This window comes from Magnolia sinica, chromosome 9 (genome assembly GCF_029962835.1).
Source record: "Magnolia sinica isolate HGM2019 chromosome 9, MsV1, whole genome shotgun sequence".
Classification (NCBI taxonomy): domain Eukaryota; kingdom Viridiplantae; phylum Streptophyta; class Magnoliopsida; order Magnoliales; family Magnoliaceae; genus Magnolia; species Magnolia sinica.
The window spans coordinates 73,178,532-73,250,620 of NC_080581.1; the positions used below are offsets into that span (position 1 = coordinate 73,178,532).

Here is a 72,089-nt window from a genome sequence, read left to right on the forward strand (position 1 = left end):
TTACATAGATGTACATGTTCACCTTGTCTCATGCTATCATACACGTATCATTCTATGTACCATCTTAAGGCCCACTGTCCCAGGCCCATTATATCCCACGGGCATGATTGATCATCCAAAATCAAATATGATCCGTTGATTTTACAAAATAATGTAGGTGGGGATTTTGAAATCAATTGTTTAATCAAAATGATTTACAAAATTGGGTTGGTTGGTCATGTTGATCAATACTTTTGATTTTTGATATAAAGCTAAACTTATAAAGTTCATAAATCCTTGTCGAGAATCCTAATCTCCATGAGAACGTGATCAACCACCCAAACATGATCCACCTAAAAGGTTCATATATTGGTGAATCAAAACAATCGATCAAATCCCGACTAGGACCCTAGGTCCTCCTCTCAACCAGTGTTTTCAGTAGTGCTCGTAGCGTAGCTAAAACACTACGTAGCGTATGCAAGTAGTGTAACTCCTTGGTAGTGTAAGCTACGGGGCATGTAGTGTACACTACATGTAGTGCAGCGTACAATGTAGCGCATGTAGCCTATGCTACATGTAATCTCGTTTTTAAAAAAAAGTTTTTCTTCTATGTTAGTTCAACACCTATTTTAAAATAGTGGTGACTCATCCTGATCACACGTGGCACTACATTAGATCCATATGGACCATTTAAATTGTGCTCCATATTGTAGATAGAGGCACTTAGACTCATCCCCATCGCACGTGGCACTACATTAGATCAATTTGGACCATTTAAATTGCGCTCCATGTCGTGAATTAAGCACTTAAATCAATCAGGATCATCCAAAATGTGGTCCATATTGTGAATTTATGATGTTTCGATCAATAAAAAGAGGTCACACGTAGAGATGTCTTAAGGCAAAGAAACAGAGAGATTTTGCATGGAAATATGCGGTTGATGATCCAGATTCGCAGTCAAACACTCATAGGAAATTTGCATTTTGTAATTTTTATCATATTTTTCTATTATTTTAATTAAAAAAAATTAGGCGTCGTGTAGCTTACGCTATACTCTATGTACCTTACACTACAGGCTATAGAGGGCCAAATGCCTGGCCATATGCTACGCGCTATTTAAAACACTGCTCTCAACACTAAGGATATGTATAACAAGCAAAGTGCAAGCTAATACCAGACAAATATATCTATCTTTACTTCCTAGATCCAGTCAATGTGTACAATGCACACACCTACACATGTGTGGAGACAATGTCGGATGGTAGAGACTCACCATATGCATAACAGTTACATCATGTATAGTGGTCCATGGATTAAGCTATCCCAACTTATCCGCTGACTATGACAATATTATAGGTCTATAAAGAGCTGAACAAGTTAGGCTTCACAATATATTTCATATCGAACTTATCCTACTTCATTCCTTGGGGATTCAAAGACTTGATCAAGTCTCCCAACAAATCCATACCAATCATATCAATTCCATGCATGCACTATAGCAATGAGCAGTAAACAAAGCAATACACACACACACACAATTCATTGGACTAAAAGGACATATATTCCAACAATTTCAAGCATTGGGATTATGCTTATTGAGTTTTTTTTTTTTCCTTTTCTTTTGAAGGATGACAATTTTATTAAGAAGTGGCAAAGCCGAATGAATATAAAGAAAAGTATAGAAAAAATACCCAACAGACAGGCTGCAAAAACCACTCGTACAAGCTACCACTAAGGGGAGCCAGCACCCAATTTGAGACCAAGAATTTGGCTACAAGGAGCACCCTTTATTATTATTATTATTATTACTGCTAGAATTGTGAAAGCATCTTGAGTTTTTCTTCTTCCAAATGGCCCAAACCCGCTAAGAGAAATAGCCTCCAGTTCTTCTTGCCCAAATTCCCTTGACCACCACCGTGCCACTGTCTGAAGAGGTCTTTAATTGAGGAAGGAAAAACCCAAGAGGAACCCAGAAACTACAGGATATGCTCCCAAACCTCTGAAGAAAAAGGACACCGCAAAAAGAGATGGCAAACAGATTCTGCATCTTGCTGACATAATGAGCAAGCGTTAACAATAATCAGGTCCTTCTTTCTCAAGTTGTCAATTGTAAGTACCCTATATCAGCCCACTAGCCAAGAGAAGGGGGCTACCTTAAATGGAGCACCATAAGACCAAAGGAAAAGGGTGTGAGCACAACTGTCACCACTAGAGTCTCTGGTCTGGCTTCGAAGGAGCATAGAAAAGAAAGGCTGAACTGAGAAAATTCCAGATTTGTCCTCAACCCAACGCACCGCATCTCCGCTGTCCATGAAAGACACTCTCTCCAACTGGGATAAAAGAGCAAGCAACTCCTGAAATTCCTAGTTATTAATATCTCCACGGCATAAAGGTGCCCACACCCTATGAAATTCCTTGTCATTGAGGGTTTTTCTATGCAATTTGGGTGTTTTTAGAAGTGGAGTGATTTGGGTTTTGTTTTATTCATGTACTCGCTTGAAGTCATTTTGTGATTTATTATTATTATTATTATTTTTTTTTTGAGGATTTATATGTTGTTGAATTTTGGGTTTCTTGAATTTTTTTATTTACGCTCTGGTTTTTTGATGATTTTGATTTCTAATTTAGGTGAATGGTTTGGATAATATCTGAAATCAATGTTCTGATTTTGATTTTGATTTTCTTACACACACACACACACAATTACACATATATTTTTGTTGTAGTTTCTTTTGTTGTTTCAGGCATTGGGTTGAAGTGGGGTTCTGGTTTTTGGAGGGTTTATATGTAATTTGAGTGTCTTTAGAAGTGAAATGATTTGTGTTTTGTTGTATACTCTTATTCATGTACCGTACTGAAGTAGGTTTGTGATTTTTCTGTGGCTTTTTTGTTGTGTAATTTTTGGTTTCTTGAAGTTTAGTGTTTTGGGTTTTGATGTTTTGAGGATTTTAATTTGTAATTTGGGAGAATGGTTTGGATGATGTCTGAAACCAATGTTCTGATTTATTTATTTTTTTAATTTTTGTTCTAGATTCTTTGCTGTTTCAGGCATTGAGTTGAAGTGGGTTCTGGTTTTTTTGGGGAGTTGATACGTAATTTGGGTGTTTTTAGGAGTGGAGTGATTCTGGTTTTGTTTTATTCATGCACTGGATTGAGGTGGGGTGGGTTTGTGATTTTTTTTTTAGGCTTATTCGATCGGTAATAAGGGATTTGTGTTTTTGGTTTTTTGAGGATTTTGATTTGTATTTTGGGTGGGTTTAGAAGTGAAATGATCTAGGTTTTGTTTTATTCACCTAGTGGATTGAAGTAGAATTTGTGATGTTTGAGGCTTTTTTGTGTTAACTGCAGGTGTTTTTTGAAGTTTGCTAAGTTGGGTTTTAGTTTTTGAGGATTTTGATTTCTAATTTGGGTGTTTTCAGGAGTGAAGTGATTTGGGTTTTGTTTTATTCAGGTATTTATTGAAGTGGGCTTGTGATTTTTTGTGTGTAATTTTGGGTTTTTCTTGTAGTTTAGTATTTGGGTTTTGGTTTTTGAGTCTTTTGGGTGTGAGTTTTATTCAGGCAATTGATTGAAGTGGGTTTGTGATTTTCTGAGGGTTGCTGTTGTGTAATTTGGGGAATTCTTGAAGTCTTTTGATTTGGTTATTTCTGAGGCTTAAAAAAAAAAAAAAACTATAAATGGGTCTTTAAGAAGTGAAATTTGGGTTTTAGTGAACAGTATCTGTTTGATATTATTTATTGTGATTTTAAGCTCTTAGTTTGAAGGGGGATTGTGATTTTTGAGGCTTTTGTTATGTAATTTAGGTGTTTTAGAAGTTTAATGATTTGGGTTTTGGCTATGCTGGCTGTTTTTATGTTATTTATTATTATTATTATTTTAATGATCTGCAGTATCAGTTGTTTTGGTTTTTTTTAGCTCTTGGTTTGAAGTGGATATGTGTCTTGAAAGTGCTTGCCTAGCTTGCGTAGGTACCTACCAGGATCACTTTCTCTAACATGGGAGAAATGACAAATGTGCATGAGATCCACCCCATCCATCAAGTGGGAGAAACACTCAGGTGGACCAGCCCATAAATTTTTACCTAAAAACTTCTTAGTTCATGTGGTATGTCTCACCTGAGTTTCGGAATATTGTGGTTATCTGGTAATTCTTTCATCCTGATGAGGCACATCAGATGAATGGATTTGATGGCATATAAACACCATGATGGCATATAAACACCACAGTGGGCCCTACACTAAACTAATAGTGGGTGCCCCATACCAACTTTTTTCCTAGGTTGTGGCCTCCCTGCGTTCTGGGTGGTCATGATTTTTGGGTTCCAAGGTGAACATGAGACAGCGTGCCTGAAGATTGGGGTGGATCTCATGAAAGTTCCACCCATGTGGCTGTTGCTGCCCCCCAGGGTACATTATCATGGTTCATGTATCTTAATTCGTAGAGGCTTAGTGATATTGGTTTTGGAAATATTATCTTCTGATATCAGCAGTTCTTATTTATTGTTTATTTATTTTTTGACTTCTTAGCTTGAGTATGTTGCAACTTCTTTTCCATGTTCTAAAATTTATGAATTATTTTGTATTTTGGAATTGAGGATAGATGTGCATATTTTCCCAAGTGATTTGGCAATTTTGTGAAGGTCTACCATACATTGATATATTAAATCAATGACTTGTTTTTTAAATTTTTTTCCAGAACTTGAGTGAAGTTGGTTTCTGTTCATCTTCAATACCTGTTCCAGAGGTTACTGAGCATTTGGTGATACGTTTTCTCATTTTTGGGGGAAGCTCTGATTCATTTGATTGATGTATGTTCAATACAACTAGGGGGTCCAGGGAATTTTTGGTGTCCACCCCCACCCCTTCTTGGTGTTGAAGGATGGAGTCGAATGAGAAGGATAAACTTGAGATGGAGAAGAGTGGGGACCACTTCAATTACCAAACATCTAATATTTCATCCGAGTGGCAATTTGGTTGTGCCAATCTCGCAAATCTGCCTATTGATTTGGTTCCTACCGACAAATCTGTTGCAAATCCATTGATTGGTTCTTCTGTTTCAATGGTAGAGTCCTTTTGCCCCAATCTTTGGGATCGTCGAGGGGGTGGGCTTTTACAAACTGGAGCCGGAATCCTCCCTCAGAGTTTATCTCAGTTCCCTACCGATTCTGCTTTCATTGAGCGGGCAGCACGGTTTTCATCTTTCAGCAATGGGAATGTTAGTGACGTGGCGATGTTCCCGTTTGGCATTTCCAAATCTTTGGGTCCTTATTCCATGGGTAGTGGGATCCAAGCGCCGGAGGTTCTGTCTGCTAATGGTTTGAAAGTTGCCTTGGGGTCGCAATCTCTTAAGAAGGAATTGCATGTGGCTGAAGTTTCCAATGCTGTTTCTCCAATTGTTGATCATGGGGCAACCGAAGGGAATCCGATGAGTGCTGCCGAAAGGGAAAAGGGGGGTAATTTGATGGCATTTGATGAAGGGAAACATCGAATTAGGGTGTCGTGCAATGAGTCTGAAGAAGCTGACTTTAGTGGCGGTGGTCAAGATGGACCGATGATTTCGGATAATGCTGTTGGGGAAAGTTCAGGTAGAGGAGTTAGTGCCCAGAAAAGGAAAAGGAGCAGTAAGGTAGACTCCTCTCTCCCTCTCTCTCTCTCTCTCTCTCTCTCTAATTTATTGTTGAATGGTTTAAAATACTATCCAATACCTGGCATATCATCCTAGAAGTTGCATTGTTTTGACACTGAGAATGTGCTGTCTTTCCTATATCAATGATAAAACACTAAATTAAAATGGCGAATACGTTATTCATAAGAGCTGGCTGATATTTGTTTGGAACCAATCTTTAAAACCAATTTGTAGATGGTTAGTGATGTTTCATCAAATTATATTGGTTTGATTTCTCTTTGCTTCTTTTTATCCATTGTCTAAGCTTTTTCTCTTGCAATTCAGCTGCATGCAAACATTGTTAATTGATTTTCATGATAGCACCTTGAATTAGACCAAGTCAAAGGAGTTGAACAGTCATCAGTCAAAACTGCAAAAGAGAGCATTGAAGCAACAGCGAAAGGAGAACAAAAACCAAATTCAACACTTACTAGGTCTACTGGAAAACTAGGTAAAGAGAGCTCTCAAAGTTCAGATGCCCCCAAGGAAGATTATATTCATGTTAGAGCACGGCGAGGACAGGCCACAAACAGCCACAGCCTTGCGGAAAGAGTAAGCATTTTGTGGAAAATTTCGGTTTTGAATGTACCTGAGGCTGTGTTTGGATGCGGAAATGAATTGCAGAAATGAGTTCTATTAAAATGAAATGATGCAACTCCATAACTCTCATATTAATTTTCATAGTTGGGAATACACTCCAGGGCTTTGCTAAGCTCATGTACACAGCACACATGTGCTAGCATGGTATGATAGTTTTTAAATCCAATCCAACTGTTTGGCACCACTATATTGATGCCCTAGTCCAAGAATCAGGTTGATCCACTGGTCAGGTGAGCCACAGTTCACAAAACATATATACCGGTTTGAAAAAATTGGCTGAAGTTTTGTAACCCACCCAGCTGTTTCCATTATTGGGCCCACATGCTGATTGGACCATATTGATTTTTGGGACCAATCTGATGGATGGATTGGATCTCTCACCTATGTGCCATGCATTCACGTGTGGTGTGTACAGAGCTCTACTGCATGCATGTGCATGCTTAGAATGGTGCTACACTCCAAATTGCAATTATGTTCCTTTCAAGTTGGCCTTGGGAGGAATATGACCACAATATTGAGCAGTACTTTCTCGTTCATGAATACTAATAAAAGTAACTAGAATTTGGCTATTTCCACTTAACTGAACTAGTTATTGCAAATCAATTCAATAGTGCATCCAAACACGGCCAAACTTTTGTTTTAAGCTTTTGGAAAGAATCTAAGTGGGTCGAACTGCATTGATGTGAATTGCAGGTGAGAAGGGAAAAGATCAGTGAAAGGATGAAATTTCTTCAAGACCTTGTACCTGGCTGCAGCAAGGTAGTTGAACTACCTTAGGGTGGTTAAGCCATTTGAAATCCAGTTTGGTAGTTTTAGTTGATGTTCTGAAAATTGGTGGTTGCAGGTAACTGGTAAGGCAGTCATGCTAGATGAGATTATCAACTATGTACAATCACTGCAGCAACAGGTTGAGGTGGGCCCCTAAGGATGAAACTTTGTCTGAGAAATGCTAATATTATTCGTTCATCATAGAAGTTCTATGAAGTGCCATCACCATTGTACAGGTGGAGAATGTTATGGGTGATCAGGACTGTTAATCTGGTGGCCCTCCACGGGCCATAAGTTTTACAGATTGAACAACTCTGACCATCCAATTGTTGAGATTTTTACTGTTTGCATGTGGAGTTGTCTAGTGGCAATTTCCTGCAAAATGACGGTGTCTGGACTCTGGAAACTTCAAATTTTCTAACATCATGGTTTCATTGGGAAAGCCCCGACAAACGATAAGCAAAATGTTATCAGATGATCACCATATTGGAAGATTTGCTGCCTGAACAGAGTCTTGCTTACTGCTTTTATATATATATATATATAGGGAAATGGTACTATGAGATTGACCTCATGGGAACTTCCCATGAGATCAAGCTATGTGGGTCCCAATGTGATGTGTGCCGAACATCTACCCCATCAGTCAGATGCACCATTCCATGGTGGGCCATGGGCTTAAAAATCAAGTCAATCAATGACTTGGGTGGGCCACACCACATACAACAGTTGAGAGGGTTTACCCTACTATTAAAACATTCATAATCATTTATTGGGCCCGCTGAGATGTGGTTCAAAAATCCAGACCATCCATTGTGTGTGTCCCACTTGGATGAGGGGAGAAACCAAGTTTCAGCCGCATCCAAAACACAGGTGGGCCCCACCAAGTATTTTATATGTTTTAGGCATGTCTTCACACGGTTTTAGATGCAATGGCCCACCCGAGTTCCGTATATGGCTGATTTTTTAGATATCCCATAACCTATAGGGTACCCATCAAATGCACGGTGTTGATGTTTGGCACATATCACGGTGGGGCCCACACAGCTCGACCTCATAGTGCCATTTCACACACACACACACACACACACACACACACACATATATAAATATAACTCTCAAGTCCAACCGGTTGGACCACAAGTTATAGTCCACCCAGTTGATAACTTCCAACCGGTTAAGAGCATGTGACATCAAACCCCTTGAATAGGTTGGCCCAACCGTGAGGATTGTCTAGTTAAAAAATCAGCCACATCCACTTATTGGGTAGACTATAACATGGAAAACAATTTGTAGCCATTGATAAATAGAAAATTACAAGTGCTTGCCATTTGAAAAGTGAATGTGGCTGAGTTTTACTAAAGGCGATCCTCATGATAGGGCCAACCTATTAGACGGGTTGGATGTCGCTCACACATCACAAGTTGGAAGTTATTTGATGGGTGGACTACAAGTTATAGTTCAACTGGTTGGACTTGAGAGCTACTATATATATATATGTATATATATATATATATATATATATAGAGAGAGAGAGAGAGAGAGAGAGAGAGAGAGAGAGAGAGAGAGAGAGATTGCTCACCTGCGCACCAGTTCTCACGAGGAACTCATGAGAACTTTTTGACAACTCATCTCCCGTAATATGAGCCCAAAATTTGAACCATCTATGTGATGCAGCACCCCATGAAACCCCTAGGGCCCAACTTTTACCCCGATCCAAAACTTTGGTGGGCCATGGCAAAAGAGAGGCAAATAAAGGGAGGAAATTGTTTCGTTTTTCCTTGGCCCACCAAAGTTTTGGATCGAGGTAAAAGTTGGGCCTTGGGGTTTCATGGGGTGCTGCATCACATGGATGGTTTAGATTTTGGGCTCATAATATTATGGGAGATGAGTTGTCAAAAAGTTCTCACGAGTTCTCGTGAGAATTGGTGGTGCGCAGGTCAGGGTGTTCCGTAACGGTCACGGTGGCCGTAACGGCCACCACTGTTACGTTTACGATATGGGGCATAACAGCTGTTATGGCCACTATGGTCTCTCTTTTTTATTTTTTATTTATTGAAAAAACCCTTGAAAAAACTTGTATCTGCCCCTTAATGTTGATTAAAAAGTATGAAAAACCTATATATGTCCTGTAATAGACCATTAAGGGACTAGTATGACCTTTATAGGGGATGTAACGTGCAGTTAACGGCAATTACGGGTCATTTTTTTCCATAACAGCTGTTACGATCCCGTAACATGTAACGGTTGCCACCGTTACCTTTACGTAACAGCCTTTACGGCCCCGTAACGGCCTTTACGGCACATCATGGCGCGGGTGAGCATTCCTCTCTCTCTCTCTCTCTCTCTCTTAGAGGAATGCTCACCTGCGCACTAGTTCTCACGAGAACTCGTGAGAACTTTTTGACAACTCATCTCCCGTAATATGAGCCCAAAATTTGAACCGTCCATGTGATGCAACATAACCCCTAGGGCTCAATTTTCACCCTGATCCAAAACTTTGGTGGGCCATGAAAAAAGGAAACAGTTTCCTCCCTTGATTTGTCACTCTCTTTTGCCATGGCTCACCAAAGTTTTGGATCAGGGTGAAAGTTGGGCCCTAGAGGTTTCATGGGGTGCTGCATCACATGGACGGTTTATATTTTAGGCTCATTTTACGTGAGATGAGTTTTGAAAAAGTTCTCGTGAGAACTGGTGCGCAAGTGAGAGAGAGAGAGAGAGAGAGAGAGAGAGAGAGAGAGAGGAATGCTCACCTTTGCACTTGTGTCATGGGCCCAAAATCCAAACGGTCCATGTGATGTGGCACCCCATGGACCAATTTTCACCTTGATCCAAAACTCTAGTGGGCCATAGCAAAGAGATGCAAATCAAGGGAGGAAACTATTTTCTTTTGCCATGGGCCATCAAAGTTTTGGATCAAGGTAAAAGTTGGGCCCTAGGGGTTTCATGGGGTGCTGCATTATGAGTTCTCAAAAAGTTCTCAGGAGAACTCGTGAGAACTGGTGCACAGCTGAGCATTGGGCGACACACACACACACACACATATGCTAATAGTAGATTTTGCATGTCTGTAATCTCCTCCTTGATGGGATTCATGATAGGAAAGGATTATTAGCTTTCTTTTCTTTGCTTTGTTTTTATTTTTTGGTTGTGTTTGTGGTTTCAGTTTTTGTCAATGAAGCTTGCAACTGTCAATCCGCAGTTGGATTTCAACATTGAAGGGCTCCTCTCAAAAGATGTAAGTAAAGTCCAAATTATTTAAATATAACTGCCTTATGAACTTACATCATTTCCTATTTTTGAAGAACTCGAATGAACTTGACTAGATCAGATTTCATCAAGAGTCTACAAAACCTTGATTTGGTAATGTTTTGATTCCGACTCAAACTCAAATTGACGAACCTTGGAAATTGAGAGACAACTTGATGAAACTTAACTCGCCAAAGTTCAACAGACTTCATAATTTTAGATATTGAATGTTACCTAGTCTTGGGGCTGTTTGGCTACATTCCTCTTGGTTTTTGCATTCTCCAAGAGAACCCATTTCCCAACAAAACCTGGGTTTTGATAGCCCAGCTTTTGCTATGGATGGTTCCTAGTTTGCTAGAATATGTCCATGTGGCCATTGATTTGATGGTTATGATCATATGATCAAAGTGAGTTTTGAGAGCGATGGACAATTAAAGATAAGAACATGATATAAGGTAGAAACCAGCTATAGTTTCTAGCATAATCAAAATAGGCTGTCCATTTCCTAAGCCATTGCTTGGATAATTAGAATTATCTGATAAAGTATTTTTTGAGAAGGGTGGTATGCAAGGGCATTTTCACACTAGGCTCGAGTGGGGTGGCCCGTGGGATGCAGGGGCACACTTGGGGTGGGTGGCCCATGCGATGTAGGCCCCACCCGTGTGAGGTAGTACCCATGTGAAGTAGGGCCCACGAGGGGGGTTCGGCCGAGGTCTTAACCTATGGGATGTGGGGCCTGGGCTATGAGATAAAGGGATTAATTTACCATGCTCTATAGTTCGAGCTTTTAGAGCAAGTGGTTAATTGTCTTGCATCAGGTGAACAATCAAAGGCGTTCCGACATGGTGGAAAATGATTATACCATTTCTTAGCTATTGATCGGATGGTTAGGACCATTTGATTAAAGTGACTTTCTTGGGAGGATGGGCAATCAAAGGTGGGCCCCACATGATGGACGGTCCATATCGCTCATCAGACCTTAGTAATATGGACTGTCAATGTCTGATCCATTGATCAGTTCATTTGGATTATCAATAGTAGAGTGATTTTTATTGGACAGGCAATCAAAGGCGGGCCTTACATCAGGGATGGTCCAAATCAACAATCGGACCTTTCCTAGTATGTCCAATTTGGAATTTCCATGTTCATTCCCATTATCTTGGTAAGGATCATATGATCAAAGTGAATTTTGCAAGGGATGGGGAAAAAAGAAAAGAAAAAGGATGGGCCCTGCATGATGGACAGTCCAGATCATTGGTTGGTTCTCCATTATAATCAATATAGACTGTCCATTTTCCTTTCTATTGATTGGACAGTTAGAATCCTTCAACCAAAGTGATTTTTGAGAGAGATGGGGCCATGAAAGGAGGACACATGATGGATGGTCTAGATTGATGGTAGAATATTTTCCAATATGATCAATTAGGACTGACCATTTTATGGCAGTTTATCAACTGTTTAAGGTTGGCCAATCAAAGTGATCATTGCGACTTGTGAGTGGTTAATTAGAGATAGTGCCCATGATTTAGACACCAACCAACCAATTACATCCCAAGAAAAACCACGTGGGACTAGCAATTGAGACACTGCATCCCAAGAAAAACCACACTATAAACCAAATAGAGTTTCAAGTTTCAACTAGACAAAACTTAGATGTTTCCAGGAAACACAAACAATTTAAGTGCCACAAGTTAACAGGAAACAAGACACAATTCATTTTTGAGAAACCGGACAGTCTTTTGGTATTCAAAACTTTAATAAAATAAAATAATCGCTCGAGTTACTTGACCTATTAGGCTTTCAAGTCGTGTTTTTGAATTTCAAAATCTTGGTAGTTCCAAACCAATGTTTGTTATAAGATGTTTGCTATGGAGTGACCGACATGCCTCCTTGGAGATGCAGGCTTGCTCTATGAACACCTGCCATGCTCCTAATACAATCAAAACTGTTGATCTGGTGGGCCAACGTGTTGAGAGAAAAAAGAACAATATCCACATTCAATCAACGAAATTCCTTGATTGGTTCATTGGGTTTATTTAGTGACTGTTTTTTGGGCTATGGCATGTCCATGTGGTGACAAGTTCGAACTTTGATGACTTTGATTGCTATGGATGTTTGCCATGCATATACAAGGAAGGCTTATGAGCCGTCATATCTTTCCACTTGTTTTAAGGTGAGCATGATAGCTTAGATTATTTCATAATAGGTTGAACATTTTAACAGCCAATTTGTTCCTTCTAGATTCTTCAAGCACGAAGCTGCGTGCCATCCACTATTGGATTTTCGCCTGATATGGGCATTTCTCATTCTCAACTACATGCATCTCAACGAAGCCTGATTCAAGCAGGAATCCCTGGCATTGGGAATCCTTCAGATATGCTTCAAAGAACTATCAATTCTCAATTGACTGCCATGAATGGATACAAAGAACTCACACCTCAGGTTTGTTTCGTACCAAACTCATTCATCCACAATACTTTTCCTTCTGTTTTACCAGTGTTTTGACTTTTAAATAGTGTTTAGTGTATACTGTAGTGACCACCCCTAGGCAGTGTGTGGCATAAGCTACGTCAAATGTAGTGTGAGCTTCATGATACTTCTACTTTTTAATTAAAATGATAGGAAAAATATGATAATTAGTAAAAATAAAAATAAAAAATAGCAAAAATAAAACAAAGGTGTCATGAAAAAAACATGTTCATAACAGTCCCACCATGTGTAACCATGTATGCCATCCAACCTGTGCATCAAGTGATCACAGTTGTGATGACTAATGATGGGTTGCTGCAAAAATTAAGGTATCCAATCACCAAGCCGGCCACGCTAGAGAAAACAATTGATTGTCACCCTCAACTGTAGCGTGGTGGCTTACATGATGCTTGGATTAAACCTGCTGGACTATACAAGTTGGAGAATAGGCCACAACATAGAACAATGCATAACCACCAGAAAAATAAAAAATAAAAAATCAGACCTCCAATCATCATGTGGGCCACACCATAGAATTGTCAAACAACCACTTTCTCCAAAAGCTCAAGCTATCAGAGTGTGCTGTATCAATGTATATCAAGGGACTTTATCATTTCAACAAGAATGTTTCGTGCAGGGTGGGAACTCCGCACGGGAACATACTGACAAGGGTGGAGGGACACTCACACCATAAATAGGCCGGGTTTGATTTCCCGGTCCCTGATCTGGACCTGATTTTTCTTTTACCCCCCGTGGGAGAATAACATATTAGTGGGGCATATTTGCTGCTCTCGAGATTCGAACATAGGACCTTCCGCTCTGATACCATGTCAAACAACCACTTTCTCTAAAAGCTTAAGCTATCATAGTGTGGTGTATCAATGTATATCAAGGGATATCACTCCAACACCCCCCTGCATGTGTGGGGTGGGAACTCTGCACAGGAATATACTGACAATGGTGGAGGGACACTCAACACTATAAATAGGACGGGCTTGATCTCCCGGTCCTTGGGCCGGACCTGATTTTCTTGACCCCCTGTGGGAGATCAAGCCCGACATATTTATGGTGTGAGTATCCCTCCACCCTTGTCGGGTATTGGAGTGCTAATAAAGTCTCTTGATATACATTGATACAGCTTAAGCTTTTAGAGTAAATGGTTGTTTGACAAGAATACAATGCATATCCACTCCAAAAAAAAAAAAAAAAAAAAAAAACACCACTGTAACATGGCGGACCACATGATGGATTGGATGAGTTTGATCCCATGCCATATGCACACTATAGTAGGCCCCACAGAAGAAACAATTGGAGAACAAGCTTATTCTACAACGTTGCATAGGAATTGGCCTCCCCAAAAGAAAAGAAATTGAAAAATGACCCAAATCAAACAAAATGAAATAAAATTCATTAACTAAGATTAAGAATAAGAAACATACCTTTTTTAAAGCTTTAAATCAATAAAAAATTCTTAATCTTGACGCTTCACGGCTGTACCGATGTGAAATGGAGGAATTTCAGCTTCTCCTTTCATTGGGCTCCAATGGCCCCTTGAATCATAACCAGCCAATGACCACAGAACACGAATGCAGTTCCTACTTGTACAGAACACGAATGCAGCCAACGACCCTTGTATAGAACACTCATGTATTAATCTTTATGTAAGAGAGATGCTCCAGTGCTCTCAGAGAACTACAATTTGTAGTGTTCCTCATTGCATCGTTTCACTTGGACAGCCCCTTTGATTTATCTACACTGTCCATTAAGTCTAGAACACATTTAATAGGCTATCATACAAAAATCTGCTGATCGAATGCTCCAATCCATCTTTTGATTTGATGATGTTTTCCTAGCGATGGATATGATGTTTACAATTGCCTAACAAAAGTGATTCTTTAGAATCATAAACAATCCAGGATATGCCATAACAAATAGATGGATGAAATTGTTGATTGCATTTACTTTTGTGTAAATTATCTTGAATGTCCACGTTGACAACCATTGATCAAATGGTTCATATTTGTTCCATCGTGTTCGATCGGTGTATGTTTGCGTTGTAGCCTACGAAATTTCATGGAACCTAATGAACAATCTAATTCTATGGATTGTACTTAGTGTCCTGAACTCCTAATGGACTGGGAGCATTATAACTTGGCGTGCTCTGAGAGCACTGGATTATCTCTCATCATGTGATATTATCTTTTCATTATTGATTCATCTTTATGGATGTATCAATGTGTTTCCAAGGTCCTGCATGACTGGATGCCTTGTATCCACATGCCTGTTCCATAGCTCACCACAATGTGCTTGCTTTTGCGTATCGACCAATGTTTTAAATAGCTACGCTATGTAGCATGTAGCTTACGCTACGTAGCGTAGCATAGCCTTAACTCTACATAGCTCATGAAAATAGCTTAAGTCGCATGTAGCCTACGCTAAATCATAATTTGCATACGCTACATGCTACGTAGGCTACGCTACACGCTACGTAGGCTACGCTACATGCTATGTAGCTCACATGATGTTTTCAATGATTTGTTATATTTTTCTATTTCCAATAAAAATTTGTTAACCTTTTTTACGCTTTTAGTAAAATAATATAAATAACAATATTAAATCAGTTTTATTGCTCTTTCTTTACCTTTATACTTAATCATTGCCCTTTCCTATTACTTTAGGTTGCATTTTGTTGCACCAAATATCATGAAATTTTGTTAAATTTCATTATTAATCAGTCTAATCTGGTATAGGATATCATAGCATTGGTGTAACCAAGCACCTTCGTTAAAAATCTAGAAGTTGCATGTGGCTTACGCTACATGCTATGCAGCTTTCGCTTCATCCTTCAATGGGGTGAATGCTATGCTACACGCTATTCGCTATTTAAAACACTGGTATTGACTCCTGCAACGGATTCTATGGAGAAAGCTTTGATATTCTGGCGGAGTGTGATAGTTGGTACACCGTCACTAAGAACTTCTGTGCAACAGTGCAGGTTATAGATAACTTGAATTAAAAGTCCAAATGGTGGTTCACAGTTTGGGTGGATGGTAAACCAAAAACTATACTGCTTTGGTTTCTTAAGCGGCTGAGTGGTGGACATTTGGTGGATGTTCGAAATGAAAAACAATAAAAACTGATCGGGTTGGGTGAGGTCGGGTTCTTAGGGTTCTCAGGTCAGGTCGGGTTAGGGGCAGAAAACTCCAAAACTGATTCGATTCAGGTCGAGCAAATTCGAGTTGGGTTATGTTTGGTTGGGATTGATCAGGTTGGGTCAGGGTCCTTGGGTCAGGTTAGGGTTGGAAACTCCAAACTGATTTGATTCGGGTTGAGCAAATTCAGGTTGGGACTGTTGGGTTATGTCGGGTCGGGAATAATCACATAAATTTGGGTTGGGTTGGGAATAATCACATAAATTTGGGTTGGGTTGGATCAGGTTGGTTTGTGAGGGTCCTTGGGTCAGGTTAGGGATGGAAAACTCCAACCCATTTGATTCGAGTTGAACTAATTCGGGTTGGGTTATGTTGCGTTGGGAGACATCACATGCATTTGGGCCAGTCGGGTTGGGTCGGGTTGGGAATATTCGCATGCATATGGGTCAGGTGGGTTGCTTTCGGTTTGAGTATAGGCCACAGGGAAATTCGGGTTGCGATCATGATCGGCACCTCAGGTTGGAATCCGGGTCAGGTTGCAGGTCGGGCTCGGTTTGACCCTCAAACTGACCCAACTTGGCCGATTTGCACCCCTGGGCCCCACTGCAGAGGTTAGGATCATTCAGTTGATTTGACATTAGGATGATGTTATACACTGCGGTCCGATATTTCCACATTTTTATTTGAGTTAATGTATGCTGCATGTATTTCTTCTGGGTGCCTGCATATGAACCATCAACACTGGCAAACTATCAAATAACTCCGCACTTGTCAAATTCTCATGGGCTGCTATTTTCGACAGATTACCAATGGATGGGATGAAGGGTTCACCAATATGGTGCAGATGAGCTTTGGTGCGAATGCCCCTTTGAACACTCAAGAACTAAATGGTAAATAGCACTTGTTTCAGTTTTCAAGAATAAACTGCCAATCTTCGGCTGAAAATTAGGTGTACTAGAGACTTATCCAAATCCATGCTGACCAAGTTGTGGGCCCCATCTTGGATGGAGCATGTCCAACCAGGTAGTCCTAACCACAAGCTTTGGCATTACCCTGAAAGCCACACTTACCGCATGGTCCATATCATCCAATCGATGGCTATTTTTAAAAGGGAAATAGTCGTTGGACCAAATTCATTGGCAGGTCAGATGGTTAGATGGTCTGATCATTATGATTTTTCATGATATGCTCCATCTTCTGTGTGAGGCCCACGATTTGGATGGTCTAGATCAACTTGAAAGGAATTATAGGCTCCTGTAAATCAGAAAATGTGTAGTTTTCCGATGCTTGCGAACGCATGTTTAATGATCTGAACTGTTCATATTATGGGGCCTCATTTTGAAGATCCTAAGCTCTTAACTGTTCAATTATTCACCTATCCTCCATTGATTGGGTCACATGCTCTTTTTTTTTTTTTGTTTTTTTTTTTTTTTAAAATAAAAAAAAATACCATTACTGTCTCTCTGTGGGCCACAAAATCAAATGGTTAATGGTTGATGTGCTTTGATCTTAAAATATTTTGTGGCATCCAACATCCATGGAGGGTCCCAGCTAACGCCCAGTTCACCAAACCAGTGGGCCCCATATGCATAGGAATCCTACATTCCAAACTATACATTTCCTGATGAGCAAACCATGTGGTGGAGGAATCACCTTCATTTTAGAAATGGTGTGAACATCTTACATCGGCTGTGCAGGTTTGTTGCCGCCTCCCAGTCACAAGAAAGTTGAGCTTTGATTGTTTCACATCCAAACGCAACCCACCCCGGTATTTCATTTCCTTCCGTAATCATTCGTTTCCCTCAGAATCGCTAAGGCGACAGGGATATCTCCCCCATTTCATATTTCTTGTGGCACATCTGCCTCTTCTTCAACGTAATTGAATCACAACCACCTACTGACCCTTGTACAGAACAAGAATGCAGTTCGTATTTCTCCCCAAATATATATTATAAAGCCCAACGGCTCTCTCTCTCTCTCTCTCTCTCTCTCTCTCTCTCTCTCTCTCTCTCTCTTTTACTGAGTATTGCTATCTTGAGAACCGATCACCCACAACACGGCTGGCTGCATGGTAAGCCAGTATGTAGTCCCATCCTTCCCGCCAAAGGGTCACCTGCATAGAAACATCCAAGCCATGTAAACTATGGGCCCCACTATGAAGATAGCCTGTCCCAAAAATCAGATTGGTTCACTCATTAGGTAGTCTACACATGTATGCTGAGTAGAACCTTGGCCAATGGCCATTGAAGGATTTTGATACAAGGTTTGTGATTTTCGGATACAGTGGGGGGTCCATTTTCATGGATTGGAGCACCCAAGAAAGATGGAATGCATGCTAAGTCGGCCTATCTCTGGCTGTAGGTGGTCATTCTCTATAATTACTATGACTCAATGATACTTGCAGATAGAGATGTCAATCTGCTATGAATGAGATTTTGAGGGTTGAATTGCTTTCCATGTGATGGGTTTGCGTAGAAAGGAAAACTCAAAATCAGTAATGGAATTTTGGCTCTAAAAATCTCAGTTTGTTCTTATTTTCTTTGGATTTTGGAATTCCAAGAAATGGGTTTTCTTTTTCTTGTTTTCATCTTTCAGAAGGTTGGAGATGGAAGTTGAAGGTTCCTGTTCATGTACTGCACAAGATCAGATCATGTTACATTTTTCAATGATACAAGTATATCCTCACATCTTTAGGTGGTTCAGATTGTTGATCCGACAGGTCCCACAATGGGTGATGATCCAAGTCATGCAAATTAATGGTAATGTAGTCCACATTTCAAAATGACCAAAGATTCAATGGCCAGGATTGGATACTATCATGCAGGAGTTACTTGAAACATAGCATTTGGAATCCCTCCCAAGCATCCATGGGTGGTGGTAGACTCATATGGACCGATTCCTTGTCTGTGGAAGATCTTTTCCATCATCTCCAACCAAATCTGAGAACAATCAGAGTCGTTCATGAGGTGGGTCCCAACGTATCCTGGCCCAAAAGATCAAGCTGGCTACATGTTACATACACCACACGGATCAAATTGAGTGGCATGTGTAACAAATGGCCTGGATTTCACCTGGGCTTGCCACATGGGCACATGTGTCTACATGTAGGTGAGCCTGCAGATGTGATTGTAACAGATTGGGAGAATATGGAGGTGCATGCATAAGGATGCAATGGAGAGGCTGATGTGACAAAGACAGAAGAAATTCATCTTCTCACTTGTATAATAAAAGAAGAAATAAAACAACAATAGAGAAAAAGAGTCACAAAGCCTCTATGAAAATCAAGTCAATACAAGGGAAACAAAGAAATCCATGTTCTCACTTACTATAATAAAAGAATATAAAGAAGAAGAAACCAAAGATTGCAAACTACTCCAATGGTAAAACCCTCAACATTGTCCTCAACATTGTCCTTGTTGTGATGGTTCATTCCTCTTGTTCTACCTGTTGTTTCTGCACAAGGTAAACAAGAAATCCATAAGGGGCTGTTTGGGAACTGATGAATCTTGATTAGGTTTTTATTTATTTATTTATTTTGTGGAAATTCTACTCTGTTTGTCAAAAAAATGTAAAAGAAAGTATGGGGTACATTTTCTGTTTTCTAGGTTTTTCAATCAAATTGATGTATCGATGTCAATCGAACAGGTCCTGAATCGATTTTCGTAGCAAGAAAAGAAAATAGACTGCTCTCCTAAAACAAGTAGAAAATTGTCGTCTGAATCTGCAATTTTCAATTTCCTAGGAAATGATGGCGTTTGTTTTCTATATTCTCGTTTGGGTTTTTACCAATCCATATGGAGATGGGAATCTATTTTCTCATTTCAGTTTTTACCAATCCATATGGAGATGGGAATCTATATTCTCATTTGGGTTATTTACCAATCCATATGGAGATGGGAATGCATAATGCTACTCTTTCCAGTTGTGGTTTACTAGGGGTTGTATCATGTGGATCATTTGACTATCTAATATAATTTAATATTAAAAGTATAGCATTTTTTATAATTATCTTAGCCTTATACCAATTAAATGGGATTTGTTGTTTCACTTTATAAAGAGTTGAATTCCTTAGCATGAGTTTAAAATGTTATATTGTCAGGATTCATGAGGGAAGTTCTGGCATAAGTTTTATGTTGGCTGCTAACTTAATGCAACCTTCCTTTATCTCGGAAGTGGATTGCGTCTTGCCCCCACTTAGAGCTGTCTTTCCCTTGCCTGGGCAGACTCAATGCATCCATCCTTTTTCCTAATCCTTTCATGATATGATCCCAAAAATGAAGTAGATTCAAGGCTCAAGTGGACCACTAGTGGGGATTGAACACTTACCATTTAAAACTTATTAGGAGCCGTAGAAGTTTTGATCAAGCTTATATTTGTGTTCTATATGACCTTATTAGTAGGTTGGATGGCAAATTATCATCATGGTGAGCCGGCATGGATAAAAGCCCATACATCACAATGGGACCCACAGAATCCCTTCCTCGATGAGTCCGCCCAAGTAGTGGCAGGACACGATCCGCTTTCCTTTATCTTGGCTTGAGACATTATATATATGAAATGATGAATATTATTATTATAGATATAGTACTATACTTTGGCATGCATTACAGAAATCACAATACAAGTTATCTACTTCTAAATATAAATTTACATTGTAATGTAATCAACACTAACAATATATAACCTTAATTTGGGTTGATAAGAATAACGAACAGAATCACAAATGATCAGTAGTGCTGATTTTGCGATTTGGATAGTGCAATGTAGGGGGTTTTGGCAATTTAGATTGGGTGAGATAGATGTATGGAAAGACAACGATAGAATTAAAAATGAAGCTTGAATTTTGTGCGTGTGACGATGAAATGTGATCTCAAAATGGTCATGTGTTCTTCGTGTCGCCTGAGTTATACTTGGGAAATCAAATGACTAATGGGATTGATTTAACGCTCGGCATCAATGGAAGTACCTGCATTTGAGTGCAAATTTCAATAACTTCAGCTAGAGGAGCCCAATCACCGAAATTCCTTTCGATAAACTGATAAGCAATGCCGCTTTTCCCACTACCGACTATGAAGAGCCCGCCCTTGATTTCGCCTTCTCCTTTGTAGTTATGGTCTAGTCCAATGGATTTGGCGCGCTTGTAATTTGCAATGGCGCGGGGATTGAAAACAAATCCTGATATGAACTTATCTTTCATCAGCTTCCCACCTCCGAGCGCTTTGAAAAATTCTAAGCCTCGGTCGAGAATTACAATGCCACCCCAATAACGCGGCCAGAAGTCCTTAACCTGAAACCATTTCAATGAAATTCCAATGTGTAGTTCAAGAACAGCTTGATGGATGAAGAAGCATGAAGTTAAGACTGTTTGGATTCCCAAGCAAACCGAACTGCGATTCCCTTGACCCAATCTTTTTTTCTCCTTATCATTCGGGAAAGACAAGAAAATTTCACGGTAGCAAACATCATCTAGAATTTCTCTTTGATTCGAACCCATAACTGATGATAGAACTAGAATATATATATTATTTCCTATGAAGTTACATTCCTTTTTGAATGCAACATGAAACTACCCAAGTTGTGATTTGATGTGAAGAGTGTCGGTGTGAATGCTAAGAAAGGCATTATTTCAAGTTCATAAAGCTAAAGATCGCAATTCGATTTGATGGTGCGTCCAAACGCGCTGCTGAAGAAATATTTAAGTACCTCAGCGTCGATTTGTTCATGAAGAACGGCGATTAGCTGAAACCCCAACGCATCGAATATGGGTTTCCTTAAGTAGAGCTGGTGTGCTTCAGCTCGGCACATGATGCACCTGAATACGGTTCAAGTAGAATTGCATTAGTTACAGAATGTCTCGCCATCAATTTATGCAGGGCGGGAATCACTATGCACATTAGCAAATGGTGTTAGAAAATCTGGATTCTCGATTCCCGCCCATCGCCAATGTACAGTGCTGAATTTTCAAAACACAATCCAGTTCTGAATTCTGATTTCCAGTGTCCAATGTGGAGTTGGAGGTTTACAGACAACTTGAAATGGTGACTAGAATCTAATTTTGAATTTGCATAGGGATTCTCGCCTACCATCGACGGAGCAGTAGGAGCTCCTATATTGCCCCTCCCACAATCCAACGAGAAATCAAATATGGCAATTCAGAAACCCTCCTTCAAAAAAACTGGCCTAGAAATTACCCTGGACGTCGAACACACATCAGCAGAACTGGTTTTTCCAGCCATAATTCGGAAGCCTTCATGGGTGGCGTTTTCAACTTCAGCATCGAATCCATACCGACCTTATACTCGGGAGCGAGCTTTTGAACTGAAATGCTCTCAATTGAAGAGTACGGAGCGACATTCTCAACCACCGGAGGAGGTTGAACACAGCCACACAACCTTGATTCTGCTGGCTCCGATGCGACAATCCCCTTAAAAACATGGCCTTCTTTGATCTTGAGGTCTGCAATCGATTGCTCGATCGACTGTTCGTAATTTGCAGCCCCCCTTAGAGTGGACCTTGCACTTAGTATCTTTCTTGAATTCACAGGCATAAGGTCGCGCCCTTGGATGCTTTCACTGATGGAAGATGTGGTTCTTCTCCTTGCAGGCTGAACATTAGAAGGTGCCATTGAAATGCCACATGCCATTGCTCTGTCGATGAAGCGGGCCACGTGACCTCTTCTCATGCTGTATTGGGAAGAAAGAACAGTGGTGGTCAAACTCAGAAGCTCGGTTAGAGATCGCCCAGAAGCTTCAAGCCTGTCTCCGTATTGCATCAACGCACGGTCATGAAGGTATGATCTGATTTCCAAAACATCCTAAAGGAAGAACACAAACATGTATAAAGACTTGGAAGGTAATCATGAAAATTCTTGTTTTTATGGCGCGTTTGGATGCATAAGTGAATTGAATTGTGAAAAAATCAGCAATGATTCTTTTGAGTTCTACTGGAATTTAATTGTAATTTGACGCCCAGATCCTCAACATGAATGATAAGGAAACAACAATTTGGAAATTTTCACTTTGTTTTTATGATTATTGTAATCCACTTCAATGAGGCATCCAAACACATCTCTAAGAATTCAAAGTAAATCCATTTCATCAGCAAGAGCAACATAAATACATAAATTCAGATAAGGAAGACGAAAATCAATATATAATGGACTGGATCCGTAGCAGCCACCTTGAGAAATACTATAAAAGGAAGAAAACACAACTATATCCAAACACACTAATAATGAAAGTATGTAAAATTGATTTGTGGGAATTATTTTATCATGGAGTACTGTCATCTTGGACAACTGTAATTAAGTCTGCGTTTGGTTGCACCAAGTATCAGTAATTTGGTGCAAACATCATGAAATTTCATGATATCTAGTGCAACCAAAGAGTCTAAAGGAAAAAAAAAAAAAAAAGGAAAGAAGAAAATCGAAGTGTAAACATGGCAGTTGAGTGCAATTCCATAGCGGCTTTGTGAAATCTCCCACACCAATACACGCGTTGCAATGTGCTAAACATCGAAGCCATCCATCAGGTGGGTCCCACCAAACAGAATGCCTAGTCGCAAAAATAAGGCTGTTTCACTCATCATGTTGGCCATGGGATTCAACTAAAACAAGTTTTGTAAGCCATCATCATGTTGCAACCCATACGACGTGTGGACTCGCTTGGTTTTAATTGGGGCTGGGACATCTACAAGGTGGGGCCCACCTGATGGATGTGCTTGGATCTCTCTAAGATCCAAACTTATAAAAGAGAGCCTAAGATCACTCAATCACTAAAAAAAAAAAAAAAAACTTTGATTTAGGTTGCGTTTGGTTGCAACATATATCATGGAATTTCATGATATTTCCACCAAACAAACTAGACTAATTAACCATGAAACATGATATTTGTTGCAATTAAATGCAGACTTAAGTAGTTGGTGATTGGTAGAAGCCTCTGAATCAAGGAAGAAGATCCTTCTTAAATGTCCTTCTGTGAATTACAGAGAAAGATCAAGAAAAAGCACTGGTATAAAATTTCACAGTGAATTCCATACAGTAACTCAACAAAGAATCCAAAAAGAATGTTCAAAACTGACACCGATGATTAAAGAAAACCATCTAATCAATGCGCATGATCATCTTCACACACCCAAATTCATAGGGAAGAAGAAGAAGAAGAAGAAGAAAGAGAATCCATACAAAAGAACTGGATTGAAAAAAAGAGAGAAAAAAAAAGGGACCTTCCATATCTCAATCGTGAAAATTTTCCAAGGAAGATCCAAAAAGGGAAAATACCCATTTTGGTTTAGAAGCCGATTATAGAGAGCAGCCACCCATTCAAGGAAGAAGTTCATTCTCAAACACCCATCTTCGAATAACAGAGAAAGATCAAGAACATGGTTTTAACACAGTCCTATGCAACAATTCAATATAAAATCAGCATCGCTTGCTCTAATATTACAGAGGCATATTTGCTGGATTCAGACACTTGACCTTATCCTCTGATACTATGTCAAATCACCACTTGCTCTAAAAGCTCGAGCTATTAGAGGATGGCATAACAATGTATATTAACGAACTCTAACACTTTGAACAAGGTGAGGAACACTACCTAACCCTCATTGTCATCACTTCGCTTGTGCTTCTGAAAGAGGCTTCACTAATGAAATTCTTATAAAATCTCAAATCAGATCATTTACTCTTCAACAAAGGAAGCCTAAATCTCTTCTATAAAACCATTTTAGTCTTGGCTTCAATTCAATACTAAACTAGTCCGAACTAATTGAACCCGCCCGACTCAAGCAAGTCAAACCGATTCAGCCCCTGACTCAACTCACAACTCGACTCAGCCACACAAATAGGGTCCAAGTTCATGGTCTTAAAAGTTAAAACCATGATTAGAGATGGGCATCGAGTCGAGTCGGACCAAGTTAGGCTTTACCCGACTTGATCTAGTTTTGAAATAGGCCTAACTCGAACTTGATTGAACTTGGTATTGAGGCCAGCATGCCTGACCCAATCCGAGTCCAGCATGCCTGACCCAATCCAAGTCCAGGTCTGGCCTGGACTAATCCGGACCGAGTCCGACCCGATCACAAGTACTGAGTCGGGTTGAGTTGAGTCGGCACCAAGTTGGGTCAGGTGCACAGGCCGAAATCACAACTCAAAACCTAGATTCACTTGCTAGAGTTGCACAGGCCGAAATCAGCTACTTGGCATCTTAGATCTGAAATGTCAGATCTGAGTTTTTTTTTAAAATATATATGTATGAGTCGAGTTTCGGATCGAGTCGAGTTAGTACCGAGTTGGATTTCGGGTCGAGTCTGAGTTATTGGGTGACTCGAACTCGAATCGGTTTGAGTTTAGATTGGACAAAGTCAACTCGATTTGGATCGACTCACCCACTCGGTTCGGATGGAGTCGGATCTAAATGAGTCAGACGAGTCGAGTTTGCCAAGTTGAGTCGTTTGTGCCCATCTCTAACCATGATCAAGAACAAGCATTAGTATAAAATTTCATAACGAATTACATGTTCCATTCAGTGAAGAATTAGAAAAAGAACATTTAAAACTAACACCAATGATTAAAAGAAAACTGCTTAGTCAATGAACATGATCATCTTCAACGACTGAAGGAGAGAAGAAGAACCGATACAACAATTGAAAAGATTATCTTTCTATTGCTCAAGTTTCTAAGAATGAAAAATTAATACCAAGATCAGTTCAATAGCAAAATTTCATTTAAAAAGCGGATGACAGACAACCACTACCAAATCAAGGAAGAAGATCATGCTCAAATACCAATCTTTGAATTACAAACAAAGATCAAGAACAAGCATCCATATAAATTCAACTAAGAGTCTTAAAACAAATGGTTAAAACCAACATCGCTGCTGTTTAATTGATGAATATGATCAACTTCAAACACCCAAATTCACACAAGACATTGGATTTAAAAAGAAAAAACAAAAAACAAAAGACCTTTTGTCGCTGAGTCATGTTGATTGAGTTCATATCTTCAGAACTCATCATCTTCAACGTAGGCACATCATCCCAACCTTCTGCCAACAGCTTTGGAATGAGCTCTTTCAGAACTCCATCCCCGACGAAGTCATCCATCGAAAAGGATGCCATTTTTTTTCCCGAAAAGGAGATGGATCTTCGCCTGAGATTGAGATCAAATGAAAAGGGTCCAAACAGGTATACAAACAGCTTGATCATAAGTCGGCCGTGTTATGATTCCAATATATTGGGTCCCACCAAAAAAAAAAAAAAAAAACTGTAGTATAGATAGCATCTTGTAATAGAAGCCGAGCCGTTCTCTCTGCTTCGACTATGTCAATGATGTAACAGTTAGTTTATTATATCTCATTCAACAAATCCAATCAAATAAGTAAATATTCACTATAACCATTAAAAGTCCACAAAAATCAAATTATTTCAAATGCAACAGTCAAATTTGATACAATTTACCTGGTTTTTTTGAATTTTTACAAGCTGGGCCCCACAGTTGAATTCTTTGAAACCCTTGATAGGTCCCACCTTGAAATGGATTTGTATTATGATTCTCCTTGATGAGAAAATCACAACCTTTCAATTTGTGGTCAGAGCAAAGATGGTTATTTCATGTGGCATCCATGATGGGTGTATCATATCAATGGTTTCGATCACTTAACCATGGACCCCACTCAAAATGAACTGTGCCCATTTCATCAGCTGCCAATCAGACAATTTGAACCATCTGATTAGTGGCCTATAAAATGGAAAGTCAAGATTGTTTATGTAAAAATAAATCCTATCAACAATTTTGAGCCAGCTATTTACTTGCTTAGGCTATGGTAGACCCACTGTGATGTTTATCTGAAATCCACACCAACTACCAGGTACTTCGCCTCATGTCAGGCCCAGGACACAAAACTCAGCCACATCCATGATTCATGTCAACTATATGATTGGAAACAATGTACAGAGCAATGCTCACCCTCTAACTGTTTCCTTTAGTGTGGCCCCACTTGAATCATGTATGGGCCAAATTTTTGGGCCCCAATACTAAATTTAGTGTGATATATAATAATTGAAGTGAATTTCATGTAATTATCATAGTAGGCCCAATAAAAATTAGAGCCGGACTTCGAGTCGAGTCAGACCCGAGTTAAGTCTGACCTAACTCAATTCGGTGTTGAAATATACCTGACCGAAACTTGACCCAACTCAGTACCAAGTCCAGCATGCCTAACTCAATCCAAGGCTGGGTCTAGCTTGGACTAATCTGGACCGAGTCTGACCCAATCACAGGTACCGAGTCGGGTCGAGTCGGCATTGAGTCGCGTTGGGTGCAACAGTTAACCACATGCTGAAATCACAACCCAAAACTTAGATGCACTTGCCAATTTGGTTTTTTTTTTTTTTTAAAATTATATATATATAAAGTCGGATTCAGATCGAGTCGAGTCAGTACCGAATTGGATATCTGATCGAGTCAGTTACTGGGTGACCCGAATTCCATTCGGTTTGAGTTTGGATTAGACAAAGTCTAATCGATTCGGATCGAGTCAGACGAGTCGAGTCGAGTCGTGTCTGCCCAGCTCTAAAAATTGAGGGTCGACCTCACTCCGAACTGTTTCCTTATCACGGCGGCTATTTATTATTATTATTATTTTTTGGGCCTTGGGCCTAAAGTGGGATTACATATCAAATAGTCGGAGTGGTTCTCACGTACACATCATCGCGGGGGTTTGGTGATAGAATTCCATTTTTTTGAATATAAATCCCTATGTTTCTATCGACGTGCAAGTAAAATTCTCTCCAACCATTATACCTGTAATCCCACTCCAACCATTAACCCGGGTCCAAAAAATCAAAAATTAGGTTTTCAGGTGATTCCAATGGGCCACACCAAAGAAAACAGTGGGGAGAGGGATGTCCACCCTTCATTTTCACAAGGCCCACCGTGATGGTTTGATGAAATCCACTCCATTCATTAGATCCCATATAAAAATTTAGTAATAGGGACCAAAAATAAGGCTCATTCATAATTCATGTAGGTCACACCATGGAAAACAATTTGAAGGGTGAGCGTTGCCCTCTGCACCATTTTCAATTGTTCAGTCCATTTGAATCACAGATGGAGCTGAGTTTTTATCCCTGGCTTAATCATAGGATGAAGAACTTGGTGGACGGTGTGGATTTTATATAATCATAACGGTGGGGCCTACTGAGAAACGTAGGGAGACAGTAGGATGATAATTATTATTTAAAACCTTTTGTAAAAGTAACCGAATGCAAATTCAACATTAGTGGGTAGTTTATTGTAAAATTTCCTTCTTTACGTATATGTGAAAATAAGATGAGTAGATATGAACAACAGCAAAAAATAAACATTTCTTGAAAAAATCAACCGTTGAGATCGAGCGAAGTTAGGAAGGGATTATAGAAAACAGGTTTGGTTATACGAAAGCGAAAGGTCGGATTAAAAATTCAAATTGACTGATTATCTAAGGAGAAAAACTATGATACTCTGGCAGTATATGATGATCCATATTCATGCACACAGATTGTACACGTGGCATACATGTAGCTCACATTGAACTGTACAAATAGTGAGCCCACTGTAGATGGGGCATAACCCAAAATTTTCAAGGGAACGTAGATAGTAACTAGTTGATCGGTGGACATCTAATGAACGGTCAAAACAACATATTCAAATTCAACAGAGTAGATGTACATTGAATTCCAAGCTCGGAAAACAGCATTGCCGAGTCAATCTGATGGTGTGGCTACGTCCCATGTACAGTCAATATCATTACACATGGCACACATGTACCTTAAATTGAACTCTCTAAGTAGTGGCCCACTATCGAAGGATCATTATGTAGCATATGATCTTAATTGGCTGATTGGTGGACATCTGATGGACCGTTATAGTGAGAAATCTTCAACGGTCCAAATCAACAGGAAAATGTCCATTGATAAGAGGTTAGAATTGTCTAATGAATCTAAATTTGGAGCTATCTCATATCTATAGTGGGTCCCATTATTTGGACCGTTTGGATTTTGTTACATGCAAGCTGTTTGCATAGCGGAGGTTATTAAAAAAAGAGGTCTCCTATGTAATTAATTGGATGATAAGTTACCGCTCAACTACCATATATGTGTCCACATCTCTAGTGTGTAAAACATCCAAATCGTCTAAGAATTGATACGAAGTTAATCCCATCCATTCATCATGTGGGCCTGACTATCAATTTAAAAAAACCATGGATTGCATCCAATGAATACATCTGACCCACCTGATGGTTAGATTGGCCTCTTTTTTAGTTAGGTGATCTTCATGGTGGGCCATGTCATGCAAACATCACAAGGTAGCGATTATGTTTGATTCGGCTGTAACTTACTGGTCCAACTAGTTGCATGGAAGAGAATCTCATGAAAAAAATAAAAGGAAAGACAGAGCCCGGGCCGGCTTTGAACTGGAATTCTCTCCTTGCTTTGGTCCGAGGGACCACACGAAATGTAGACCTTCCCTCCACCAGTGATCATACAGGAAGTGGACACTGCATGATCTAAACCGTTCAATCTGTGGGGACCATGATGGATGTCTCTTGATAAAAAAGAATAGAAGAATCATAGGATCCTCGAGCTTCGGATGTGCAGAATATCTATCCTCCAGCCTCGAATTTTTCATATAAGTGGGGAAATTGAAGGTGATCCAGAACTTTAATCTGATAGATCCCACCGGAGGTGTTGGATTTCCAAAACTATCTAAGGAGGGAAAATCCTAACCCTTGGACATGTTGTCGTACTGTCCTGGAAATAATGGTCCATGTCAGTGGTGTGTATATGGGCTCAGCCAATGGGCCTTTCCGTATGGATCTAGGGCCTTGATTTATTACAATAAAATTAGGGCTTAGAGAAGATTGTTTCTGAAATCCTTTTCTTTCCCAAAATCATGGTAACAGAGTTAAGTTACCAAAAACCCTAAATTTTTTTTTTTCAAATGTTTATTTCCATTATGGGCGTTGCAATCAAATGCTGACATAACGACACAATTCCAAAAATTTTATTAGATGAAAGAGTAAGATGTAATTAGTTATCTTCCTTACAAAAATTAACTTTGGTCTCTTCATTCAGGTCTTGGCATTAAAATGCCAAACTCTTATTCCTTTATTCTATAATAATTAGGCAGCTATTGATATTGCTTATAAACACCTGTTTCATTAACAAATAAAGTGCATTGAAATTGATTATTATTTTGTTTAAGAGAAGTTTTTTTTTTTTTTTTCTTCCTGCCCCCTCATCTCTTCTTCTAAGATTAGTATGCAGATATTTTTACTAAGAGTTTGTTTGAACTGTAAATTACAATAATAATATACTATAAAAGCATCATTATTATGATTTTACTATGATAAACCAAACACATAAATCAACAATTAATTGTAGATGTTTTAAGAGATAGGTAAAGAAATTTGTAATAATTATAATTTGCAATAATTTTACATTGCATTGCAATGAAAATCTTAAATCCAAACTATGGATATGATGATTTGACTTTGACGTAATTAAAATGTATTATCACAGTAGAAGTTGTAATCATTGTACAGGCATACATGATATTTATGCTCCAGCTTGAGGGGGACTATTTGTTGTATATATATGAGCTCAGCTAATGAGCTTTCTTTGTTCTCGAGGGGAACTATTTGTTGTAAATATGATCTCGGCTAATGGTCTTTCTTTGATTTATTATATTAAAATAAGGGTTCGAGAACATTGGTTTTCTAATCCTTTTCTTCCCCAATATCCATAAAAAATAAATACGAAGTTAGCTCCACTAGATTAAAGTTATCAAATTATACAATGTTGGCATGTTGTGTTCTACCATCTTTTACTTGCCCGATTTGTCATGTCCCGACACTGTCTACGGTTTTCTAATAGTATGATAGATTTTTTTTTTAAAATTATTTGTTATATTGAAGATGTGATTCTTGCACATATAATCATTATCTCCCAGATACCATGTTTGAGTTGGTTCATCTCAAACCAACTAATTTGAAATGTGTTACCCGAGTCGGGCAGAAAAATAACTAGTTGACATCATTTAAAATTCCGTCCATTGAATCAATCTAATATTAATAGAGCTTGATTCATGCTTTTCACTGAAGGGTTTGAAGCCATTTGATGGTCTTGTCAAATATAATATATTTTATGCAATATATGCATCTTGCATGTAGACCTTGATTTTCATTTTATTAATTTTCAAGTTCAATAGATCAGGACCAACTAATTTTTTTCATGCTCATGATTAGGCTTGCTATTCTATTGCTTGGCTAGCTCCGTCCCTAGTATCACTCAAAGTTAAGGAAATTAAATGAGTCTTAAAGCAGCTCATGAAGCGCGCATTGGCCTTTGACGTAATAATCGTCTGTACCCATAGGGGAGAGAGTAACCACTTCCGACGCTTTATTCAAGTAATAAGACAGTTCGCAGCTGCAGAAGTCGTTCCGGTCATGTAACACCTACTTTGGATTTTGCTAGTTGGAAGCACGTCAGGTTGCTTTCTTTCCTTATTTTTTAGACGGTTCTTGATCATTACCATTCGCCCATCTAATCAAGTTAAGAGCGGGGACCCTATGTCCGAACAGGCCTGCGATGATCCGTTGGAACTTGGGCCTTATAGTGTGGGCCGGCTGGTTGGCCCATTGCCTCCCATAATAATAGCTAAGGCACGTTTGGATTAGCTAGGGATTAGAGTAGTAATGTAGTATAAATGAGTAATGATTATCATTATCACAGTAGTCTATGAAGTAAAGCTGTACATAGTACTACTCTGTAATTCCAAACTAGGAAATACATCTGGATATAAATTCTTCAATATGAGTTCTATCCACACCATTCATTAATTTTGCAATATCATTTTACGGCATGATCTAAAAAATGAGGTAGATCCAAAGCTCAATTGGACCACACCACAGAAAATAGTGGGACAATAACGGTCACCGTTGAAACCTTCCTAGAGACCACTAAGATGTTTATTTTCCATCCAACCTGTTCATAAGGTCACATTAGACCTGGATGAAGGGAAACACAAATACCAGCTTCATCTAACTCTTCTATAGATTGCAAGAAGTTTTCAATGACATGCATGCATTCAATCCCCACTGCTTTCTGTTGTGTGGTCCATTTTCAACTTGGATTTGCTTCATTTTTTGTTTTATTCCATAAAATCATCTCACAAGATGGATGGATGGTATGGATATAACACATACATCATGGTGGGCCCCATAAAACTATGTCATGTCAACACACCTCCACCCATCTAATTCTACAACAATTTCAGAGAATCACCATGATTCATGATTTGATAAGATGTAATGATGTGAGTTTTAGCTGCATTGCCATGATATTCAAGAAGGCCCTAAGAAAAATGTCACAATAAACTTATATTAAGACAGAAGAAAAAAATAATAATAATAAGGAAAAAATAAGGCATATGGTCCAAATCTTAGCTACAATAGTATTGATTATTGATTATTGATTAAAATGAAGTAGACTTCATATCTACATCCATTCTAATTCATAATGCATCCTTTCATTTCAAATTCTTTTGTAAAATAATAATACAAATCTATACTAGTGTATCACCAAAAGTAGAAATTGTGAGTGTGTTTATCAATAAGATGAGTGGCTCAACAAAAGAAAAGAAAACACTATTATTTTCAAGTGTTTGTCATGAATTACAATTTTGCATTCTCCATCTATGTTCTGGATAAGCTCTCCATCTCATAATTGAATTGAAAAGTTGTGTATTCAAACCCTCAGGAGAAAAAAGAAGAAGAAAAGAGTCAAATCATAGACATGCATTCCTCTATACAAAACCATCTCCCTATACACGGCAAAAAGAGAAAAAATTGTAAGAAAAAGATACTTTTTATAGTATATTTACACACACACATGACACGTGTGTGTTTGTGTAAACCACCTAGAAACTATATGGGTGCTAAGTGGGCCACGTTGGATCAGGCCCAGGTCATGGTTTTAAGAATAAGACTGATACGATTCATCCTGAGTTGACTCAGATAAATAGGCACCCGATTCATCCCCGACTCGAGTGAGTCGGTTGATTCAGCCCCGACTCGTTCCGGACTTGACTCAGGGCCGAACAAGTCAATTCGAGTCGCTGAGTCTTTAACCATGGCCCAGGTAAGTGCATGATCCAGGCTTAGTGTGATAGGATGGCCCATATGATGCAGCTTACGAATAAGACGTGGGCCCAGATCATTACCTGATACCCTTACAAAACTACCTTACTAGAGAAGTTAGGCATCTTATTCAAATGCCTCAAGATCTTCTCAGCCATCTGCCTTGTACTACTATCCCCATGATGGAAAGCACTGACCAGAGTAGAAGGTAGGAGCCTGTCCTGTGATATGTCACTGGCAGACCTATCTCCACCCTTCATCAAGAACCTCTCAATGACCCAAAATGATTTCTGCCACACACCCTCCTCTCTATGCTCTTTCAGCAAATTCAAAACATGTTGCACCAGATTCACCTCACTCAATACACCTACACTCCTCTCTACATCCACCTTATCATCCAACAAGGTGCACATGGCTGATAAGGCAGCCTCCACAACCCCAACATTCTCATGTTCCAAGCATGCCAGTAGCCTCTCCACAGCCCTTGATTCCACCAAACAGAAGGTGGTTTGTGATGAACATGACCCCCTATGTACTGGGCACAAGTTCAATTTCCCATCTGGATGTGGCCCACCAATAGACAAACACCTAGGTAGGAATCTATACAACTTGGGTTTCTTAATTTTTTGGGGTGGTTTTGATAGGTGGATGGACTCTGATGATAGATTCTCCAATCCAAGGGCTGAGAGCCTTTGGACTTCATCACTTCCTGCTCTCATCAAAAGGCCTGTGAAAACAGATGCTAGATTGAAATCTCTTGCTAGAGATAGGATGTTTTGGTCATATAAGGTAGTTGTGAATCTTACTAGAATTCCCACAAGACCCTCAAGATAGTATCTTGCAAATCTGCTTGTTGTTGTTGTTGCACCTCTTTGGATTTCATCCACCCTTTGTAAGATGGTGGGGACAGTTTCCTTGTGGAGTAGAGCTAAATTGAGGGTTAGATTCTGGTGGGGCAGCTTAGCTAGCAGGTTGGCCCACACCGCGTATTTTTCTGTTATCCGATCGCCTTCTGGCGTCTTGATCAGGCTCTCTGGCTGGCCTCTAGTCTTGCATATTTGATCCGCTAGCGTGTGACCCATTTGGGTCGAAAGGCTGATCAGCAGCTTCGCCGATGCAATGCTTAGTTCATCTTGTTGGGTGTCGAGGAGCTCAATCAGTGTGTAGCTCGATTCAGTCTCCTTGATCACTGACACCACACTGGCTGTTGATCTCGGTGATTGCATCAGGCAGAGGAGGATCTTGATGAGGTTGATGTTCAGATTTTCGGGCGATGAGTTCTTGATCATGTGTGCAAAGTTGTATATGATGTAATCGGATGCCATTGTGTGGCCATGGGTGTTTACTTGGAGTGACTCAGGGTCGAGGCCGGACTCGAGCACGTTCGCCAGTATTGTGGCAGACTCTTCCTTTGAGTTCATGGGTTCATTGTAGATTTTACGAGTAAACATTTCTTCGGTCATGATCGGGATTATGCCGGCATCGACAAGCGTTCTACTGTTTGGATGGTGAGATGATATCTGCACCAGAGCTTTGAATGCAGCTTTCCTTGCTAGAGAATTTCCATTGTGGACCATCCGTAGCAGTGCGGCGGAAGCTCTCTCTGCTACGTATGTTTTAGCATCTTGCCCAAGGACAATCTCGCCGAGATAACTCCCCATCTCCATCTGCATTTCTTCAGATCCTGTTTCGATTTTTTCTCTGAGAAACTAGTTAGAATCTGTTTGTGTGTACCTCTACATTGAAAACAAAATTTGAAACTTGCATGTGTTTCAGGGTATTAGTAGTTAGCTCTAATTGATCAGATTTTCCGTAAATTCGCTGAGGTCATGTTTGGTTGAACTATCAAATTGAATTGCGATAACTAGATTTAGGATGTGTTTGGACAACCCCTGAATTGCAATTTAGCTAAATCTATACTATTGAGTAGAATTGTGCATCCAAACACTACCTGACAAAATGAAAATAACCCAATTATGATTTACTTTGTTATCATTCCTATTGAGGGTCTCACCTTCAGATTGCAATTATGTTACTTTCAAGTTGGACATGAAAGAAACAGAACTGCAGTTTGAGATTTCATCCAGATTTATCTGATCGATCGCAATGCAGTCCACTTGTGCATCCAAACACAGCCTAAATCTCACCTTTATCTGATCTTTTGCATAAACACATCATGTAGGCCAACACTCTAAATGGGACCCACATGATCGAAGCTATCGAATAAAACTGCTTATGATTTTTGGTTGCTTATTTTGATTGAGCAGTGCGTCCCACAAATCGAATGGCTCAAATAATGTGGCCCCAATTAAGCTTATCTATCATACATTTCATCAATTCAGCAATGCAAGGTTTACCTTCAATCAGATGGTCCAAGAGAGGCTCCAAGAGCCCATTTTCTGCCATTCGCTTGATATTTTTGTGACAATTCTCCAAGTTCTTGAGCGTTTCGTTGGCCTTTTCTGCAGCAAAAGCATCGATGGACTGATTGTATTTCATCGTGATCAGCACCAGAATTGCCCCGGCCGCAGACCCGATTGTCTGGGACAACAGTTCAGATCTTGAGAGCTCAAGAAGCAACAACAATGCCGAGTGTCTTTCTAGAGGATAATCGCTCGAAAGCATCTTTATCGTTGCTGTAATGGCGTTCGTTCCGACAATCATTTCCTGCATACATTCAACTGTTAAATGAAGAATTATATGATCGTCGGTCCTCAGTTTGTAGTTTGTACAAGTGAGGCCAATGGTTCGGGTGATCGGTGATCCCTGACCCAATTGAAAATTGCAGCCATCCAATCTTTTGATATTTTCAGTCGGGCGCAGACTGTAACAATCGGGCAATGGATCAAAGGGTTAATATTCTCCCATTGGAGAGATTTTTTGAGTCTTGGTCTGTCCACTGCCTTCCCAATCGGATAAACGGTCCGGATCATAATGTGGTTGGGGAAAAAACAGGAAATTCTGGGAGAAGATCGAACGAAATCAAACCTTTCCTTCTTCACCATCCTCCACCAGCATCCGCAGCGTCTCCACCGCCTCGCTCCTTAGTCTCTTCTCTTCAGATTCTAGAAACCGACAAAGCAATGGAATCATCCCAACACTCCTCATCTGCACCTTGTTGTATTGTCTCCGCCGGCACAGGTGCTGCAAGTCCTTCATTGCCTCGATCACCATAGTCTCCGAGCTGGCCAAAGACAGAGCGGCACGAGCCACCTTGATCCGAGTCACCTCATTCCTCTCCTTCCACTGCTCGATTGTCGTCTTCAAAGCGATGTTAGTGTTCAGAACTCTGCTCTCGAGCTTTCGCCCTGTCGTTGGGCAAAAAACACAGTCCGAACCGTCATTGGATTTCTTGAACCACTCCTCTATGGCCCGCCTTTCGTATGTCACGCCGCTTCCAATCGTGACGGGATCGTCCATCATCTTCTGCGTCAATGGGCAGAAGAACGTCTCGTACAAGGGCTCCATGTACTGGGCCACCTGTGGCAATGACTTAAATGGCTGGCTATTGCTGTTCTCGTCAGTCTCTGACCCGCCATAGCTAATTCCTCTAAGGAAATCGATCAAGCGTGGAATGTCATTGCTGTGTTCGCCTGAATTGGGCTGAGAATTCTCTTCCGATACTTCCACTCGCATTGAATTATACTCAATCTCCCTCTCTACTAAGTCTACTGAATACAAGTCCTGTTCTTTCGATTCCTCAAGCTCAGACATTTGAATTTGAAATCCACCCCCTTTAAGGCAGGCACTCTGCATTTCCCTTGAAAGAGAACGGACTGCAATTTCCACATACTGACGGTTTTCAAATGTCGTAGATGGTATCAAGCTAAGGCCACACCCGATGTTTCTGATCACTCTCTCGAGCTGTTCGATGATGGTTTTGAGCTCGGGGTCATTGATCAGTTGGGCTCCAGTGCTGCATTTTGATACTAGATCCCTCGCGAGATCGACGTGCTTGGATATCAACCCTAGGATCTCTGTTGCATTGGATGGAGCATTCTCAGCCATCTGCAATTCAATTATGGCCGGCGATGTGCGGTCCAGATAGCTTCCTACTTCCATGAAGTTCTCCTGCTCGATGTCGACGCCTTCCATCAATGCGGTAACTTCAGAGATCGAATTCAGTAGGGATCGAGCGAGAACGACTATGAGGTTTGTGTCTTCAGACAGCTGAAAGAAGAGATCAGAACAATTCATTTCAGTTGTCCGACGAGCCGATCAACGGTTCTAATCATGCATTCACACAATCTTGATCATGCGATGATTTTGATGGACGCAGATGATTTACTGTCACTAATTCCATGCTTAGCATGCATGATGAAAGAGATTAGCTTGCATCAGTTTACATTATGTGGGGCCCACCTTGTGGGCCTCTTCATGGATGGGCGATGACCCAACAGCTTAGATTATCAGATATCTTGCTCCATAATGTTCCCTAGTTGAATATAGACCGTTGAATCCTACTTCAAGTATACATGCTAAGTGTCATCCATCAATGGGCCAGGATCATCAATCAGCATGATTCTTAGATTGTAGCCCATCCAAGGTGGGCCTTCCGAATTGGACGGTTGGTTCTCTTGGCCCTTTCAGATAGAGAAAATGCCTCTAAGTGCAATTTCTAAGTATTTTCGCGTGGCCCACCAAAGTGGGTCCCCCTGGCCCAGCCCAGCATGAGTCTAGCCTGCTTTGTGTAGAGATAATAATAGAGTGGGACCCATGTAATCCGTATCAATACCGTGTTTATACCATATCTGCACTGTCTAGGAGACAGTATACAATGTGTGTACCCATGCATATATACGGCGTAGAGGAAGACATTGTATTTTCTTCATCTTCTTGCAACTCTAGATAGTGCATACATGTAAGTACAAATACGGTATTTACGCGTATTTTACAGATTACGTTGGGCCCACTCGATCATTATCTCTACACTTCGGCCGAAAAACCACCAATGGGCCAGCCATCGATGGGCCCTACGCCGGGTTTGTTTATTTCATATTGGCCTATTTGAAAATCTTGATTTCTGATCGAGCCTGGCCCATTGACATTGCTGGTTTTCACCCTAGCTCAAGGGGTTAGACTACAGTCTACAGTAATAGTTCACCACCATTTTTGAATATCGCGATGTTCATCCACCGTACAAATCGATGGGCCCATTAAAAATCTGTCCTCATTATGGATGGAGCATAGCTCAAAGTTAAACTAATCAAATGATCTCAACCATCTTATTTCGGTTGTTGAATATGAATTGCTGACCATTTATTTTTAACACACATTTAATAGTGACAATCTCGACGGTTAGGATCATTCAATTGGTGTGTGTTTTCAATGTTTGCTCCAAAGAAACTGATCTAAGATTTGGACAGTCCAGATATATAGATACACGTATGTTGTGAAATATATGATATGTGGAAAAGGATGTATTAAGTCCTTAGTTCATTAGTATCCATAAATAATGATTTAGTTAAGTAATTTTAATCTTGTTGATTAGCACTAATCAAAGATAAAATGAACAAAAAAAGCTAAAAAAATTCAAGGGTTTTCTTATTTCAAGATCTACACGATAAGCCGTAGATCGTTACGACTGGACATTAGATGACCGCCCGATTAGTCTATATAAACTCTTGTTAATTAACACAAATCAAGGAGAAACATGGTCTAGTTTTCTTCTATGGTGATCATAAAGAGAATGAAATTAAAGATTATAATGCTAAAATCAATGGAAAAATGAAGGTTTGAGCACTTACCGACATCCGATCGGAGCTGTCGCCGGACACCACGTCAGCTGTTTGGATGATCGGATTGGACTGTGGACCCAAAATGGTGTTCTTATCATGCTGGTGAAAATCGTTATGGAGACAGGTGGGGGAAGAAGTAGCCTATTGAATCAGTCAGAACCACATGGATGGGCTGGTGGAGTATGATCATCTATGTACATTCATGTAGATATTGTATATGTGGAGTGTATGTAATTCAATCCAAGCCATCCAAATCATGGGTTCTGATTTAGATGGGCTATAGATATAGTTAGAATGCTCATAAGCTTGGATTCTTTGGTGTTTATTTTTTGAATTTAGACCAGTGACCATTTCTCATTCTAGCTCTACTTCATCCATAGAGGACTTTGATTGCCTAGTGACCCAGTCATTAGGTGACTCTCTGGGGCCCACCCTGATGTATGTATTTTATCCACACCGTCCATCTATTTTGATAGCTCATTTTAAGGTACGAACCCAAAAATGATGGAGATCCAAACCTCAAGTGGATCACAACAAAAGACCTAGTGTGAATTCAGCACCTGCCATTGAAAACTTCTTCAAGGCCATGGAAGTTTTGGATAAAGCTGGTACTTATTTTTTCTATTCATCTATGTCTATCTAACCTTATGAACAGGTTGAATAGCAAATAAATATCATGATAGGCCTTAGGAAGGTTTCAGCGATGGCTCTTTTTATCTCTATTGTTTCCTTATGGCTTGATTCACTTGATCTTTGGATTTAGCTAGTTAACAGATGACCGGCATGGATAAAACACGTACACTACGCCAGGCCCCAGAGAGTCAGGTTACTCGCTAAGGAAATCTGCAATGGAAGTACATCCATGGACGGCTTGGATTGAGATAAAATCATTCTATGAGTGCCCATTTATGGATTTTTATGATATGCTAGTGTACCAAATAAAACCCTTTTTTTCTTTTTATTTATTTATTTATTATTATTATTTTTGTATATTCTAACTCAATCGCTGGATAGATGATAGACACTCCTTGACATAATTCAACTAAGTAATAGACACGGATTGGGTGGCCAATCCACGTCCATTACTAAATATTTCTACACAGCTAGAGATTTGAAAACAACACATACGTACAAACGTAGAGAGAGGGTGTTGACTAACGGCTGGGCCCACTTGGATGAGAATTTGGATGAATCCCAGCTGTACACGTGGCATTTACACCTAGGTACCAACCACCCAAATTAATTAAACAATCCTAACTTTTGAATATTGAACATTTATTTGCTGAGGTCAGCCTCATGTGAAGAGGTCGTTCTCTGTGGGCTCCACCATGATCTATGTCATACATCCACACCTGGTGGGTCCCCTCAATGTTGTGGAAGATCCCCAAAGTTCAGCTGTATTCAGAACTCAAGTCGGCCATAATATCTAAAACCATATAAAATCATTACTAAAACATCTAAAAGCACCTGGTGGGGCCCACTTGAATTTTGTATGCGGCTGAAACTTGGTGGGATCCACCATCCAAGTGGGACCCACATAAGGGATGAGATGAATTTCTGAACCATATCTCATTGAGCTCTATAAACAATCATAAAGGTTTCAATAGATAGATATCCATCTAAGTAATGGAGTGGCCTAATTTTTCGGCCTACTGGGGAAGGGTGAATCTAATTGATGGGTTAAATGTCTGACATAGATCACAGTGGGGCCCACACAACTCGACCTCGACCTTATAGAAAAAATAGTCGCACAAAGAGCTGTCACAACTCAGCTCGGCTCGCAAAAGGGCCAGGACTTTCCCGACGCTAGCGTCGCCGGGGTCCTGTTAATTTTGAGTAGGTCTAACACATCTTTAGTTAATTTATTTTTTAATAAAACAAAACTTAATAAAGACAACAACAACATCGGTGAAAGTAATTTAGCCGAATTCCTTCTATGGGATATCCCAAAGTTTAGCTGTATCCAGAACTCGAGCCGGCAATACCATGTGAAACCATGTGAAATCATTCCCAAAACAGATAAAAGTACTTGGTGGGGTCTACTTGAGTTTTAAATGCAGCTGAAATTTGGTGTGATCCCTCATCCAAGTGGGACACACACAAGGGTTGGGCTGAGTTTCTGGACCACATCTTCGTGAGCTCTATAAACAATAATAAAGGTTTCAATGTGGAGGTAACCACCAAAATAATGGCATGGCCTCACCTAATTTATGCGGTGGATGTCCTGACATAAATCAAAGTGGGGCCCACACAGCTCGACCTCGACCTTATATATAGTACCGTTTTCATAATATAGCTGCACAAAGAGCTGCATAAATAACAGCTCTTTGTTATTAAAAAAATGAGTACAAGGGCTCAGACATTTCAAGATGCTTGAATTATCTGAGTCCTAAAATTTTTGACTAGGTCCAACGTATTTTTAATTTAAAATTTTAAAATAAGTTATAGAACTTTCAACAGATTAAGACAACAACAACAAAAACATGGTAACAGGTCAAAGCATCTCATTGGCACAATAGAGCGGGCCCTAAGTATAAGTACATGTTGTTTTATGGATGAAATGTGTTTTTTGAAGAGAATGTCAATGTATTAAAATGATTAATGAGGTATATTTCTCTTTGGGTATCCTCCATTTAAATGGTACATGTAGCATACATGGAATATTATATTGGAACCTTTCATCAAGTGGCCCATGTTATAGGCAGTCCACACCCGAAAGTCGCGTTGTCTGGGACATCCTACACATTCTATCTGAAGCTTATCTGTCACGCCCTGAACTCGAAAACCGGGCTCACAAAATTTTCGATCGCTGAATCCAGCGCCGACAGCCTCCGTAGAACCCCATTCTCGGTTCCTGGCACCTATTTACCAAGTTCCAATCCTGGGATACTACAAGGAGGATTTATAATAATCAGTCTGATTCATAATGAATATAACCAAAAACATAACCCACGAACAATAACTACAAGAACACCATCACAAAATCTACTATGATAAAAAACTTTTGGATACAGTGCGTATGAAAGGGAAATACAATATGACGAAAGTAACAAAACTCCAGAAGCTCGGCTGCACACTCCAACTGCGGCGAGACTATGGCTGCAACTGCGTCCTGGCGTCACCTGCACGCATCGATCGTGCATAAGCTTATAGAAAGTTTAGAGAGTGGTGTAAGTGTGTGCGCAATATAAGCGTGCTCAGAATGCAAGGTCAGAGTAATGCGGAATCATGGTGATGAGTACATGAATGCAATCAGTCGTACCAAGGCTATGCGGTGCAATATATGAATGCTATCGGCCATAACACGGCCATGCGATACGAGATGCAACTCAAGCATGCCAATCCCATATATCAGTACAGTTCTCATTCTGGATAATCATCGGGGCTCAATACACTCCAAATGGCACTGTCGCTCTCCTAACCGCACAGTCCAAGTGAGCGTAAGAAACATCACTATCCGCCTGGCCAATAGTCTGCCAATACCTATCCGGCACGTCGATAGCGGACCCATTCGCGAGCTGGTCAAACTCAGCCTAGTATTATTGCCCCTACCCTCGGGCGAGTAAGGCCACACCCCTTTCCACCGACCACGACACAGTGGGAGATGCGACCTCCTGATATTCGGCCCTCATGCGCTCATATATCCACTCGGTCTCGACGTTGGAGTCATCCTCTGGTACCATCGGGTTTAAGAATTTTCACCCAGGGACACTATAGCCCCCGTATGCTAGAAGCAAACATTTTCGGTATCTAATCCAGCCACCCACGATGTGTCTGTGGAGGCTATGACCCTGATGTCACTAGGGCATACAATGAGCACAATCACACAAATGCAAGTGCATGAATCATACCATCAGACATGCAACAATCCTGCGCGTACCGTGCGCTCATGTAGGGCAACTCCGCCTATCAGGGAGTCCATAAACCATCTACCCAAAGGCATGTGCAATGATCAGTCAATCCTCACATCAGGCATGCGTATGATCATGAATCATGAATCTATACTAAGCATGTTATGTGGTGATGGATTCTGATCAAAACGAATATGGGCCTAGACGGCCTACACCTTACAGGTATGGGCCTATTAATGGGCCCTAGGGAGAGAGTAACAATGCAGACATTTAACCAACATCATCCTTACAATGTGGACATCAAACCATTATTGCTTCCAAGGTGTAGCCCGCTATAAAATTAACACATATACCATGGTGGAATCATACTATAATGGGCCTTATGTACGTCTTATAGGGCCTTAACCCATGGGCCTCCAGTACATCAAATGGGCCTCATACATGGGTCTCGTATATACATATCAAGGTGGGCCTCAACGACAGGCCACAAATGCATTAAGATGGGCCTAGTCACATGGGCCTTGCATACATTACAATGGGCCTCATAATATGGGCCTTATACAATTTAAGGTGGGCCTCAACAAGAACCACTAATACATCAAAATGGGCTTCAACAATGGGCCTTAAATTATCTCCAAAATGGTTGGACGGTTTGGATGAAACACAAGCATCATGATGGAGCCCACACTAATGGAGGATGTGGATTACAATACATACATAAGTGGATCCCATGTGGGGCTTACCATAATGTTTATTTTCCATCCAACCCATTGATAAGGTCACTCAGACCTGGGGCCCACAGTAATGTTTATTTGCCACACAACCTGGGCCCACTTTAATATTTATTTTCCACCCAACCCTTTGATAAGGTCACACGTGACCCACACAACCTGTTCAAAGGGTCACGTGGACCAGGGGCCCACCATAATATTTATTTGCATCCAAACTGACCAGGGGCCAACAGTGGTGTTTATATGACATCCAAACTGTTGATGAGGTCACGTGGACCAGGGGCCCACGGTGATGTTTATTGCCATCCAAACCATTCATAAGTTTACGTGGACCAGGGAAACTGGGGCCCACCGTAACGTTTATTTGCCATGCAACCCGTTGACAGGGTCACACGGTCAGGTCAGGGAGCCCACCGTGATATTATTATTATTATTATTATTATCATCACGTGGACAGGGAGCCCACCGTGATGTGGTTCACAAATCTAGCCCACTCATTAGGTGCGTCCCACTTGGCTGAGGGTTCAGACTAAGTTTCAGCCGCATCCAAATTTCAGGTAGGCCCCACCAAGTGTTTTTATATGTTTAGGCATGTCTTCACATGATTTTAGATGGTGTGGCCCACCTGAGTTTCGTATAAGGCTGATTTTTGGGGTGGACACCTGGGATGTTCGAAACGCATCACAGTGGGGCCCACAACTGGGGCCGTGAGGGCCTGCCAGGCCGTCCGCCCGCCCACTGACAGCGGCAGCAGCAGGTGCTGCTGCCCCTTTTCTTTTGTTTTTTTTGAAAACCATTAATCCGATGGTTTTTGATAGGTGGGGCCCACCTCAGACGGATCCATCCCAGCCATTGGTCCCTGTGGCTCGATACAATCCCAACGAGTCCAATATTGGGTGGTTTTTGATGTACAGGAGCATCAGGGAGTATATCAAAGGTAGGAACATTGTTTCCTATACCATGGCCCGCCAGGAAACCAGATCAACCTCATTTTTCGGTTCAACGCCTAAAATGATCTGAGGAAGAGGATGGATGGCTTGGATTGTATACGTACATCAAGGTGGGGCCTACATGGATAGCCCACCTCAAAAGCAAATATTGTTTTTTTTTTAAGAACACACCCACGTCAGTATACACACTCCATGTTAGCCACTGTCCAGCGTCTCCTGGACGCCGGGCAGCATGGATATAACACAATCATCATGGTGGATCCCACATGTAGGTGGCCCACGTGTCATCAAGGTGGGTCCCACACGAACGTGGCCCACCTAATGGGTCTAATATTTGTGTTTTCCATCATCCAGGTCAGGCCCACTGGATGGGATGGATAAGGCAGATGGATGGCGTTGATAGAATACATCCATCATGGTGGGTCCACGATCGGTGTGGATCTAGTGGACCACACCCATAACAAAAGAGAGAGAGAAAGAGAGACATAGAGAGAGAGAGAGACACGGTGAGATAGAGGGACCCCGCCACTATGGGCCCCTCTTGATTAAATCACATACATCAAAATGGGTCCCACCAACAAGTGAGCCCTAAAATCGAAAATAACAGTAAATCACCCACCTCTAGGCCTCCTTCTTGCTCCCTTAGCCTCCTTAGCTCCTTGCCTTTACTTTTAATGGTGGTTGATGAAAGATGAATGGTTGAGATGGGAGATGAGAGGGTAGGGAAAGTGGGCCACACTTGGCATTTGGGAGAGAGTGTTGGACGTGTGAAGTTTTGTTGTTGGGAGTGAAGAGATGGAATGAGAGAGGAAAAATAATAAAAGGGATGGGATGATGTAAGGAATGTGATGGGAGGTATGGGTGAGTTTGATTTTTTTAGAAAAAGGGGATAGGTATGTTTGAAAATTATAAAAAGGAGGAATGGTGAGGGGAGAGAGAGGTTTGATTTGTGGGAAAAGGGAGAGAGGCCACTTGTACTTGTTGTTGGGTGAGGTGGCATGGAGGTAAGGTGGTGTACTTGTCTTGATTTGATGTGACATTTCGTAGAGATTCCCTCGAAGTTCGCAACGCGTGGCGTTTCTTCAGAATGAACGCAGGCCTACATCTCCTGGCCTGGGTATCGGTTCGGTACGCGAGTCGCTATGATACAAGTTTCGGGTCGAGCCGTCTTCAGTATGCAGGACTCGGCTTAGGATTGCGTGCAATCGTCGGATACGGTGCGAAGGTTGCCGAAATTAGACCGGAAGGACCGCGGAAGCCAACGGAACGGTACGGACTAAGACACGGGTCTTACATTATCAATTGATATCGTTGAAAGGAATAAGAAAAATAATTCACATTTAATAGAAAAATTATTTTAATTCAAACGCTTAGATTAGTCTTATTATTTTATTTCAAACACAGAGATTAATAGAATGTGGTTTTTATTTTAGTACTTATAAAATTATTTTGCTGCTCTAGGTTTGTATATTAAGAGATTCTTATAAAGAATGAGAAGATTATAATTTAGAAATAAAGAGAAGAATAAAACATTACAATTTGAAAAGACAAAAAATAAAAAAAAATAAAAAAAAATAAAAAAAAATGTAAAATTCTTAAGGAATTTTGGCCACTAAACTCCCCAGAAATCAACATTTTACCAAATAATGCCTCAATAATTAAAATTTATAATGAGGCGCTTTCCAAGGAAGGAAATTATAAAGATGCTTTTGCCTATTGTTTTTTCTTTAAAAATTAGTCAATGTCAAGACTGTTTAAAGCTCATGTAGTATGTGTATAACATTCAAGCCATCTCACATATGCACCCAATCATGATGATTACACAAACCACCATTGGGTCGGAAAATCCGCACGCTGCAATAGTGGAAGTGATTACATAGTGTGCCACACACCAACGACCTAACGTCGCCAAGCTATGTATGCCCCACCATGACATGTGTGTTATATCAAAACTATCCATCTATTTTGCGAGATCATTTTAGTGCACAAGACCAAAAAAAGAGGCAAATCCAAATCTTAAGTGGACCACACCACTAGTGATGATTGAACGCTCACCATTAAAAACTTCCCACAGCCCACTGTAATGTTTATTTACCATCCAACCTGTTGATTAGGTCACACAGACTTGGATGAAGGGAAAACACAAATATCAACTTGATTAGAGCCTTCTATGGGGACAAGAAGTTTTCAACGGTAAGTGCCGAATTCCCACTATTTCAATAGTGATTGAATCCCCATCATTAAAAACTTCAAGGGGACCACCGAAATGTTTTATTTTCCATCCAATCTATTGATAAGGTCACAAATCTAAATGAAAAGACCACACAAATATTAACTTGATCTAAAACTTTTGTGTCTTATGAGAAGTTTTTAATAGTCGATTACCACTGTTTCATGTATTATGGTCCACCTTAGATTTGTATTTGTTTCATTCTTTGAGTCATGCTTTAAAATGAGTTTTCAAAACAAATAGACAACGTGGATATAAATCACATATATCTTGGTGGGCCTCGTGATCCCACCCACATCTTCAAACAAGAGACATGCAAATGTGTCAAAGTAACAAATTTCATACATTTTATACGATTTGTTAACAAATGGATTGTTTCAGATTTTGTACTTAATTTTTAGACTTCAGCACTTCTTTAGTATAATTACTAAGGGCCGGTTTGTTTTTCAAATCCAATGGTAAGTGCAATGTAAATGGGTAATTATTATTTACCCTTGTATTTACACCCAATAGCTGCCTCTTGCCATGACTTGCTGTTGATATAAAGCTTCTTTGAAAAGTTATTGCCCTCCAATAGAGAGGCGGAGATTTTTTTTTTCCATTAAAATACATGGGGTCTACTGTTATGTATGATCTTAATCCACACCATCCATTCGTTTTTTCCTCTTATTTTAGGGCATGAGCCCAAAAATGAGGTAGATCCAAAGCTCAAAAGGACCACACTACAAGAAACATGGGGAAATGAATGCTTACTAAATTTTCTTTGAATCCGTAGAAGTTTTAGATCAAGCTTATTGTTTTTTGTTTTCCCAGCATCTATGTTTGTGTGACGTTATGAACATGTTAGATGGAAGGTATACATCCTTGTGGACCCTAGGCTCATTTAAAATTTCAATAGCAGACGTTCAATTCCTCATGTTTTTATGGTGTGGGCCACTTGAGCTTTGCCTCTATCTCATTTTTCAGCTCATGCCCTAAAATGAGCACATAGAACACATGGTCAGTGTGGATCAGACACATGTATATTGACGGTCCTCACAAATTTCACCACCATAATTTTGATAAGATGACACTATTTTGTGCCACTGTTTTCGAGGTGAAATTCCAACCTCATTTCCACTTTTCCAATCAGGTAAAAAGATTAATAATGGCTCATTTACATTTACATTGCATTTATCATGGGATTTGAAAAAACAAACAGGCCCTAAACGAATTTTTGAACTTTAATTTCAAACTTCAGCTTCAGTTATCAGATTCAAGCTTCATCCTTCAGATTTAACAAATGGTCCCTTAATTTTTCTTTAAATATTAGTGAAAGTTGATACTTGTGAGTCCACTTGGTATGTGAATAACATGTAAGTCATCCAACATATGCAACCCATCATGATAATCACAAGAACCAAAAATAGCCTGATCAAATCATCATATGGGCTACGCTTGAATTTTGATGTTTTGAATAGTGTATATTATTTTTTATAAATTGGCCCACTTCATGATTGAATCCACGGTATCTTTTGTTCACCTTATAATCATGTTAGTGTGCATCTATTGGATGGGTTGGATGTCAATCATATACTGCATGTACCCCACAATTTTGAATTCTTCAGTTTGCAAGGATTTTTTTTTATTTTTTTATTTTTTTATTATTATTATTATTTTTGAATGAGAATGTAACAATGTAATTTCTCTTCTAAAAAAGCCCTCTCTAAAAGTATTGGTTACTAGAGGTACTATTTCATAAAATCCCAATCACAGAGTCATTTTATGATAAAACTCCTAAAACATCATTAAAATACAGAATAAAAATGGTTCACCCACCTACCTAAGAATGGGAAATGGTACCCAACATATAGGACATCCACATCACATCATGCAATTAGTATAAAGTTATAGGATTCGCCAAAAATTAGCCGTACCCAAAATTCAGGTGAGCCATATGATCTAAAACCATAAAAAATTCACAACTAAAATATCTAAAAGCACTTGGTGAGGCCACTTGAGTATTGAAATGGCTTGAAATTTGTTGCTACCCTTGATCCTAGTAGGACACACACAAAATGAATGTGCTAGATGTCTAAATTACATCTCACTAGGCCTTATATACAATCAAGAAGGTTTTAATGAGCAGACATCCACTCTCAATTATTATTTATGGTCTGGCCCACCTAAATCACGAATTAGTCTGATTTTTAGTTACATGTCTCATTTTTGGACCAATGTCTACCAACAAGGCTACTTGGTTGATTAACAGAGTTTTCAAATAATAGTTCTCTCCTTTCTTTTTCACTTGGAATAAATATTTATTTTGTAAATTGAAAAATAATACTTGTCACTTTTGCTCTTGAATAAGATAATCTATCAAAGGTGCATAAAAAATATTATTTTTGATCTTGTTCTAACACGGCACGTTAAAGAGATCCGCACCTACCATATTAGTGGACTTGATTTTTAGGCCAGCACATATTAAGATCAGGTTTCACATATGAACGGCCTAGATTCTATACGTATCTAACAGTGGGGCCACCTGATGTACGGCTTGGATCTTGCACTATTCTTTTAAATTTCAGGGGAGCTTATAGGATAAAAGATTATTTGGGAGGTTTTCCACTGCAGTGGGACCACCTACATGATATTAGATTAGCTGGCGTATGGTTTCGTAATAGGTGGCCCACTATTGAAGGGGCACTTTTCACCACACGTGTCGATGTGAGGCACGTATATGAGATCATATTCATCAAGTTGGGCCCACCGTGAATGAATAATCCATGGCCCAGATTAGGTTGATGAACTTATCAGGTGGGGCTATGGTCATTTTCCTCACCTGTTCAAAATTTTCCAAAGTACGTGCAGCCCACTTGATGAATGGACCAGTTCTGATTTGTGGTAAGTGCATGATCACGTTGGGCCCCACCTGCTGAATGGTTGTGATTCTGTAAAAGAATTTTAAGTTGGCTCGTATGGCGCGTGTGATGTTTGTTGAGATTGTTTTGAACAAGTCTACGTTATCGGACGAGTAATAGAGTGCGGATTAGGTGAGTCGGGTAACCAGGGGTGTACGCGAACCTGGCTAGCTCGGTTAGCTTGCTTGACTCAACTCGAAAAAGCTCAATTCGACACGGTTCGAAGCTGAGTTCGACCCAAGTTGAGCTGATTTTTTGAGCTCGAAAATGAGTTCAAGCTGGCCTAACTCGACTCAAACCAGTTCAGTAACTCGGTTACTTTGATATTGATGTTGCTCGCCAAGTGTTTGATGAAATGACTCAACAAAGTGTGGCCGATAGCAAGGAAGGTATGTACATAAAATAAATATCCTTTTTTTCTTGATTTTTACATTGCTTAGAAGGTGTTTGCTAAAATACCTATAAAACCATTGCTTTTGTTTTACATAAAGTGAAATTTTAAAGTTGCAGTTCAAGTATTTGTGAAAATGCCTCAAAGGCAAACTCGGCTCGATCTTAGCTCAAGCTACTAACCAAACTGAGCTGAGCTGGCCACTCAGGCTTGAGGACCGAGCCGAGCTGAGGTCAGCTAGTGGCCGAGCCGAGTCGAGCTAAGGTCAGCTCGACTTGGTTCGACTCGGTGTACACCCCTAGGGGTAATAGATTAGTGGGTGAGTCCCTAACCGTGGGGCCCACTTTGATTTACATGTTGTATATATGTTCCGACCATCATTTTTTTCAGATAATTTTAGCATATTGTCCCAAAAATTAAGGAGATTTAAGTGTATAGTGGACCATACCACATGAAACTTACCATTTAAAACTTCCTAGGGCCCACATTCATGTTTATTTACCATCCAACCTGTTGATATAGTCACAAAAATCTAGATGAAGGGAAAACACAAATATCAGCTTGATTCAAAAATTTTATAGCTCACAACAAGTTTTTAATTGTGGCCGTTCAATGACCACTGTTTCCTTTGGAGTGGTCCACTTGAGTTTTGAATCTACTTCAGTTTTAGTACTTTTCACTAAAATAATCTGGAAAAAAAAAAACTTATGGACGGAATGGATATGAAGAAAATACATCAAGGTGGGCCCCACAGTCAGGAACTCACCCACTAAGCTGTTACCCCACCATAGTGGTATGATACTCGGTCGCGACTGACGCTTGATACGCACGCATTCAGGAATTGTACATGATGCATCCGTTGACTCAAGTTAAGCTGACTAAATCATATTGGTTGAACAATCCTAACCACTGATTTGATTCGTGGACACTTGTTTGTTGAAACAGTCATATTTTTCTTTTTTTTTTTACCGTCCAATAAATGTAAGTAATTTTCTAGTACCGCGTATTATCCATCACATCCTCCAGATTTCCAACTTTCTTTCCTTGGTAGTAACGAATGTCAAAAGATTCTACAACTTGATAATCCCCATCATGCGTGTGATACCATGGAGCACGTGTGCGAGATACTACCATCCATTAGCTGAGCCCCAACATGTAGATGCTTCGCTCCGAAAATCAGATCGGTTCATTCTTGAAAGAGGCACGATGTACAGAATAAATTGATGGTTGAAAATATGTGGGCAAACGGTCCAACAGTCATCAAGCATGTGTGGCCCACCTGATGAATATTCAAACTGATTCTCAGACCTAGGAATTTAAACCCAGTGGGCCCACCTAATGAAAGGTTGGATCTTGCCCTTATATCAGTTGGAACATGTGGAGGTGTTTTGTGAGGCTAGGTTTTACACGCGCTTGGGATCAGCACATATATGGGATTTAAATTTGGAAATTGAGGTTCGAAGAGGAGAAATTTACGACTGTGGACACCACCTTTTATCCATTGAATATTCTTGAAACAATACAAACTTAACATACTCACTTAGACCTCCTCGTACGGACGACAAATTCTAGGACGAAAATACCCCTCCTTTTCACATAAACGGATTGGCTACTCCGCTGCCAAACCGCCAATGGCGGATCGTCGTGGTCTGTGGGCCCCACCATGATTTATGCCTTTTATCCATGCTGTCCATATATTTTTCTGGATCATTTTATGGTATGAGACAAAAAATGAGGTATATCCAAATCTTAAGTATACCACATTACAGGAACAATGTTGAATGAGCGTCAACCATTAGAAATCCTCCCCCATCTAAGTTGGGGCCCACTGTGATGTTTGTGAGAAATCCTCCCCATCTAAGTTCATTCATAGGGTCATAAAGGCCTGGATGAAGAGGAAAAGCAAATTTCATAATGATCCAAAACTTCATTAACCCCTGAAAGGGTTTCAATGGTAGACATTCAATTCCCCACTGCCTTTTATAGTGTGGTCCACTTGATAGTTAGATCTATCTTATTTTTTTTTCTCAAGCCTTAATATGAGCTCACCAAATAGATGGACGGTTTGGATATAACACAGACATTATGATGGGACCCAAGAAAGTAACCTAGAAAAAAAGAAAAGAAAAAAGAAGACAGACAGCCGCGGCACTACCGCCGGTTGTTTGGTTTTTTTTTTTTTTTTAAAAATTTTTTTTTTTAACAGAGAGAACTTTTTCTCTCCTACATTTTTGTCCAATACATAATTATGTAAATATGTATATATAAGTATATAAAAATATTTTTCTATCTTTTAATTCATTTCGTTGTCTATTTATTAAGCAAGTATATCTCTTAAATTAGAATGTTTTTTTTTTCTTTTTTTTACACATGCACACACACCCCCATGCACTCACACTAGTGAAATTTCACCACGTATGGATACTTGAATGCTTGATCGGGTGTTGAAACTCCTAAGAGTCTACCACCCGAGTAAGAGTAAGAATCCTAAGCTAGCGGGGTGAGCATTAAAATTTGCAGGGCAAGCATGTAAATGGTGGAAATCATTATACCCATTGTTGGGCCCACTATGGTTTCAATGGTGGAAATCATTATGCCTACTGTTTTCCGTGGTCTGATCCACTTGACCTTTTGATATGCTTCAATTTGGGGCTAAACCGTTAAAATTAGATCGAAAAACGAATGGATATACCTCATTTTTTGTCTCATACCACAAACTAGAAAATCAGCGGGGGAAACATGAAAAGCAGCGAGGCAAACTAGAAAATCAGTGGGGGAAACATGAAAATCAGCGGGGGAAACATGAAAATGGGCAAATTGAAAATGAGGGGAAACTAGAAAAGCAATGGGCAAACTAGAAAATCAATGGGAAAAACATGAAATTGAGGGGCAAACTTAAATATGACGAGGCAAACTAGAAAATCAGGGCAAACTAGAAAATCAGCGGGGGAAACATAAAAAGCAGCGGAACAAACTAGAATAACAGCGGGACAAACTGAAATATGAGCGGGGTAAACTAAAAAATTAGCGGGGCAAACTAGGAAATCAGTAGGGCAAACATGAAATTGAGCAGGGGAAACTAGAAAATCAGCGGGGCAAACATGAAATTGAGTGGTGCAAACTAGAAAATCAGCGGCAGAAACTAGAAAATCAGCGGGGTAAACATGAAATTGAGTAGGGCAAACTAGACAATCAACGGAGCAAACTTAATAGATAATTTCATGGCTTGAGCCAATAAATCTAAATATATCCAATGTTGAAATGGACCACACCAAATGAAATTTTGAATTGAACTTCTAATGTTGATCATTTCTTAGGGGCCACAGAAGTTTTGGATCAAGCTTATAATTGTGTTTTCTATTAATCCATGTCTGTATGATCTTATGAATAAATTTGATAACAAACAAATATCATTATTGGGCCCACTATGGTTTCAATGGTGGAAATCATTATCCCCACTGTTTCCCGTGGTATGATCCACTTGATCTTTTGATATGCTTCAATTTGGGGCTAAACCGCTAAAATTAGATGAAAAAATGGATGGACGGTTATAAACCATTCTAAATATAGAAAAAGGTAGTTTGTCTCGCTAATTTTCTAGTTTGCCATGCTTTTCATGTTTCCACATGTTTGTCCCCCCGATTTTCTAGTTTGCCCTACTCATATTTCAGTTTGCCTCGCTGTTTTTCTAGTTTGCCCTGCTGTTTTTCATGTTTCTCCCGCTGATTTTCTAGTTTGCCCCGCTGCTGTTCATGTTTTCCCTGCTAATTTTCATATTTCTCCTGCTGATTTTCTAGTTTGCCCCGCTCATATTTCAGTTTGCCCCGCTGCTTTTCATGTTTCCCCCGCTGATTTTCTAATTTGCCCCACTGCTTTTCATGTTTCCCCCGTTGATTTTCATGTTTCCCCTGCTGATTTTCATGTTTCCCCCGCTGATTTTCTAGTTTGCCCCGTTCATATTTCAGTTTGCCCCGCTGTTTTTCTAGTTTGCCCCGCTGTTTTTCATATTTCCCCCGTTGATTTTCTAGTTTACCCCGCTTTTTTTCATGTTTGCCCCGCTCTTTTTCATACTTACCTCGCTCATTTTCATGTTTGCCCCGCTCATTTTCATCCTTGCCCTCTCATTTTCATGTTTGCCCCGTTGAATTTCATGTTTGTCCCGCTCATTTTCATGTTTGCATGAAAATCATATATGGTACGTTAAGCAAATCATTCTAGTTTGGATCCTTACTCTTGCTCGGGTGGTAGACTCTTAGGAGTTTCAACACCTGATCAAGCGTTCGAGTATCCATAGGTGGTGAAAATTCCACTAGTGTGAGTGTGTGGGGTTGTGTGTGCGTGTGTAAAAAAAACAAATCATTCTAATTTAGGAGAAATGCTTGTTGAATACATGGACAAAGAAATGAATTAAAAGATAAAAAAAATATTTTTATATACTTATATATACATATTTATATAATTATGTATTAGAGAAAAATGTAAGGGAGAAAAAGTTCTCCCAGAAATATTTTTCTATCTTTTAATTCATTTCTTTGTCTATTTATTTTACAAGCATATCTCCTAAACTAGAATGATATACTTAAAGTACCACAAATGATTTTGGGGTAGGAGAAGCTAATTTAGCCAACCAACATCGTTATTTTCCAAGATTCCATCGGGTTGATGGTCGAAAATCTATTTCATTCAGTTCATGGTTAATTTCAATCAGTTCGCGGTCAAATTGGAAATTCAGCGGGGCAAACATGAAATTGAGCGAGGCAAACATGAAGTTGAGCGAGGAAAACATAGGTCTATGTTTAAAAGGACATGTATTAGCAATCTCATGGATCTTAAAACGTGCCAAGCTACCCCTCAATGGGTATAAACACTACCAGGAAGACACCACCTCACTCACCAACAACACGGAGGCAAATCCGACTCCTCCACTCTTCGACCTTCTTAAAATTCCACAGGCCGAAGCGACCACTCTCCCTACATACAATATTCTACTTATACAAACTAACCAGCTGCCACACCTTCTCATCTAGCCCTCCCAACGTTTAACCATAGACCATAGTCTACTGCTATGATCTCACATCCAAGACCCTAAACCAACCTTAGCGACAACACCTCCAAGGGAAGGCCTACCACAACAACATATAGGCAGCATCCATTAGAAGAAGTAGAGAAGATAGACTGAAGTAGAGAATCATGAAATTGAGTAGGGGAAACTAGAAAATCAGCGGGGCAAACTAGAAAAATCAGCGGGGCAAACTAGGAAATCAGCGGGGCAAACTAGAAAATCAGCGGGGCAAACTAGAAAATCAGTTGGACAAACTAGAAAATCAGCGGGGCAAACTAGGAAATCAACAGAGAAAACATGAAAATCACATTGAATGTATGTAGTATATCCACACCGTCCATCCATTTTTCTATCTAATTTTAGCAGTTTAGCCCCAAATTAAAGCATATAAAAAGATTAGTGGATCACACCACGGAAAACAATGGGCATAATGATTTCCACCGTTGAAACCATAATGGGCCCAACAGTGATGTTTGTTTGTTATCAAACCTATTCATAAGATCATACAGACATGGATTAATAGAAAAAACAATTATAAGCTTGATCCAAAACTTCTGTAGCCCCTAAGAAATGATCAACAATAGAAGTTCAATTCAAAATTTCATTTGGTGTGGTCCATTTGAACATTGGATAAGTTTAGATTTATCGGCTCAAGCCATGAAAATATCTGTTAAGTTCGCCCCGCTGATTGTCTAGTTTGCCCCATTGAATTTCATGTTTGCCCTGCTGATTTCCTAGTTTGCCTCGCTGATTTTGTAGTTTGCCCCGCTGATTTTCTAGTTTGCCCCGTTGATTTTCTAGTTTCCCCCACTGCTTTTTATGTTTTCCCTACTGATTTTCTAGTTTGCCACGCTTTTCATGTTTTCCCCGTTGATTTTCTAGTTTGCCCAGCTGTTTTTCTAGTTTGCCCCGCTCATATTTCAGTTTCCCCCGCTGCTTTTCATGTTTCCCCCGCTGATTTTCTAATTTGCCCCGCTGCTTTTCATGTTTCCCCCGCTAATTTTCTAGTTTGCCCCGCTGCTTTTCATGTTTTCCCCGCTGATTTTCATGTTTCCCCCACTGATTTTCTAGTTTGCCCCGCTTATATTTCAGTTTGCCCCGCTGTTTTTCTAGTTTGTCCCGCTGATTTTCTAGTTTACCCCGCTGATTTTTTAGTTTACCCCGCTCTTTTTCATGTTTGCCCCGCTCTTTTTCATGCTTGCCTTGCTCATTTGTATGTTTGGCCCACTCATTTTCATATTTGCCCCGTTAATTTTCATGCTTACCCTCTCATTTTCATGTTTGCCCCGTTGAATTTCATGTTTGCCCCGCTCATTTTCATGTTTGCATGAAAATCATATATGGTACGTTAAGCAAATCATTCTAGTTTGGATCCTTACTCTTGCTTAGGTGGTAGACTCTTAGGAGTTTCAACACCCGATCAAGCGTTCGAGTATCCATAGGTGGTGAAATTCCACTAGTGTGAGTGCCCTGCTAATTTTCTAATTTGCCTCGCTGATTTTCTAGTTTGCCCCACTGATTTTATAGTTTCCTCCGCTCAATTTCATGTTTGCCCCTCTAAATTTCTAGTTTGCCCCCCTTAATTTCATGTACGACTGAAAGTTGGGCGGGTTCAACCCGACCGACCTGTGACCGACCCGACATTGGGTTAGGCTCGGGCAGGATATATTAGGTCCGATCTCAAGCTTGGGCTATACAAACACCAACCCGATAAAACTTAGGTTGGGTTTGGGTTGAGGTCTCAGGTTGCCTGGCCCAACCCGAACCCAATCAATATATTAGTTACTTATAAATTATAATTGAATGTGGATTGTATGTGTAGAAGGTACACTAGTGATGTCGGGTCCCATTTGTCCACATCATTTCCAAGGACTTAAGCTAACTAGATATGTCGGATTTCTCTCTCCCAAATAGACATGTATACACTCGACCAACCTAATCAACCTGTCGAGCCCTCTTGGGTTGGGCTTGGGTTGAGAATTCTCAATCCAAGATTGGGTTGAGTTAGGTCAAGGTTTAGGTATAGGAACCTTGGGTTGGATTAGGGTTGAGCACCAACTCGAACCAACCGGCCCGACTTTCAGCCCTAATTTCATGTTTGTCCTGCTCAATTTCATGTTTTACCCTCTAAATTTCTAGTTTTCCCCACTCAATTTCATATTTGCTTTGCTCAATTTCATGTTTGCCCCGCTGAATTTCCAGTTTGACCGCGAAGTGATTGAAATTGACCACGAACTGAATGAAATGGATTTTCGACCATCGACCCGATAGAATCTTGGAAAATAACTAGGTTGGTTGGATTAATTAGCTTCTCCTACCCCAAAATCATATGTGGTTCGTTAGGTAAATCATTCTAATTTAGGAGATATACTTGTTAAATAAATAGACAAAGAAATGAATTAAAAGATAGAAAAATATTTTTATATACTTATATATACATATTTACTTAATTATGTATTAGAGAAAAATGTAAGGGAGAAAAAGTTCTCCATATAAAAAAATAAAAATAAAAAATAAAATTCGGACCACCGCGGCACCACTGACCAACCTGTCGCCAAACCGGCAGTAGTGCCGCGGCCTACTGTGACAAATTTTTTTTTTTTGTGATGTAACTTTTGTAGGTCTCATTATGAGGTCTGTGTTATATCCAAACCGTCCATCTATATGGCGAGCTTATATTAAAGCTTGAGACGAAAAATAAGATAGATCTAACTATCAAGTGGACCACACTGTAAAAGGTAATGGGGAATTGAACGTCTACCATTGAAACCCTTTTAGGGGTTACAGAATTTTGGATCATTATGAAATTTGTTTTTCCTCTTCATAGAGACCTTTGTGACCTTATGAATAGATTGGATGGAAAATAAATGTCATGGTGGGCCCTACAAAATTTTTAACGGTGAAAATCAATTTCCCTGCTGCTCTTTGTGGTGTGGTCCAGTTGATCTTTGGATATGATTTTTTTTTTTTTGGATAATGCTCCGAAATGATCTCGAAATATGGATGAACGTTGTGGATATAATAAATACATAGCTGTGGGTCCATGTAACTTTGATCTCTTTTGAGCCGTTCGTACAACTCTCGGTTGGAGCGTCAGCGCTCGTCTTCGAAAGGAAGGTGGGGGTATTTTCGTCTTGAAATTCCGACTCCGTACGAGGAGGTCCAAGTGCGTATTCTAAGTTTGTATTGCTTCAAAAGAACCACTGGATAAAGGTGGGGTCCACAGTCGTAAATTTCTCGTCGAAGAGCCATCCAACTAACCGTTGAAAAATGAGGTTCTCCAAATTCCACGCGTGTAGGAGCTCTGCCAATCCACACGCACGTACACGTGCCTATATGGGACACGTGTGTGAGATCTGATCTTTCCATCAGGTGCCCAGTACTATTTATATCCTCAAGGTTTTCAATGATTAATTAGTGGACCCGGTGAATACCCTTTTCTGTTTCTGTTGCATTCATCACCTGGGCCCCACTACATAAATTCCATAGAAAATAAGGCCAGATTGGATCATCTGATCAGTGGGATATCTGCATGGGTACCTATTAAATGTTTTATCGAGCTAATGAACGGTTTAGATCTATTGAGAGGACTGTCCAAATGAGCCAATACAATTTGGAGCACCATATGTTATAATGCTACGAGAGAACTGGATAATTTATCGTTATAATTCTACAGAGATTTTGGTAAGGCATGTGGGCCCTACGGGGTTGCCAATGAGTCTAGTTCAGGCAATGTCATTGCCACCCCAATCCCAACTCATCTACTAAAGCTGTGTTTGGACAACTGGGTTAGGGTGAAGTACATGGGATGGAATTACAGTGACAGCACATTGGATTGTCGGCGGAAAATGGTATACACCTCTATCCCAGGATCAGTCCTCTTTATGTTTGGATTTCATGGGATTGCTTCCATCACATGGTATATCTGAGTGGGTTTGTTTAGATTGTCCATGAGATACGACTGAGTTTATTTAGCTATTATTTTGAGAGAATTGAAGGCATTCAGGTGGGCCATCATTAGTGTGGTTGGGATCTATGATAGGTGTAGTTTATAGAAGTTGTTGCTCAGCGTCTTCCCAGGGAAGACGGTCTTCGCTCCCATGGCGAACACCTCCTAACCCCGATCTCCTTGAACTGGTTCTTCCAGAGGGGTTGAATTTATCACAGGGAGCTTGGGAAGTCATCAGATGGATGATCCAGATTGCTTCTTTGATGGGTCCAGCGAGAATGTGCATTTTTCCGCTTTCCAAGCAGTTTTTATCCAAAATCGTCTTCTTCGGCACTCCCAACATTGTGGGGATTCGCCCACCTTTTTCGGGAGTTTTGATAGGAGTCGGATCCTCCCTTTTTGAGAATTGAACGGCTCAGATTTGGTTATAGTCGCCGAGCTAGGAAGTTTTGACGAGGAAGTTTCCGCTGGCGTTTCCAACGCTAGATCGCCCAAATCCCCCTCTTCTGACAGACGTATTGAGGTGTGAAAGATGGGAAGGATGCAGTGTTGCGCAAACGTGCAAGGGATGGAAATGGGGTGGATTTTACAATTCTACCCCTCGTAATCCACCCTAACGCAGTTGCCCAAACACAACCTAAATGAGCTAAGAATTTTGAACTAACATTGGGAAACAAACTCCTTTAAGTGGATATTTGAGAAGAGAAGAAAAATGGTTTAGAATTGCGGACCGGGATGCCACTGTTATGTGCACAGAAGCATGTAAAAACTATCGAATGAAGATTATTTTTTTAAATGTGATTAGGACCAAATAAAATTTATGGCTTTCAATACACAATTACTTAAATTAACATCTAATTAAAATTAAATAAGATAATTAACTTGAAGACTTTCAAGCTAATAAAGGATCCAATCAAATAAATTATAATTATATTCCAATAAAGCAAATAGTATATAAACAAGATAGTGTATACGTGTGTAGAATGTGCTAACTATCAAATCCTAACATTTATCTAATTATGCATACATATAATTTATCAATCAAACATATGAAAATAATTAAACAAATGCTCAAATATAAGCATGTATAGTGGTTCGGTTTCCATACTCCACTCCCAGCAGACACACTCAACCCATAAATATACCGGATTTCATTTTCGGATGTTTTAAATGAGGTTCAGTTCTAACATTTACAATATTACACAAGGATTAACTCACTTGCAGACTTACATGGTTTTTTATAGGCTCGCTACAAACATCGATTTTATTCCAAGGATCTACGGTAGTCGGTAGGAGAGTCTCCCAAAAAGATTAACATGTACACGCTTATGTCCGTTGGTATATACAAGGACTTGATTTGAGTCCTACAGAAGAATCTAATTGAGTTTGGTAATCAAACTCTTACACTCAATCCTATACAAGAAAAGAATGTAATGGATTCACTCAATGACACTTATCGAATCGAGCTTTATTATGCGCCGTGTTAAGTTACTTGATCGATTGTTTCTCGTGCTTCAATCATCTCCCATTTTTCTCCCTTGATCGTTGATGTTGATACTTTGCCAGTGCTTCAGCTCTAAGATCAAACGCATCGCATACGATGTTCCATTGAGGTGACCAAGGTGATGGGAATTTGAGTAAAATCCCCCACAATTAATGGAAAGTTGAACTTGTAGGGAATTCATCTTAGTGAACACTCTAAAGGTTGATAGGCAATGAGATTTGCTAATAGAATCAATGTCAAAACTCTAAAGAGAGCTTGAAATCATGATCTTCTTGTAGATGAGCTTGAAATAATTTTGAACTGAACCGAAGAGCTACCCGTTATACTGTGGTCCAACCCGACTCACTAAGAACCACTATTGAAGTCCAGCTTCTACCCCGGGCTCGTCATCTGCATCGTTCACCCGCCCAGTCTTCTGTCAGAGAAAGGTGGACCGCAGACTGATCTGATCCGTTGGATCAATCAGGACCGTTGATATGCTGCGTTAACAGGCCTTCTTTTTCTTTTTTTTTTTGAATTGGCACGGTCCAATTGGTTGAGGACATTGATAGTGTTCTCGTTATCTTACTATATTCTAATTCTATCTGCTCCATTGTATGATCTACCATCTAGGAGGGTTCAAATCATGCCAATGGTCGAGATTCCACATACCATGTGACTCAATTGATTGGTGGCCCACTTGATTCTTGCTTGTGATTATCTTATGTTTGGCTAGATCCACCTTATGCACCACTCGGATTCAGACGGATGGTTAGGATTATTCAGTCAATCTGAGCTATAGGACCCTTAGGGCCCACAATTTCGATCAGTCAAATCAAGCCACGTGTACAGTGGAGGTGACTCCACAGCTTAAAAAATGGTGACCTGAAATACTTTTGAAGTGAAAGCCTACTTATGGGCCAGGCCCAGCCAGGCAGCTGGATCTACGTTTTTGAGTTCAATTACAGCTCAAAAATCCAGCCCAATTAACAAACAGGCCTGTATTTTAGACCCAAGGGGCCTATTTGAGCAACCCAAACCAGAAACGGATGGGCCCCAAAATACCCTTTGGGCCATTGACAGCCTTGTTGGGATCCACCTACTATGTGGACCATTAACATTTTGAGCATTGTAACAGTCACCTTTCATGTTATTTTGAGCCTATTTTGACTACCATGGACGGTCATGGTAATCTCAAGGTGACCAAAGTCTTCATGAGCCAGGTTACGGGCTTAGAAATGGGCTAATTCAGTCCGACCATGGTTTAATGACTCAGTGACTCAGACCATCTCTTGAGTCGTGACTTGACAGAGTCAGGGTTGACTCAGACCATTTATTTTATCAGCCACACTAATCTGGCCCCATCCCATCATACAGGTTCGAAAATTAAATCCAAGACCAGCCCATGGTGGGCTTGGCCTGATACCCTGATAGGCCGCTGCGGTCCACTGATTTCAACAGCCTGGTTTCTATGACACCCAAATCTGGCCCATTATTGGTTAAGCCCAGATCAATTTGCTACAATACATCCAGGAGGTGTACACAAGTCAAACGGAGTCGAGCTTGGCACAGCTCGACTTGGCTCAGCCACTAGCTGACCTCAGATTGAAATCGGCTCAGCTCGGTTCCGTCCTTGAGCTTGACTGGCCAGGCCAGCTCTGCTCGGTTCAGTTAGCAGCTCGGTCAGTTTGAGCTGATTTCGAGCCAAGATCGACCCTTTGTAGCATGTTTTTAAACACATGAAGTGCACCTTCAATTTTGCACGGAATGTAAAACGGCGGCATTGGTTTACAGGTATTTCAGCAAACACTCATTACGCAACATAAAATTCAAGATATGAGGGTATTTGTTTCATATCCATACATCCCTCGCCACCCGCCGACACTTTGTTGAGTCATTTCATCAAACACTTGCTGAGCAACATCAATATCAAAATAACTGAGTCATCGAACTGGTTTGATCCGAGTTCTATTCGAGTTGGGGTTCGATCCTATTCGAATCAAGCTCAGGCAAGCTCGAACTCGGCTCGAAATTTTTTCGAGCTAAAAAATTCAGCTTGACTCAGCTCAAACTCAGTTTCAAACCGAGTTGAATCAAGCTTTTTCGAGTTGAGTCGAGCGAGCTAACCGAGCTAACTCGGTTTGTGTACAGCTCTGCACCCAGCTGCGATCGCCACAGAGTTACATCAGGATGACTTTTGATCGCTGGTTCATCTTTGAACGATCCAGACCATTTATTTGATGGGCCTTACCTTGGATGGAGAGTGGCCAGAAAGAAAATTCCTTAGATTGGAATATTTTAACACTTTCATCATTTGAGTCTTTTCCTTTAAACATGGATGATTACAGGGTTGAAATATTTCAATCTGGAGTGCTTTTGGGTATCCACATCCACGATGAGGCCCTTCACATAAACGGTTTGGATCACCAAAAAGGACCCCAATCCAACGGCTAAAGTCACAAAATATACTGTAGCATAGGCTCCAAGGAACCTCTTGTAGAATGGCTTCCATCACAGAGAGTTTCTGTGAAGCATGGACCTCATATAAGTGGTCTATGTTTATGACCATCCGGCCATTAATCTGTTGGGCCATTTCACAAATGGCCCATCCAGTAAAGTAGATGGAATTGAATAATTCAGGCTGGTATTTTTATGCTATCTCTTTCTCAATTTCTTTTGATCGTTCATTTGTGGGCCACTCTATTCATGTAATTGAGGTATCTCAATGGCTGTCATCTTTGGACAGCATCTCATCCATGTGGTGTCCCACCAGATCTATGGGCCCCATCACACGTATGTAATCCGTGAAGTGTAATATAGACGGTCGGTCTGCATTCGCATGACACCTGTGTAAATGGAAAGGATTGCATGTTCCAATTAGGATGGAAATGAGCCGGGCTACCCGGCCCTTAAGGACTAGGGCTTGGGCCACTAACTCGGCCTGGGTGGTAGATTGCGTGCCCACTGTGACTTATGTATTGTATCCACTCCGTCTATCCATTTTAGCAGATAATTTTAAGGCTTGAGCCCAAAAATGAAGCATATCCAAAGCTCAAGTGGACCACACCATAGGAAACCGTGTGAATTTAACATCTAACCGTGAAGTTTTCTTGTGAGCCATGGAAGTTTTTTATCAAGTAGATATTTTTGTTTTGCCCTGCATCCATGTCTATGTGATCTTATGAATAGGATGAATAGCAAATTAACATCACTGTGGGCCTTATGAAGGTTTCAACAATGGGAAATGTTTCTTGTGGTGTGGCCCGCTTGAGCTTTGAATATGCTTCAAATTTAGGCTCAACCCCTAAAATGAGCTAGAAAGCGGATGGAAGACGTGGTTAAACCACAAACATTCATGGTGAGCTCAATAAAGCATACCAAGTGATTAAAAAGTGGGTGATGTGGAAAGAGAAGTCAACATTTTCTTAGGTTGGTCAACATTTTAGGGCTTTGATGTTTGAAGTCACATGAACCATGAGCATAGGCTTGCACACATGTATACATGTGCGGGTGCAGGATGCAGTCACAAGTATTCAAGAAAAATTTCATGAGAGTTCGATACTGCTAGGCTTAGAAATCTAAGCCCGTGGTTCAAATTTAGTTGGACTAGGGCAATTGATAAATAGCCTAGCATGCCCCATTTCCTTATACATACTACATTGTACATAGGTATTATTAGTAGATATTAGTAATGTAGATTATAGAGTTGGTATACCAGCATATATATTAAATGAAAAACTTCCATACTCTAGCAAAGTGGGATATATGATACACGACACTTATAAACCGTCTAAATTGCGCACCCTACTTTAGACGATGAATGGTATACTAATGGACTTATTTAAGTTCATATATAAGGTAGATGATTGGTGAGCTATATACTTAGTTGATTAATGATCTTATTTGACATAGGTATACCATATAAAAATTTTCATTCTACGAAGAGCATGATGGTTCATAAATACACTTGCACTAATTGTACACATAGCATATATGTAACTTATCTTAAATTAATAGGGCATGCCCTAACCTAGCCCTAGCATGCCTATTAGGGCGATGGCTAAGCCGAGTCCTCTTTGGCCCTTTAGGGCTTATGCCAGGCTAGGGTCACAACTTAGGGCTCTAGGGATGGTCTAGGGCTAGCCTTATCCCTGCCCATTGCCACCTAAAATGGGCCATGCAACAAAAAAACAATTTTGGGAATTGGCCCACTTAGCATTAAGGCCATACATGTATGTTGATTTGATTATCTTTTCTCAACCATCTCATTATTATCAATGTTGGCCTACATGATTATGTACAAGTAAGATATTAATAGGGGTGTACATCGAGTCGAACCGAGTCGAGCTAGCTTCAGCTCGACTCGGCTCGAACTCGGCTTGGCTTGGTCATCGAGCTTAACTGGCTAGCTCGGCTCGGTTCGGTCAGCAGCTCGGGCCAGTTCGAGCCGAGTTCCTTTGTGCAGTATTTCTACAAACACCTAGACTGCATCTTCAAAATCTCACTGTATGAAAAGCAGAAACAATAGTTTTACAAGTATTTTATCAAACACCTTCTAAGCAACATAAAAACCACGAAAAAAAGAATATTTATTTCATGTACATACCTTCCTTGCGACCAGCCACACTTTGTTCAGTCATTTCATCAAACACTTAGTAAGCAATATCAATAGCAAAGTAACTGAGTCACCGAACTGGTTCGATTCAAGTTGGGTTTGATCCAAGTCAAGTCGAGCTGGGGTCAGCTCGAACTCATTTTCGAGCTCAAAAAATTAGCTCGGCTCAACTCGAACTCAACTACGATCCAAGTTGAATCAAGCTTTTTCAAGTCGAGTCAAGCAAGCTAACCGAGCTAGCTCGGTCCGTGTACACCTCTAGATATTAGAGATAGAGGACATAATCAGGAAAAGACCCACATTAATTATAAACGGATAGATCTCTCACATGCATAGAATATCCAATACATGCAAAAGGTGTGACCCACCATGTTAATGGTTTGATATGAAAATCAGGCCAACCCAATCAATTGGTGACAACGTGATTACCCTAAGTTCATTGATTTTGAAATTACTTGGGGCCCATTTGATGAGTAGATCTGGTTGATTTTAGAAAGATATGATCATGATAGCTATCATGGCCCACTCTTTTCAAAGATAGGACATCCTTTGTGAAACGATTGAGTTGTATGTAGAAGTTCACGTACCATAAATGTATTTGAGATATCTCTCACGTATAAAAATAAAATGATGGCATTTTCTAATTTGACAATGAGTGGACATTTAAATGGATGGCTGAAAATGAAAATGATGTTTTTGTCCCAATTGGCAAAAACAAAATATCCATTATTCATAGTTTATAATTGCTTAATTGATGTTAACTTGGGTTGAATGCATGTCTTCCAATATTTTACAGTTTAATTTAGTTAGTGTTGGATATGGGCCTGTGTGGTCCACCTGTGATGAACTGCTAGTAGGACCCCGATTGGTATCTTACCCACCAGGACCTAGATCTAGAGACAAACATTCATGTTCGGAGCTCTATGGGGCCCACCGTGATGTAAATTTATTATCCACGCTGTCCATCCATTTTGAAATATCATTTTAAAGCATCATCCCAAAAAGGAGTCCAATTGAAGGAACAAGCGGACCACATCATAGGAACCAATGGAGATTTAAAGCTTACAGTTGAAAAGTTCATAGTGTCCACAGAAGTTTTGGATCAAGCTGATATTTATGTTTTCCTTCATTCAAGTCTACATTACCGTATAGACAAATTGGATGGCAAATAAACATCACAATTATAAACCTTACGTTGTTTTCATTGGTGGCCTTCGATCTGCCTCCATTTTAAGTTTACGCACTAAAAAACATATACATCATGGTGGGCTCCACAAATCCAACATGATTGTCCATCTCAAGCTTGATCTTGGTGGGGATAGTACCCTTCTCGAGCTCGATCTTGGTGGGGATAGTTCCCAATGCGCACTCTACTAGTAGGCTAGTCTCTCACAATCTTTCCACTAATTTTTTCCCTTCATTTTTATTTCATTATTTATTTTACTATATTTTAATTTTAATATGGAGAAGTGGAATAAGATATGAGAGAGAAAGAAAGAGGTTGGATGTGATAGAGATAAGCCTACGTCGTCCAAACCCTTTAGTAAAAGCATTCTTTAATAAAACATCCCAATTAAGGAAGCTTAATGTATGAAAAATTGAGACATGAGAATAATAAACATTTGCAAATTAAAATTGTAATTCGGGATCATCTTAACCGTATAATTAGATTGGTAATCAAATCTTCTCCCTTTCGTTTGTTAGATGTAGGTTGTCCATCTTCAACCCTACCAAAAGGCACTCGTCCACATACATATCATCAAATCTCTGTGAATCAATCGAGTTAACAAGAGTATCAAGTAACTACCGGATGTCAAAATCCCATGTCAAAATCACAGGTATCTAGTCATCCCATGTTGGATCCGGCCTTACACGTGGCACATATATGGCCTCATTTTTTTAAAATACAATAATATTTTAAAAATATAAGAATAATTTAATACACTCATGAGACAATATTAGACAAATGCATACTTATTAACTATGATAATTAAGGATTTAATTATTATTAACTATGATCTTAAGTGTTTCAAAGCCGTGTGAAATATGTTTTCTTAATGACACGTGGCTCCACTTACACGTGTCACAATTATGACCACATTTTATTAATAGAAAAGAGAAAAGCTTGTGTCCTCTTAGTGCACTGTAAGTTACAGTACTCCTAGTTGCATTGGGGCACTTGGAGAGTACAATCCATTGATCTGGACTGTTCATTTTGTCCGACTTACATATTTTAGCTACGATGAAAACAGCATACCGATGTGAGTCATATTAACATTTCATTAAAGGCCTTTAATATTGACGGTCAAGATCATTTATAGAAAATAGGTCAAATCAGTAATTAGATCCATCTACTTTTTGGGGAATATCGTGGATAGCTTATGATTCCAAAGAGTAGATTTTGTTAGGAAATCTTAACCATCCCATCCATGCTTGGAAACAGGATGGATACATAAAATATATCCGAACCATGGTTGGATCATCCCATCAATGTGATTTTTGCATGGTAAGGATTTAAATATATTCTAGAATTTATGGACGGTTCAGATCAATTAATTGAGTTCTCAAGTAAACATATGAAACTAGGAGCACTATAACTTACAGTTCTCTGAGAGTACTGGAGCATTTCTCCAAATAAAATAATCGGCCAAAATTTAAAGAGAATGTCTTACGTGCAACCGGTTGGACCACAAGCTATAGTTCACCTAGCAAATATATTCAAACATATTAATTTCATACGACATTCAACCCTTCGAATTCGTTGGTCCCACCATGAGAATCATTTACTGCAAAAATCTATCCTATTTATTCATTAGATGGACTACATCATAGAAAGTAATCCATTGATAACTAGAAAATATATAATTATATCTGAAATATATATATATATATATATATATATATATATATATATATATATATATATGTGATGATAGAAATCTATTGGACGGATTGGATTTACTTGAATCCTGAAATATTGGAATTTTTTCAATGTGTGGACTGTAACTTTCCATCCAGCCGGTTGGACTTGGGACTTTCTTAAATTTAAATATAGGAATTACTGTGGGCAGTTTGTTGGTAATGACGTTATTAGATGGACTATTGCTGGTAAAAAATATTATTAAAATAAAAATATTTGGAGGACTAATCAAACTTTGACACGTGGACATCACCTTGGGTGGGTCGTGAATCACATTGGATTCTGTTGTCGCGGGAAGCGGATTGCATCCTGAGTAAACTCTGTGGGGTCGTGATTTAAATATTTTATCTATTTTCTCTATCCATTTTAACATATAATTTGAGGTTGTGGGCCCAAAAATAAAATATGTCTAATTCTCAAGTGGACCTAACAACAGGAAACCGTGTGAATTGAAATTATACGGTTGAAAATTTTTTAAGGGCCACGGAAGTTTTGAATCAAGCTCATATACGTATTTTCCTTCATCCATGTCCGTGTGATCTTATGAATTGGTTGGGTGACAAATAAACATCACTGTGTGCCCTAGCAAGTTTTCAATGGTGGAAGTCATTATTCCCACTTTTTCCTGTGGTGTGGTCCATTTGAGCTTTGAGCATACTTATATTTTGAACTTAACCACTAAAATGAGTTTAAAAGACGGATGAACGGCGTGGATAACCCATATACATGCACTGTAGGCTAAACTGAGTTTACTCAGTACGATAAAAGCGTACGGAGTAACTCAGTACGCAATCCAATTTCGTTGTCGCTAGGCTAGCCACGCATTTTTAACAAGGCCTAGACTGAGAGTTCACCACCATTTTGAAGATGGTGGTGGCTCATGTGTAGTTATCTATGCCGTCCAAATTGTAGGGATTTGACAGAAGGAGTATGTGTATGAAATAACACCGATCAATCAATCCTAACTGTCCAAGTGGTCGCTATCTAATGGATGATTAAAAGTAATATATTGAAATATATCAGTATAATTTTTGGGTTATGTTGCATACATAGCTATCTATGATTTGGGCGGTTTGGATTGACTTAAAACTTTAATATGTTGAAGGTTGAAGAGTCAACACCATATCTTTAATGGTGGTTAACAAACATGGCCTGTTGTTTCGAAATCATGCATACGAAGACTCGCAATAATCCCCGACCCGAAGACATCTACGTCATGCTTAGGTCTCATGTTGTATAAGTGAGACCCCAACCATTAATACGTTGGGTCCACCATGATGGACCATGCCCAAACTTTCCCAGATTGCAAGATCCTAGCTGTTGGGATTTTTTCAATGACCATGGTAGAAAATGAAAGCCCGGCCGGGTTTATATATAATAATGCATGGTTAGACTCATTTGGATATGATGGACGATTGAAATTTGAATGACTCTCAATGTTTTGTATTTATAGATTTTAATTAAAGGCATTGGTTATGAAAAATTAAGATGCTGGGCACTCTTTCGTGCTCGAGCATTATACGGTATTTACTTTATAAAATTTAATATTATTTGGACTTTTAGTTTTAGAAGTTGAAATAATCTCAAATATAATTACACAATGAGCAAAAAATAATGTAAATGAAAAGCAGTACATAGATTACTTAGATTAATTGAGGGCCTGAAAATATGAGTGGATAAAGAATAATTTTGACACTCTTCTAAGGAAGAAGATGTTAGAAATTGGATTTTTGAAAAACTATTTAAATTATATAAAATTAAAATAAGAAAGTTAAAAAACTTATCAATTTGTATAAGTCGAAGCGTGACGTGAGTCACTCGGCTTGAAATCGAATTTGTTCCCCTTGGACAGCGTCCTAAGTGCAACAGGTTTCCAGAGCAATCGACCTCCAGGATACAACGACTATGACCCGGTCCCAGCGGTGCACTCATTGTACACAGGCTCGAACCACTTGTAGTCTTAACCCGAACTAGAAAATACTTGAATACATTTTTTAAGAGGAAATCTGATTTTGCTAATCCATTTTAAAAACTTAAAATTAGAAGTCTATTTATAGACTTTGTGAAGACACCCTTTCACAAAGGGTTGTGACTATTGGGTTTTAACCCAAGTGGTGCGACCCTTAGGCTTCAAAAGACACAACTTTTCAAAACAAAATTTGAAAGGATATAACCTTTTAGTGAAAAGACATATCCGTAGGATATTTTGAAATGATAAATTATTTTAAAATAATTTAAAATACAACAATCCCCCACATGTTTCAAATTTTTTGACATTTCAAGTTAAGATGGAAGAGTTGTGCAATGATGCCAGTGTCACCATAGACTTGAACAGACATTAGAGCAAACATGACAGGTCTACAGGAATCAGGTGACACCATAGTTTTGAACTTGATTCCTTTTGATGTAGATCGCAAGTACATGCCACTCACACAACTTTTCCGCTATAAGTGATTCTGCGGTTCAGTGCGTTTCGGCCATACACCATTACTTGGATTTCATAAGTACTTTAGAGAATTCGCCTAGATTCTCATAAGAAGCGGCCTCCACCTCCACACCCATATAGGTGAATTCTATCAAGTGTATGCAGCAACTGTATACACCACCAAATATATGGCTATGGATTCATTAAGAATTCTAAAAACTCATCCTTCTGCGTTGCTGCTCGCACTGTACACCATAGAAGGAGCTTATTTACATCAGTCCAATCGTCTACCTCGTGTCTTGTTGTTTACCCATTGAACCTATCTAATAGGATCTCTACTCGTATAGGTTGGGTTGCCAACACTGGTAGTTCATATATTAGGCTCAGCTTCATTCCCTTCGATATATCATTGACTAATCTTTTAGATAGTCACTTGGTCAGAGGATTTATAACCCGTAGGCCTTTTACCTCCACCTGTCATTGTTCCATCAGGCTTCCTTCTCATACGAGTTTGGCCATGTCTTAGTTCCATTGTAGCTAATCATCCTTTCAGAGATCAGCTAGAGATCATCGTATTGGCAAGCTATTGCCTCACCAACTAGCTACTCATAAATGAGCCTCTGCCTAGGCTGATTCCTCCTTTGATAGTCAGTTGCAGCCTCTGTGATTATTCATATCTCAAGCCAAAGCATACGGAACTCATTTATAACCTCACAAGTCACTTTTATTATGCTGGTTGTCATATCACCGGCTCTAAATACAACCAACTTTCGTAGCTTTGAATGTACTCTTACAATTCAACCAACTTCACTAGCCCACCATTCAACTAACTGGTGGTAAAGTCAATCGACCTTATTGTATCTACAATACAAAGAGGCTGGAGTAATCTGCCATGCATAGACATATGACAACTAAAATAGAATATAACCTTCATATAATCATATTACAATATTATCATGTTATCACATGTTCTCTAACACATGAAAAGTTGACCAATTTATCAATTGGTGATTAGAATTCATTATAATCAATGGATATTTGGCAACTGAATATACAGGAGAAATGTCCAAGTTCATTATCAAGTATCTTGATCGATGGATTAAACAATGAGTTCCATATGTGAATAAGTTTGACTATTAGATACATTTGTTGATGGTAAAACAACACAGTTCATTACATAAACTTATAGTCTCATATGAATATCAATCTCAAATGTCCAAATCTATCCTCCAGTGAGATAAAATATAGCCTAAAATCTCATTGATCTAACAATCATCTTTGAATTCAAACCACTAATAATTTTCTTTCTACCATTCATTTGATAGCTACCAATTTGATCATTAAAACATTCAATATGTTTAATTCTAGATACGTTGTCTCAAAGACATACACATCAACGTAAAATATGTGCATATTGATCCATAATATTCAACATATATTTTTCTTAGTGCAAATCTTCAATTTTATGTCAACCCATTTATCAAATATATATTGACTAAAGTTGGATTCCATACGTTAAGTGGTTTATGCATCCGAGTGCACTCCCACAATTTCATATTTAGCCTTGATAGATATATCTATGGCCCACCTGATAAATCTATTAAGAAAAATCTTTCGTAGGAACCATCATATGAATTGACTAATACATGTCTTAGATTGGCATATGATCGGATGGAATTAATATTAAATTAATGCACATTTACTACTAGTCCACTTGAGAAACTCAAGTCACCATTTGCTTCATGGTAAGTGAAACTTTAGAAAGACAATCATTCATTTAATGTAAGTT

At 39.7% G+C, this 72,089-nt stretch overlaps 3 protein-coding genes across 9 annotated transcripts; 1 reads left to right on the forward strand and 2 right to left on the reverse strand.

The window, feature by feature from the left end:
• Positions 1 to 1,102: 1,102 nt before the first annotated feature.
• Positions 1,103 to 22,912, forward strand: LOC131255669 (transcription factor bHLH49-like). 6 transcript variants are annotated; one of them, XM_058256455.1, is made up of 10 exons: positions 1,105 to 2,371; positions 4,675 to 5,604; positions 5,965 to 6,195; positions 6,937 to 7,002; positions 7,088 to 7,156; positions 10,175 to 10,246; positions 12,499 to 12,699; positions 16,681 to 16,768; positions 17,576 to 17,646; positions 22,482 to 22,912. In XM_058256455.1, exons 2-9 carry the CDS (start codon positions 4,858 to 4,860, stop codon positions 17,614 to 17,616), a joined length of 1,515 nt encoding a protein of 504 aa, XP_058112438.1. In that variant the 5' UTR covers positions 1,105 to 2,371; positions 4,675 to 4,857; the 3' UTR covers positions 17,617 to 17,646; positions 22,482 to 22,912. The 6 variants fall into 6 exon arrangements, with proteins under 6 accessions (XP_058112440.1, XP_058112438.1, XP_058112437.1 ...); XM_058256454.1 differs by lacking the exon at positions 22,482 to 22,912 and adding an exon at positions 18,474 to 18,701; XM_058256457.1 differs by lacking the exons at positions 12,499 to 12,699; positions 22,482 to 22,912 and adding an exon at positions 18,474 to 18,701 and having other exon boundaries at positions 1,103 to 2,371.
• Positions 19,076 to 26,296, reverse strand: LOC131255671 (uncharacterized). Of its 2 annotated transcripts, XM_058256461.1 has the most exons (5): positions 25,842 to 26,296; positions 22,070 to 22,692; positions 21,582 to 21,690; positions 20,845 to 21,165; positions 19,076 to 19,331 (listed from the first exon to the last, which is right to left on the reverse strand). In XM_058256461.1, exons 1-5 carry the CDS (start codon positions 26,079 to 26,081, stop codon positions 19,305 to 19,307), a joined length of 1,320 nt encoding a protein of 439 aa, XP_058112444.1. In that variant the 5' UTR covers positions 26,082 to 26,296; the 3' UTR covers positions 19,076 to 19,304. The 2 variants fall into 2 exon arrangements, with proteins under 2 accessions (XP_058112444.1, XP_058112443.1); XM_058256460.1 differs by lacking the exon at positions 19,076 to 19,331 and having other exon boundaries at positions 20,439 to 21,165; positions 25,842 to 26,295.
• Positions 26,297 to 33,143: 6,847 nt separating this feature from the next.
• Positions 33,144 to 38,890, reverse strand: LOC131255672 (putative U-box domain-containing protein 42). Its single transcript, XM_058256462.1, has 4 exons — positions 38,803 to 38,890; positions 36,044 to 37,225; positions 35,413 to 35,722; positions 33,144 to 34,739 (listed from the first exon to the last, which is right to left on the reverse strand). Exons 1-4 carry the CDS (start codon positions 38,806 to 38,808, stop codon positions 33,148 to 33,150), a joined length of 3,090 nt encoding a protein of 1,029 aa, XP_058112445.1. The 5' UTR covers positions 38,809 to 38,890; the 3' UTR covers positions 33,144 to 33,147.
• Positions 38,891 to 72,089: the final 33,199 nt, after the last annotated feature.

Bases quoted from the DNA above. Each gene is read 5' to 3' on its own strand.
- LOC131255669 (XM_058256453.1), top strand. From the start codon at position 4,858: ATGGAGTCGAATGAGAAGGATAAACTTGAGATGGAGAAGAGTGGGGAC. The intron at 5,605-5,964 runs GTAGACTCCTCT...TTTTCATGATAG, and splicing joins AAAGGAAAAGGAGCAGTAAG to CACCTTGAATTAGACCAAGT. The intron at 7,003-7,087 runs GTAGTTGAACTA...TGGTGGTTGCAG, and splicing joins TTGTACCTGGCTGCAGCAAG to GTAACTGGTAAGGCAGTCAT.
- LOC131255671 (XM_058256460.1), bottom strand. From the start codon at position 26,081: ATGATCAAGCTGTTTGTATACCTGTTTGGACCCTTTTCATTTGATCTC. The intron at 21,691-22,069 runs GTAATTTCTAGG...AACCGTATTCAG, and splicing joins ATGTGTGTTCGACGTCCAGG to GTGCATCATGTGCCGAGCTG. The intron at 21,166-21,581 runs GTACTTAAATAT...AAATGGTTTCAG, and splicing joins ATGAACAAATCGACGCTGAG to GTTAAGGACTTCTGGCCGCG.
- LOC131255672 (XM_058256462.1), bottom strand. The intron at 35,723-36,043 runs GTTTGATTTCGT...GAATGTATGCAG, and splicing joins AGGATGGTGAAGAAGGAAAG to GAAATGATTGTCGGAACGAA. The intron at 34,740-35,412 runs GTAAACCTTGCA...AAATCGAAACAG, and splicing joins CTTGGACCATCTGATTGAAG to GATCTGAAGAAATGCAGATG.